The sequence below is a fragment of the Narcine bancroftii genome, chromosome 11 (genome assembly GCF_036971445.1).
Source record: "Narcine bancroftii isolate sNarBan1 chromosome 11, sNarBan1.hap1, whole genome shotgun sequence".
In the NCBI taxonomy this organism is placed as follows: Eukaryota; Metazoa; Chordata; class Chondrichthyes; order Torpediniformes; family Narcinidae; genus Narcine; species Narcine bancroftii.
This window is the reverse complement of record NC_091479.1, coordinates 34,307,009-34,367,948: the sequence shown is the minus strand read 5'-3', so window position 1 is coordinate 34,367,948 and position 60,940 is coordinate 34,307,009. Positions and strand designations below refer to the sequence as shown.

The 60,940-nt window shown below is 42.4% G+C and overlaps 2 long non-coding RNA genes across 3 annotated transcripts; one reads left to right on the top strand and one right to left on the bottom strand.

Moving 5' to 3' along the window:
• The first annotated feature begins 1,506 nt into the window (after positions 1-1,506).
• LOC138745162 (uncharacterized) lies at positions 1,507-35,621 on the top strand. The gene is made up of 4 exons (XR_011346077.1): positions 1,507-1,588; positions 2,633-2,708; positions 34,231-34,295; positions 35,585-35,621. It is a non-coding gene; the product is annotated as an uncharacterized lncRNA (long non-coding RNA).
• Positions 35,622-44,225: 8,604 nt separating this feature from the next.
• LOC138745161 (uncharacterized) lies at positions 44,226-53,619 on the bottom strand. Of its 2 annotated transcripts, none has more exons than XR_011346076.1 (3): positions 53,571-53,619; positions 45,379-45,443; positions 44,226-44,833 (listed from the first exon to the last, which is right to left on the bottom strand). It is a non-coding gene; the product is annotated as an uncharacterized lncRNA (long non-coding RNA). The 2 variants fall into 2 exon arrangements; XR_011346075.1 differs by lacking the exon at positions 53,571-53,619 and adding an exon at positions 49,759-50,284 and having other exon boundaries at positions 44,227-44,833.
• Between the last annotated feature and the right edge of the window lie 7,321 nt (positions 53,620-60,940).

Sequence of the window (60,940 nt, the reverse complement as noted above, 5' to 3'; positions counted from 1 at the left end):
CTTTGAAAAAAGTAGCAGACATTAAATTGGAAGCGGTAATAAATATGAAGGAAAGATTGAGAATAAATAGTCTCCCTTGCAGTTGGGGTACAATGTATTGCTTGAGATCAGAGGAATCCTGGAGCCAAGACAAAGTGATCCTGTGTTTCCCAAGGATTTGATTGTTGTTGGATTAGTAAAAAGTGGAAGGGCCGAAGGGTCTTCTGATCCTTCGACTGCTTGATTTGTCTTCTGATGCTGATTGGGTTCACCTGTGTATTCGCTCGCTCGCTCGCTGATTGGTTGCTTCAGTTACGCGAGGCAACGGGTTGATTCGGTGAGGCCGCTATTTGATTAGACCCTGAAGTCGGGTTGGATTGATGGGCGGGTTCGCGGGTTGATTGGCTCTTGATGTGAGGAGGCGGGACGTTTGCGGCAGCGTCGTCTGCTCCGGGTCCGTCGTGTCGCCTCGGGAGCGAATGGGAGTAAGTTGGCGGAGGCGCCGGAACCTTCCACAGCCGCGCGGTCCAGGGTAAGCGGGCGACCCGCAGCCCACCGGGCCCCACCCGGGAGCGGCCGGTACCTGCGGGGTGTTTGGGTGGAGCCGAGGCGTCGGTGCAAGGCCTGATGCCGCCGACAGGGCGAGGCTGGAGGCCGCGGGGTTACTTGCAGCGGGAAGGGGCGGGGTCAGGTGATTGGCAAGTCTTGTTTGCGCATGCGTGGTGAGTTCGCGCATATGTTGCAGATACGCATGTGCCGATTGAGGGCGACGAAACGAACCCTTTGCGCTAGCGGCAACTGACGACTGGCGCATGCGCACAGAAATTAAGATGGCTGCCCCCAGCTAATGGACCTTGAGTCACAAAGTCAATCCTGTGACTGTTCTCGTTTGTCAAATCATTTGATTTTAAAAATAGGCTCTAAGACTTCAGGTCTCCTCGCTCGGGGGCAATACCCCGACTTGCGACCATCGTGGACCCACCCTCCTCCCCGACTCGACCTTTGTGGGACCTTTGGACTAAACTCCTTTAATTAAAATAATAACTATTTATAAACTCCTACAAGACTTCAGGGCTCCTCGCACGGGGGCAAAACGCCGACTTGCGACCATTGTGGGGTCTGATTGATCCTTTGGACTACACTATGGTCGCAGGTCGGGGAGGACCTGTCGGGGTCATTGGGTCGCTGAGGAAGGGATGGAAAACCAATCCATTTTTTGCTTCCCAATGCTCATAGAATGTGTCTGATTCCATCCGTTTTTCCTGTTGTTGTATCACATTCTTCATAAAGTTAGATGTTATTTTTTTAAAGTTGTGTTACTTGAACAATAATGCTCCAATCCTTCTGATCCTGATGTACCATGTGTTTAAAATGTAATGTTTCTCAGTTACTTGATCGAATTCCTTAAAAATATAGGGACTTTGGTGTTAAAAATACAGTGTAAAGATTTCACCAATCCTTTTGAATTTATGATCTCTGAGATTTCTGGTCATGTTTTCTATTTAGGTTGGTGTATCTTGCACACCTGTTTGGTTGCAGCAAGTAAGAAGTTTTCCATTTGTAGCATCCGCTGCGGCAGCGCTACCAAATAAAGAGACATCCAACCAAGGTGAGTGTAAAACAAAGACTGACTTTTCTGGTTTAAATTCCCCACATGTGCTCACTGGCCCACCCACTTCTGGTGACGTACCCCTGATTTCAAGCATCACTCTCCAGCTGGCTGGCCGCTACGCGGAAGTGAAGGGCATCTCAGCCCGCACATGGTGCAAGGCCCAGGCTCCTGCTCAGTGGTAAAGGGGACTCTGTGCCATCTTGGACTGTCCAAGTGTTTCAGTGATTTGGCCTTTTTTGCTTGCCCAGTTGCCTGGTGCGCTACAATCTCAGCGTTGATAAGGGGGAAATTCTTTCAATGTTTTATTCACTTTTATTACAGAATTCTTCCTAGTTTATCTGTGTAACATTGAAAATTATGGGTTTTCATGAACAGGGATCATGATTTTACTCATAATTTGGTGAGCCAATGGATAGGACAGTTTTTGCTAATGCCCCATGGGAAGCAAAATAAAAATGAAGTGACAAAATTAGGAAGGTTTCTTGACCCTTCTTTTTAAGCAGTATGTCAGGATGATTTTCATCTTGCTTGCTGAATTAAAATGTGATTTGTCAGTTCTTAATGGCAGCTGCCATTATTGGCATTGCAAGGAGAGATGGGAAATGGGTCAGGTCTTTGGTGGTCCCAGTAATGCAACGTAGAAAGATGTCACGGGGCTGAATGTGGTTTAGGGAGGGAGAGGGTATTAATTTTTAGGAAAAGTATGTGGCCAGCCACCTATCAATATTTTTTTATCAAATAGAAATTCCTGCTGGTAGAAGCCATTTCCTACTTTGAACAGGCCCAATGTCATTATCCAAGCAGATATTGTTAAGAGCCCAAAGGATCCCAAAACCCAGCAGCAAGACAAATGGTTTTTAAAAGAGAAGTTATTTTTAATCAAATTTAATCATGAAAATAGAATTAAACTTTAACCTAACTCTATACTTAACAAACCCAAATTAACCCCTTTATAATTCTAAGTGCACATATTTGTAATGTGTTTAAATTTAAGAAAAGTGATTTGGATCACAGTTCAATCTTACTTCTCTTTCTTCCAAGTTCTCTGGATGCAGGCAATTCCGCTGTGCACAGAATGGAATGTGTATAAATTTCAACAGGATTTGGTGCTCGAAAGGTAAATGTTTACCGCTCAGGATAGTTCTTGTAGGGTTTTTAGAGAGATGTGTTGTTCCAGGATTTCCACAACTGAGGTACCACCATTAGTCACCTCAATGTCTCACTGATGAACTTTGCCCCGTTAGGGTTTTCCAGATGGTAACTTATTTCTGCAAGCTACTATAGAGTTCCATTCCTCTTATTCCAAACAACAGGAGTTCTTTCTTCTGCTTAACCTAGTGTTAGATAAACAAAACCTAGGAGTGACTTTCCTGTAAGCAGCCTGCAGAAAAGTACTTGTAGCCATCCTGGCTCCATTTCCAAACAATGGTCATTCATTTTATGACATCAGTTCGATTAACACCTACTTGTGAATGTGCATAACATTCTCCAGAGACCTTCAATATTTCTTCAGTCATTCAAATAAGATGTTTTAAAATGTATGTGTGTGTATGTATGTAACCTACTCTTCTTTTTTTTCTTCTTTGGCTTGGCTTCGCGGACGAAGATTTATGGAGGGGGTAAAAAGTCCACGTCAGCTGCAGGCTCGTTTGTGGCTGACAAGTCCGATGCGGGACAGGCAGACACGGTTGCAGCAGTTGCAGGGGAAAATTGGTTGGTTGGGGTTGGGTGTTGGGTTTTTCCTCCTTTGCCTACTCTAAATCTTACCAAAATCCCAAATATTACCAAGTTCTCCAAATATATTTATCCATTACAATATCACGTAAGGAGCATTTAAGAGACTCTTAGACAGGCTTATATGGGTGAATGAAAAACAGGGTTGTAGCGGATGCACAGCGCAGTATTACAAACCACCACCATCAGTTCACAGACTTACCTGACACGTCGCGGGCTAACAGTGCTGGGTACCAAAGTGCAGTGAGTGGATCAGATGAAGCCCCTGCCTAAAGGCATGGGGCACTAATGGCTCGTAGCTTTAACTTGCTGGTCCTGTGGACCGGAAGGTGTTCACTAATATTCTCATTGACAGGCAGGGAATAAAAGGTCTCTGTATGTCTGCAATAAACCAGTCTTGAGTTGACTACCTTTGTATGTGTTTGCCTTTGTTTAGTAGCATCTACCGCAGTAGCCGCTACAGGGTATTATTTTTTTGTTAGAAATATCAAGATCAACACATCGTGGGTCAAAGGGCTTGTACCGTGCCGTAATATTCTGTTATTTCTGTTATTGCTTGACTTTGAATATCTGTTGTAAGTACTGTGAGACTTCAATAATGTAGCAAATGTGCACAGCAACATTGCAGTCAGGAGTTTGTATCTCCTGGTTGACGAGCTTTTCTCTTTTTTACACAATGCTTTCTAGATCTCGTCAGTAAGAAAAGAAATATTGTGCATGTTGAATATGTCATTATGTCTAAAATTAACACTGGAAAAGAGTCAGTAACACCAAGGTAAATAGCACCCTTTAGTGGCTGGTCCAGTTTCCTGACGGGCACAAGTTATCACTTGGTGGCGACAGTGATGTGAAAATGTGGGTAAATTATTTTGTATATGATTTATACATGTTAAAATTAGCTGTTGTTTGTTCCAATTTCAGGTAGGTGTGGTTGCAAAGTGGGTAAGGATAGAAAATACTTGGGGATAAAAAACTGGGGCTTGCATTTGATGGTGTGAAAGTCAAAATGGAAACTCAGAATAAGGCTCATCTGATTTAGCAAGCCACTGGCTCTTATACTTCCACCAGAAGAGAATCTAGAATTGAATTTTGAGTCATTTACGGTGGGTAACTTCAAAGTCTGTTGATAGTAAGACTAAATTAAGAGCCCTTTTGTCCCTGGCTGTGCTGAAAGATTGTTTTGTTTATTAACTAAATCTTTCTGAAAGGGAGAATAGTGTGAAGCGGCTTTCCAACTCGTTGGTGATGAATCTTGCAGTAAGATCTTTCAAATAATTATAGATTCCTAATTCCTCCCAGTCCTTGGGCATTTTCTCCTGCAATCTACATCAGTTACCACCATCCAGGGATTCTCATGAAGGGTAAGTTTCAAATTCACCTCCTCCAACCATGTCCGCGCCCTCTGTGGCAAGAAACCCAATCCAGAGTAAATGACAGATTGGCTGAGCGCCTCCACTTGGATCACAATGGCCATCTTGGCTCATGGTCACAAGATGTTTTAAGTTCCATTCCATTCCCACACTGACCTTTGTCTTCTGCCTCCTCCATTGTCTGGGTGAGGTCAAATACAAAGGAACCATCTCTTATTGAATTTGTGAATCGATGGTATGAATATGGAATTGTCCAAGTTCATGTAACCAGCCCACACCCCCCCAGGTTTTCTCTCTGTCCTGTTGATCCACCCAGTTCCCCTCATATTTTCCCTTCCAAACCAGATGACTTATAAATGTGGGCAGAGAAATGGTAGATGGAGTTTAATCTGGACAAGTGTCTTGCACTTTGAGAAGAGTTGTAGTCGTGTTGCAATGAGGGATCTTGGGGTGCAAGCGCGAGCTCCTTGAAAGTGGCAACAAAAGTGTAGGGTGTTAAAAAAAGTATTCTTCATTGAGCAGGGCATGAAGTATAAACGTGGTTAGACCACATTTCAAGTGTTTTCTGCATTTCTAGTTGCTGCATGACAAAAAGAGTTTATCGGGGGTTGCTTGGGATAGAGCATTGGTTCTGGGGAGAGGTTGGACAAATTTGGATAGTTTTCTCTGGAACATTGGAAGCTGAGTGATGACCTGGTTGAAATTTATCCAATTATTGTAGTCCTGGAGAAGGTAGATTTCTTCTTCCCCCTCCCCTGTGGGAGATGTAAAAATACTACGATGCCTATATTGAACTGAGAGGGGAAAAGGAGAGAAGTGAGGCAGGTTTTTGCACAGTGCGGTGGGGGTCTGGCCCACGCTGCCAGGATAGTGGTGAAATCACCACGATTTAAGAGGTATTTGGTTGGGCACATGAACAAGAGGGAATAATGGGTGATGTGTATGGACCATGTGCTGACAGATTGGATTATGCTCTGTTGGGTGATGATTCATCTCTTTTCAAGGATTGTTGCCGATGGGCAATAAACTTTTCACAAAGGTCTATCTCCAATGAATGTATTTAGAACATTTCCATGAGTTAATTCCCTGTATAAACACCAGTTTATCATTCAAGCTGTGTAGCTACAGCAATAATGCAACATTTGAAGGCCATCATTACTGAATCCATTTTAATCAGCCTTCACCTTGTACAATGTTCAGTTGAGACAAGAAAATCAAAATGCAACTTTTAACCTCAAGGAAAGATGAGTAATCCTCTGTACCACAGAATTATTGCTGAAAAAATATTTGGAAAATTTTGTGAATTCAGCTTCCAAACAGTTGATGAAGAGGAGCCACAACAACATTTTTAAAAATTAAACCCAGAACATTTATTAGAAGATGTTTATCACAATAAACATGTTCAGGTTCAGTCATGATCGATTCTGGAATGGCATGTGGCAATAATAAAAGGAATGCAGGATAGATATATTCCAAGGAAAAAGAAATTAATGATTTGAATTGTGGTTTAAATGGTTTTGTGGCCAAATTTGCGGAGGTCATCAGGATAGGGGACAGAGTCGGAAATGTAGAAACCGTAAAGTTGCAGAAGGATATTGACAGATTAGGAAACTGGGCAAAATGATGGCAGATGAGATTTAACACCGAGAAATGTACAGTTGTACATTTTGGCAGTGGAAATAAACAGGAAACATACTATTTGGATGGGATGAAAATTCAGACCTTGGATGTGCAAAGGGACCTGGGTGTCCTTGTGCAAGGAAAACTAAAAGTTAATGACCAGGTGAAATTGGTAATGAAGAAAGCGAATGCTATGTTGGCATTCATTTCAAGATGAATAGTGTACAAGGGAAAAGAGATGTTAATGAGGCTCTATGGGGCACTGGTGAGACCTCCTTTTGAGTACTGGGTGCAGTTTTGGGCCCCCTATCTGAGAAAGGATGTGATGTTGTTGGAGAGGGTTCAGAGGAGAATGATCAGGATGATTCCCAGAATACAAAATATAATGTACGAGGAGTGTTTGACAGCTCTTGGATTGTATTCATTGGGGTATCGGAAATTAAAAAAGAAAGCTCATGGAGACATTTTGTATTTTGAAAGGTTTAGTTAGGGTGGATGCGGGTAAGATGTTTCCCTTGGTGGGTGAGTCGAGGACAAGAAAATTAGAGGTTATCCATCCAAAACAGAGATTGGGAAGAACTTCTTTCGCCAGAGTTTCATGGAGCTGTGGAACTTATTGCCTCATACAGCAGTGGATGCCAGATCACTGGGAGTATTTAAACAAGAAATAGACAAGTATCTCGTTAGTGAGGGCATGAAGGGATATGCGGAAAAGGCTGGAAATTGGAAGGAGTGTAGAGTAGCTCAGTGTGTATTTACGGAGCAGATTCGATGGGCCTGGTGGCCTGGTTCTGTTCTTTTGTCTTGGGATCTTGTTCTCATTTGAGAAAGATTATCGAAGGCAACTGAGAAAAATGGAAACAATTTGAGGCAATTGTTGGAGTAGGTTATTTGTTTGCCATCTCTATGTAAAATTCCAAAATTATCTGTCACTTTGGATCAGTGCTGGTCCCTCCAATCCCTGAGGAACATAGTCTTTCTAATATGTCATGTGTTCTTTCAGCTACAAATGATTCTCTTTTTCAAACATGGCCACAGGTTACTCGTGCTTCATTTCTGTCTTACAATCTTTTTGGGTGGTTTTTCAGTTGTAAATGTGGAAAATTCCATTTTGGGAGTGGATTTCTTGTCACGTTTTTCCGTGATGTATTTGAAAAAACGTTGTTGTGTGGACTGCAGGTCTTGAATGCAACTGAGCTGCATTTGTTGTCCTTCCAATGCCATCTGCTGCCTGACAAGCCTTCAACCTGATTCCTGCCCTTTCTAAGCCTTGCGCAAGTGTTTTCCTCGCCTCGTGACCCCATCGTAACGGTGTACAGACATGCAATAAGCCACCATATAAAGGCAGGGTCTGAGACGCAGGTCGTAATGCCCCCAGATTATCTTAAAATCGCAAGATTGGATTGGCAAGAGTTGGGTGTCGTCCACAGATCTGACAGCTGCTGGGCTTCACGGTTGCATATGGTTCTGAAAAATACTAGGGATTGGCGGCCTTGCAGAGATGATCGTCCCCTGAACAATTCCACCGTGCCTGACTGATACAATATTCCAAATTGACAAGACTTCTCAGCCAACCTCCACGGCAAATATGCATTTGCTAAAATAGATCTAGTACATGCTTACTATTAGATTCCATTTGAGTCTTCGGATGTCACGAAGACAGCAGTGATGGTCCCGTTCGGCATGTTCGTGTTTCTGAGAATACCATTCGGTCTATGGAATGCAGCTCAGACATTCCATTGGTTCATGGACCACGAACTCACTGGCCTTGGGTTTTTTTTGGTGCTTGTGTTGATCGAGGAGATTCTGGTTGTAAGTGTGGATGAAGAGGAGCACAAGAGCCACCTTATCTCATTGTTTCCGAGGCTTGAGGAATGTGGCATCGTGATCAATCCCAGGAAAGTGTTTCGGGAGCTGCTGATCTTGTATTTTTGGGACCTAGAGTTATGCAACATGGTATTTTGCCTAATGAATGGAAAGTGCATGAAATTTGAGAATTTCCTCCCTCCGTTACGTTTGGCCAGTTGTGATGGATTTTAGGTATGAGGAATTTTTATCGCTGTTCCCTGGTGAATGCCACAGCATCTCTATTACCTCTTGCTGAACCACTCAAAGGATCTGATGTCTGCTTCAAAAAGACCTTAACTTTGTGTATGCTTTCCATGATGTGAACACTTTTCTTGCAAATGTCACTAAGCTTGTACATCAAATGCCTAAGGCCTTGCTCTCTTACAACAGATGCATCTGTCAGTTCTGTGGGAGCAGTGTTCGAACAGCTAGTCTGTGGGCAATTGGAACCTTTGATGTTTTTTTTCAGCCAAGCGGTCACCGGTTCAAGCAAAGTATAGTACATTTGGGCAAGAACTCTTAGCTATCTATCTCGCAGTGAAACATTTCTGTTTTAAAAAATATATATTTATAGTTTTGTATACAGTTCAATATAATAATAGAATCGTATCCAAATGATACGTTCAATGATCAAAATAGAATAAAAAAATAAATGTTGTTCTGTACATAAAAGTGAGAAGAGAAAAAAAGTATAAAAGAAAAAAATACAGATCTAGGTGCAAAGCTCCTGTGATTACTATTCCCTCCCAAAAGGAAAGGCAGGATATTAATAAAATAGTAGAATTAAACCAACATGATAAGGTTCAACCATTAAGATGAAAGAAAAGTGGTGGTGGGGTGGAGAAGTGAATACATTAGATATCCAAACCCATATCTAAATATGGTTTCCATATTTTGAAGTAGGTATCATACCCAGTTCTAATATTATAAGTCACCTTTGCTAAGGAAATACAATTTTGCATTTCCCCACAATCAATTTTAAGATGGGATTCAGATCTAAAACATGAATTTGAAAAATTAGGAATAAATTAATTGATGTGCCATTAAATATAATTGATGAATAAGTTATTATTAACTAATCTATCAAAAACATTAAGTACTGTCCCAACAAATGTCAGACCAGCAAAAAGGGTCAATTTCAGTTTCCAAATCCAATTCCCATCTTTCTTATGATTTATTCAAGTCTGGATTTGGAGATTCCTCTTGAAGTAGAAGATACAATTTGGAAATGTTTCTTTGTAATTCCCTCATGGATCCCAATTTCCAATCCAATATTTCAGCTTTTTTATTGGAAGGTCATCCTTTGACCATTTGTATAGACCACCAGCCTCTTATGCATACTGTATCTCTACTTGCCAAGGGAGATTCAGCACTTGCACTTCATCCTTCAATATTCATCGGACACACGTGACATCTGAGAGAAAGCGAATTGGTACCCAATCCAGGTGCGAGATTACATACAACTACTGACATCAATTTCAATGCCATGGCTCATGTACGGTGCACTGATCCCGATTTCATCCGGTGTAACCAGATCAACTCTGGTCTCCATCTTCAAGATGTGACCCTGGATGAATTGGCTGAAATGTTGGTCTGACTTTTTTCCCCCAACAGGAAGGACTAGGCTATTTGTGTGGGCAGCTATGAGGCAGGAGATTTTCCCTTCACAATCTATCTATTCCTGGTGGAACAGCATCAATCAAACTGGTTAAGGAACATCTTACCTGGGTTCATTTAAAACAGAATGTTGGATTATGGGCAAGGACTTGCTTGCTGGGTCAATGCCCTAAAGTCTCCAGGCACATGAAATTCAAGCTAGGGGATTTTGTTGTTTTGGATTCCCATTTCCAGCACGTGCACCTTGTGGCTTGAAAGGTCCACTTCTGCCATCTCGGCAATGTACTTTTCTGCTCACGCGTGAGGACAGGACTACCAGGTGGAAGGATGAAATTCCTATCATCGGCATCTCTGCAGAGACAATTGATGGGACTTTTGTGGATCATTGGATTCCATCATTTGGTGTTCTTGGCACTATTACAACAGATCGAGGGTCTCAGTTCGAGTCAGCATTGGTCCGAGCTCTCACTGATCCTCTGGGCACTACCTGAATTATGGCTAAGCATTTCAGGGCCAACAGCTTCTTTGAGCATTTTCCTTGACGATCAAAAGCACCATTGACATCAGGTGGCAAATCATCGACATGGAGCGAACGTTTGCCCATGGTTCTCCTTTGTGTGACTACAGCTCTGAGGGCAGATCATGGATGTTTAGTGGTAGAGCTAGTCTATGACTGTATGCTGACCTTGCCAGGTGAGTTTGTGAATCTGAGTCCAGACACAGTGCTCATGAACAGGTCAGTTATCTTGATTTTCTTGGAAAAATGAGATTACTCTGATGTTCTCCTATGTGGCAGCATCATCTGCAGTGGATGTGCCAAATGATTTACAACACTGTACTCGTGTGTTTCTTTGGCATGATGTTGTTCGTAAACCACTTTAGCCCATTTACGATGGTTCTTTCCAGGTCTTATGGCACCATCCATAGTGTTTTGAGATTGACAGGAATGGAAAAGGTAACACTGTTGCCATCAACAGGTTGAAGCCAGTGTATTTTGAATGTCCATGTTCTGCATTAGGGCCAGAGGACCAGTGCGCCAGAGGACCAGTGCGCCAGAGGACCAGTGTGCCAGAGGACCAGTGCGCCAGAGGACCAGTGCGCCAGAGGACCAGTGCGCCAGAGGACCAGTGCGCCAGAGGAACAGTGCGCCAGAGGACCCGTGCGCCAGAGGACCCGTGCGCCAGAGGACCCGTGCGCCAGAGGACCAGTGCGCCAGAGGACCCGTGCGCCAGAGGACCAGTGCGCCAGAGGACCAGTGCGCCAGAGGACCAGTGCGCCAGAGGACCGTTTGTACCCCTGCATCTCCTGTCTTGCAGTATCATACGCGATCAGGCTGAACTGTCAACCATCCAGACCGTTACCCTGGGGACAGTTCCATTCAGTCACCTCCTTGCATGGAGCGGAGGCTGGAGGTGGGGGCTGTCACGGTGATGTATCTGCCTGCTTTGGGAACGGTGCCAGTTGCCGCTGATGATGTCATTGGATCGTCGCACTGGAGGAATAGCCCACGTGCGCAGGTGCGTTAAGCGTCAGTATATGGGTGATGGATCTCGGACGCAGGAGGAGTTGAGAGAGAGGGTCAGGATCACCGTGTGGTACTGAGCTAAGGAGAAGGTCAAAGGGGTTTGGCTGGGTGATGTTTGGGGAGTTGAAGAATGCAATGTTGTGTCTGAGGAGGATAAAGAAGGTCGACTCCATTGTCTTCTGGAGGAAACGAGTGAGGGTACTCTTTAATTGTTTGTAAACGATGGTATATCAGTGCCGTTACAAATCTAACCCTTCCCTACCTCACACTCATTACTCTCTATTATATTTCCATCCATGCATCTTCGTCTTTTGAATGTCCTCATTGTACCAGCCCCCACCTCCACCCCAGCAATGCATCCCAGACCCTCACTTCTCTGTAATTTTTTAAAACTTGTTTAGACGATCAAATCAAAAGATGAATGAAGTTCTACTGCTTCATCTCGTGATCTCATCATCATTTCTTTGCAAATTATGGGCAAATTGAGAGAAAAATGTTTGTCTTAAATAGACACTATGAAGGAGAGGGGGAAGGGTGAATCCCTTATTATATCTGCTGGTCAAATACTGCGAGCTGCATTGTTACACCTCTTAACAACACATGTTGAAGAATACTGCGGAATGGTAATGATCTAAAATACCCAAACGGGAGAAATAAATTCAGATGAATGCCTTTGGAATGAACTTTGGAAGGCATCATTGGGTTTTCGTGACTTGCTCATGAACCAGAATTTCTCTCACTTGGGTTCTGGCTCCTGAGCCTATTCTCTTGCTTCCATTTCAATGAAGTGGCTACTTTCCCTTCCTGGCTCCCATGCAAGCTCGCTGTGGCTTCTTTTGTACTGACTGTCATTATGTTGTTGCAAAGTACTGTCCATCCATCTTTTCTCAAAATCTGTACTAATCCGTATCAATTCACGAAATATTGATGCTCTCCATTTATTGACTTCCTTGATTTGAGTTTCTTCCTGTCCAACATGGTTCAACAGTGGATGGCAGAATCGCAACTCTGTTGCGCTGCCAGTGATAGGGATGGGGTTCAAATACTACTCTCTCTGTGAGGAGTTTTTATGTTCTCCATGTGTGTTTGTAGGTTTTCCCTAGGGTGGGGGAGGGGGGTCCAGATTTTTCCCACTGTTCAAAAAGCATGAGCGTGTTGAAGGTGAATTGGGAGGCACAGGTTTGTGGGCCTAAAGGGTCTGTTAGTGTGCTGTAACTAATCTTGAAGTATCACATTGACTCTGATATGTCACTAATGTAAATCTTGGTAGTAATGGTGTGTATGATTCAGCTTTGTCTTGATCTCTGCGGCTATTGGCCTCGCCTCTCATGTGGAACCCTATAACTTGGGTGTTTTGGAATTACCTCGTTGTGAGGAGTATATCTGAATGAATAGCTTCACTAATTACTCACCATGTTCATGTTTAAAGTCCATCTATCCTTGTCTTCCCAGTCTGGACTGGAAAATTGTAAATGTTACTCCACTCTTTAAGAAGGAAGAGAGGCAAAAGACTGTAAATTTTAGACCAATCTTCACATTTAAAAAATCACGTAATTTGTTATCTTTTCCAAATAAATACAAGCTTTCATTTTGCCAACTATTCATATTTAAATCCACATAATTTTTCCAAGTAATCCCAATACATTCAATTAGAGATTTATCCATTCTTAAACCCATTGTTAAAGTTGTAATATACCCCATTTTAAAAAAAGCAGTGGATCTAACATTAAAGTAGTCTCCAATAATTCCGTCTTAAACTCTTTAATTTTTATCCTAAAAGACTTACTTTATCACACAACCAGACAGAATTGAAAAAAAAAAGTACCAATTTGAGTCCCACAATTAAAACATAAATCCGAATGACTAAATCCATATCTTTTTAACTTTTCAGGCATTTAATACAACTGATGTAGAAAATTGTAGTTCACCAAATTTAGTCACACTATCTTCACACAGAGTAGTCCATCCTTCTTGGGATAATTCTAAGGATAAATCTTTCTCTCATTTAGGCTTCGATTTATCTAAATCCAGTTTAGCTATTTTTTCTTGCAACAAAGAATACATTTCTGAAATAAATCCCTTTCTGCCCTATTTACAATTAAATTTTTAAATTTAGTTAACTTAGGCATGTTCAATTCCCGCCCAAAACTCTTCACTACTGGAGCATGTACTTGAAAATATGCAAGCAAAGAATTTAACAGTACCTCAATTTTTTCCTGAAGCCTAACATAGGAAAAAAATATCCCATCTTCAAAACAATCTGCTAACACTTGAACACCTTTCATCTGGCAAATCTTTAAACACTGAGATTATTCATTAAGAGGGAGATGTATTTATCCTGATATGATGGAATTTGTAATGAAACCTTATCTCCAGTTCCTATTGCCAGATTTCTTTTATACCAAGTATCACATAAATGTCATAATACTGGCACATTATTATAATGCAAAAGATGAGGAGTCCATCTAAATATACACTGATGTATAATAAAATGTGAAATCTGTGATAATAACATTTTAGCCCAGTGTGGAGGTTGATTAACATTGAACATCCTATTAATAAATTTTAACTGATAATTAACTAATAATTTAATGAATAATTCTGAAAATGAGGCCATTGTCGTCCCTAATGCATATTGCCATGTTAAGTTTTGCAACAATACTCTAGCCAATGTACCTTTCTATAAAAATATTCTGATTGCTGCATAACTCTTTAAAAATATGTTTGGAAGCGAAGATGGAATTGATTGAAAAAGGTATTGAATATAAGGAAAATTATTATTTTTAATACAATTCACATGTGCCATTCATGTCAAAGGAAGGTTTTTCCATTTGATTAAATCAGCTTTAATTTTATCAATAGAGAAACATAGTTCAACTTACACAAATGTTGATAATCCACATCAACCATTACCTCTAAATATTTAAGTTTCATTTTTCATCTAAGCTGTGTAATCTGTTTACAAGCAGGATAATCTTCCTCTGTAATTGGTAATATCTTCCTCTTATCCCGATTAACCTTATAACCAGACATTTCTCCATATTGTACCAAACAGGTTTGCAGATGTCATAACGATTACTGAGGATTTGTTAAATATATTGGTACAAAGGAACCTTATATTCTCTTCCTTTATTTTAATCCCACTAATTTTATCATTTTGTCTTTATAGCTTGGGCTAGCGGTTCTATCACCAATGGTGACAAAGGACAACCTTGCCCAGTGAAGCGTGTTAAATTAAACGTATCTGAAATTTGTCCATTTGTCACCATCCTCACCAAGGGATTTTTATACAAGTCTTTAACCCAACCAGGCAAAAAAGGTCCAAACTTAAATCTTTCAAGTATTTAAATAAAAAGTACCTTTCAACTCGATCAAAGGCTTTTTCTGCATCTAATGCCACTATCATTGATTGATTCAAACAATGTCTTGACACAGGAATCAACGTCAACAGTCTAACAATATTTTCAGAAGAAAATCTATTCTTAATAAAACCTGCTTGATCAACATGTATTAAACATGATAAATACTTCACAAGTCTATTAGCCAATACCTTAGCTACTATCTTATAAACTACATTTAATAACGATATTGGTCGATATGAGGCAATTTTCAATGGGGCTCTTCCTTTTTTGCAATAACTAAGTCTAGCTCTAGAAAAGGATTCTGGAAATGCTTTTGCTCTTCTGTAGCTTGTTTAAGAACATCCATCAAAACAGGAGACAAGACTTCATAAAATTCTTTATAAAACCCTCCTGTAAACCCATCTTCTCCAGGTGATATTCAATATCACTTCTTCAATTTCTAAATCACTGAAAGGAACTTCCAATTCTGTCCTATCTTTATCGTCCAAAACCGATAACTCCAAACTACCTAAAAAAAACTCAACACGTTCCTCATCTTGTTTTAATCAAAAGGATATAAATTCTGGTAAAATGAGTGAAATTCATCATTCATTTCCTGAGGTTTAAAAGTAACTCTTATATTATTTCTTATCGCATTTATTGTCCTTGATGCCTGTTCAGTCTTTAATTGCCAAGCAAAACTTTATGCGCTCTTTCTCCTTACTCACAGTAATTCTATTTAGATCATTGTATTAATTTTTCATATTTATATGTTTGCATTATATTACAACAGTTTCAACTGAATCAAAAAAGTCTTTTTATCCACAGTCGAATTTCGTTGGGATTCCTTCTCTCAAATTGTTATTTCCTTCTCCAAATTTTGCCTCTCTGCCAAATGCTGCGTCTTAATTCTTGCAGAATAATTGATTATCAGACCTCTTAAATAAGCTTTTGAAGCATCCCACAGAACAAATTTACTTTGTACTGAATATGTATTAATTGGCAAATAAGATTGAATATGGTCTTTGATTTAACTTAGAAACTTTGGGTGCTTCAATAACATCCCATTAAACCTTCACCGGTTAGGGGTGTCTACATTATGCAAACCAGAACATGTGCAGGTGCACAATCCTTTATCCAGATCCCTTTGGGGGTGGGGTGGGGGTCACTGTGTTCTGAATTTCAGATTTTTTTGGATTTTGGAAAGCCAGATTTAAGCCCACCCAAATTATGCTGCTGTATCCACCCCCACTCCATTCCAGTCACACTGATATTTTTGCTCCACTCCTCACCTGCCTGACTCACGCTGCCATCTCTCTCCCACTTGCTGATGTTTGGAGCTTTCCGGATTTTAGATGTCTGGAAAAAGGATTGTGTACTTCTACTTAACAATGAGGAATGATCCGATAAAATCCTACTCATATACTCTGCATGTATAAATTTACCCTGTAATTGTGCTGATGTTAAGCAAAAGTCGATTCTCAAAAAAGGATCATGTCTGGGTGAATAAAAAGAAAAGTATTTTTCTGTCAGAATTAACTTACTCCACATTTCCACCAAATTCAAATCTTTCATTGAGTCTAACATCCATTTAGCCATTTTGGTTCTTTGTACAGTTTTTAGAAATTTATCCAACACACAATTAAAATCCCCACCAACCAAAATATTTTCATTAGCTTGACCCAGATTCAAAAAAGTTTCAGAAATAGCATCTTCGTCATTTTCATTGGGTGGATAAACATTCATCAAAGTCCATGCTTCAGCAAAAATTTTACAATTCACCAACAGCTCTCTACCCAATGTGGCAGAGAATGATTCCAACTGAAACGGTAACTTCTTATGAACCAAAGTAGCAACTCACCTCTAGCTTTCGAATTAAATGAAGATGAAAAACATGTCCTACACAATCTCTCATCAATTTCATATGTTCTTTCTCAGACAAACGAGTTTCTTGCAAAAAGGCAACATCAACCTTCATTTTCTTTATATATGCCAATATTCCCTTCCTTTTCATTTGATTATTAAGTCCTTTAACATTGAAGGTCACAAAATTTAAATGAGCCATAACTTAATTTCCTCTTGAGATTGGCACTTCACAGAGCAATTACATATTTTAAAAAACCTAAACCCCCCCTTTCAAACAATAAGAAACCCCTGTAAAAAATGTAAAAATCTACAAGTACAAAAGTCGGACTCCCCTCTGTGGACCAGCTGCAGTTAATACCACATTTGACAGATGACTTTAGAAGTAGCAGAGTCAATCACCACCCCCCCAACCGAACATTAAAACATCCCAGTGATAACACCCACATTGAGCTTGAGCTTCATCTTCAACATCACTCACCAATTCTGATTCCAATTCGTTTCCCTGTTCTGTTCCCAATTTTAACCTTGGGCATTTTCCCCATCAATTCCTTCAAATCTGGGAAGGAATTTGCAAAAGATAATGCACCATAAGGACTCTTAAAACACTGAGACTGATCTGGCCCATAATTCACCTTAAATATCGTCGGACACCGAAAAGTAAACTTATACCCTTTCTTCCACAGCACTGCTTTGACCAGATTAAACTCTTTCTGTCACTTAATAATCTCCTGACTTAAATCAGCATAAAATAAAACCCTATTGCCTTGAACCATCGTTGGGCTTTGATCAAGGCGAGCTTTCTGAACTGCAAGCCGCAATATAATTTCTCTATCCTGATATCACAAACATCTTAAAAGAAATGCTCTTGACATTTGACCCAGAAAAGGTTTTCTCCTTCACACCCTATGAGCCCTATCTAAAATGACTCGACTCCCAACATCTCTGGAATCCATTTCCAGAAATAATTTTACAGGATCTGAACCATCAATATCTTCCGGCAGACCAACTATCTTAATATTAATTCGACAACTTTGATTTTCTAACGAATCAATGTTTTTTAACAAATCTCTCTTCTGGACATCCTAGCCTGTAAACAACTCCTCAATATGATCCATTCTCTCCATATAATGGTCCCCACGATCCTTACAGTCAATAAAAATGTCTTTGATCTTCTTAAATTGATCTTGTCTAGTGTCCACTGCTGTTAAACTCTTATTAATATCAACTTGAATAAATGTAATTTATTCACACATACCAGCCATTATTTCCTTTATACCAGCAAATTGATCATTTAAAGTTTCAAAATATTAGGTCATAGAAGACATCATCTTTTCATTTGGTTGGATCAGTTCTGTAGACATGAAGTTGACTTCCATCCCTGTTGCAGGGGCCTTAAAGACTGGGGAAGGTGTCTGTGGTTAAACAACAGCTTTCATTGGAGATGGAGATGTTGTTAAAGCCTAAGGCCTTCCTTCAGTAAGTCCAACTGCAGCAAATAGTCATTCGTGCTCTTCTTCTTCTCGAATTTCTGAGTTGTCCTCCTCCACCTCATACCTGGCTGCCCTACTGTGGATTTCCTGCATGTGAGAACATCCATCCATGCTGAGAAGCTCAGTAGCACCAGATGAGCATCTTCAGATGGGCTGCTGCATACAGTCATTCGCCTTCCCGCGAACACGCGCGCACATTCGGGCACCCACCCCCCTGGTCTCCTTAGTCAAGCCAGGCTTGGATCGGATTCCACGCTCACTCTCCTGGCCCACCCCCAGGCCAAAGATCTTGGCGATATCTTGCGTCTCTGGAGGCGCAGAGGATGCAGACGTTTCTTCCAGCTTCTCTTGGGTTCCACATTGAGGATTTGGATCTATCTCTAACTGCTCCTGAGTTTCCTTCTGGAAGGTCGGCCTTGCTTCTTCTGCACTTTTCACAGGTTGAAAACCTAGGTTTTTTTCTAAGTTGCTGGTAATGAAATGGTATTGTATTAACTGACCAGTATCGGCATGGGCTGGCCACCCTCCTGATGACATCCTCTCCGAGACTCCTCCCTGGACTCCTCCCCTGTGACCCAGGCCATAAAGGTCGAGCCACCTCTTCCATCCCTTCACTTACCTAGCTTGCACGCGGGCCTGCAGTCTTGTGTGTAATAAAGCCTATCGCTCCCCTTAGTCTTTGTCTTTTTGATTATTAGGGCAACTGTCAGTGCCCAACACTGCTGTTTTCCTTTCTTCATTTCCAGAATCCTACAGTAGTAAATTAATGTTCAAAACATTGATAAAGTCAAATAATTCACTACAGTTCGAGTATTGAATAGTTCAGTCAGGGAGAGGTGTCTTCTCACGTCATTTTCCGATGCCATCTTTCCACGAACCCCCCCCCTCCCAACCTCCCCTCAGCTGACTCCTTGAACACCATCCAATCCATGAACTCTAGGCAGCCCTGCAGCTGTCTTCCCTCACGTGACCACCTTTTGGTTGTCCTGATCTCTTAAGTGTTGTGAGCAATTTTAGGCCCCATTTCTAAGAGAGGATGTGATGGTCCAGAGATGGTTTAAAAGAATGACCCTGGGGATGAGAGGAATAATTTGATGGTTCTGGGCCAGTACTCGCCCGAGTTTAGAAGGATGAGGCAGGACCTCATTGAAATCTGATGAATAGTGAAAGGGCTGGATAGAGAGAATTTTGCCAGTACTGGGAGAGTGTAGGACCAGTGGGCACAACCTCAGAATAAAAGGATGTCTGCTTAAAACGGAGATGGAGAATCATTTTCATCTCGAGCAGTGATTTTCAAACTCCTCCTCCACACCCCCACCCCCTGGATCATATTCCACTTAATCCTTGTGCCAGAAGAGCTCTGTAGTAAGGAATTACTTAAGGTGGAATGTGATTGGAAAGAAAAAGTTTGAAAACCACTGTTTTAATTGTACGTCATTGACTTATTCTGTGTGTGGTTTCATAACTCTAGAGGAAATGGACCAATGACAATTTTTCTCAAGCAAAATTTTTCCTTCACAATTGGGTCAACGGCAGTCTTTCTCAGCCTTTTTTCCCATTCATATTCCACTTTAAGCAATCTCTTACTCATTTTTCGACACTCCAAGGAATAAAGTTCCAACATGTTCAACCTTTCCTTGTAGCTCAACTCCTGAAGATCTGGCAGCTTCCTAGTAAATCTTCTCTGCACTCTTTCAATCTTACTAATACCCTTCCTGTAGTAAGGTGACCAGAACTGCACACAATACTCTAATTTTTCCCTCACCAACATCTTTTACAACCTCACCATAACTTCCCAACTCCTAATTTCAATATGTTAATTAATGAATGCCAAGATGACAAAAGCTGTCTTTAGATCCCTGTCGTCCTGTGACACCACTTTCATGGAATTATGTAACTGTGTTTTATCTCTTGCCAATTTCTATCACTTCTCTGTTCAATTTCATAATGTTGACTTCTGGACTATTTTATTGTGCCCCTTGATCTAGAGAGTTCTGGCAGAGCAAAGCAATTTTGTTTTCTTTTGTCAGGTCAAATTTTGTCACATTGATCCAAAAACAAGTATTTTCACCATTCCTTCATTTCAGATTCTCTGCAGCTGTCGTATTGAACCTCACAGTGATGGCATCATGTTTGTCTTGTTTATCCTTTACCCCTCCATCCAGACAGATGTGTTGATCAGCGAGTCGAATCCACTCATCCAGCACCACTGCCATTTCTGCTGCTCGGGCATTTCATCCCACATATTGAATTTGTTATTTCCCCTCTTCTTTTTTCTCAGCAAAGAGAATCAGGTTAATTTGATATTCTTTCTGAATCCCAGTGAAAGGTTATCGACCTGAAGGTTTTAGCTCCAATTACTTTTCCAGTAGATGATCCGCTGAGTATTTCCAGCATTGAGTTTTTATTTTACTGCCTTGGTATATTGCTGAGTACTTTGAATGGGAGAAGAAATGTGGGTTGAGTTAAGTAAAGATGTCTAGAATATGGAGTGGATTTAGAAAAATAGACGTAAAAATGGAGGGTCATGGAAATAGTTAATTCATCTTTTTGAATTTTGGAGTCTCCTGCCGGAAAGCGCAGAATACTCATCGGGCTTAATTCAAACCTGCTGGCAGCAAACTCTTAATGATGTCCCATCTTGTCCTGTGGAGCCCAGCACATATAACCATATGACCGTTTACAGCATGGAAACGGGTCATATTGGCCCTTCGAGTCTGTGTCAGTTCACATGAACAACTCCACTAGTTTTCACCTCCAACACTCTGGCCATATCCCTCCAACCCCCTCATATCCATGTACACATCCAACCTTCTCTTAAATGACAGAAAGGACCCTGCCGCAATTATCTCTTCTGGAAGATCATTCCATTCTGCCACCACTCTCTGAGTGAAGAAACATCCTCTAACATTCCTCCTACAGTTTTGCACCCTTACCTTGAACTCATGCCCTCTTGTTCCAACCTCCCCTGCCCTCAGGGGAAAGAGTCTACTCACGTCTAGTCTATCTATTCCTTTTATAATTTTGAATACCTCTATCATAACCCCCTTCATCCATCTACGTTCCAATGAATAAAGTCGCTGTCTCCTTAATCTTTCTCTGTACTCGAGATGTTGTAAGCCATGTATCATTTTTGTAAATCTTTTCTGCACCCTCTCCACCTTATCTATTTCCTTCCTATATTTGGAGACCAGAACTGAAAACAATTCTCCAAACCTGGCCTCACCAATGCCTTAAACAGTTGCAGCATCACTTTCCAGCTATACTCTAGTCTATGCTATGATTTATGAAGGCCAGCAGACCATATCTCAGGATAAGACCCACTGTCTTAACATCCCCTCATATGGAAGATTTTGCCTCCCATCTGCACACTTCTGTGCTTTCTCCACGGTTGATCTTATCATGAGATACCATCAGATCCCATCCATAAGGAAGACATTCCTAAAACGGTGATTATTACCCCTTCTGGGCTTTTTGAATGTCTTAGGATGCCACTTGAGTTGAAGAATGGTGTTCAAACCTGCCAGCGGGTTATAGACACTTTGGGCAGAGATTTAGAGTTCCCTTAGATCTACTTGGATAACATCTGGTAAAAACAATGGCATCACGAATATGCTGTCCAGACCGACTATATATCATATCCAGGGTGACATTGATATTTCTGAATTAGCCAGTATCCAGGCAATGGACCCAGATGTTCAGGCATACAGTCCGGCCATTACTAACCTGGACATACAGCAGAGGGCAGCATAACTGGGTGGCCAACCTTACTTTGTGACATGTTTTTGGGCTACATTAGACCAATGTTTCCTGCATCTTGGAGGAAACACCTTATTGACCAGATACACAGCTTATCTCATCCGTCCATCAGAACATTTGTCAAGCGCATGTCAAATAAATATGTATAGCATGGACTGAGAAAAGGCGTCGTGCAATGTGTTTGCACATGTACCTCCTGCCAGACTGCCAAAATTCAGTGCCACACTAAGGCACATCTTCAACATTTCCTGACAGTATGCAGACAGTTGGAACACGTGCATGTGGACCTGCTTGGACCATTGCCAGAATCTAAAAACATGAGATACATTCTAACAGTTGTAGAACATTTCACGCGCTGGCCAGAGGCCGTCCCGTTGCCATCCAGTGACACTGAGACAAGGGCCAGAGCAATCATCGTCAACTGGATGGCTAGATTTGGTTTTCCCACATTAATTCAATCCGCGGAACACAATTCACCCACGTTCCCACCAGCAACTGAAGTCCACTTTTAAGGCCCGACTCACTGGTCCCAATTAGGTTGATGAGTTGCCATGCATTCCTTTGGGAGTGCGCACAGCTCCAAAGTAAGATATGTCTGCATTGTACGCGGAGATGGTTTATGGTACGGTCCTTACAGTTTCATGGGACATTCATTTCAAAACCAACTCTGATCTGAACTACCTTCCACAGCTTCGACATGGTATCGTGATCAGCAAAGCTTTTCCAACCCACTGGCTTGGATCCCCTTAACAGAATGTACCCCACCACTCCTGGACACTGATTTTGTTTTTGTGCGCAGACAGGACCGAGGAGTGCTGATACAACAAGCGTATGAGGGCGTTTTCCGCGTGGTAAAGAAGAATGGGTTTGAGTATACTTTAGACATTGGGGGACATTCGCAGCTGTTTAGTTGGGACAGACAAAACCTCTGCCCATTTGGATCCCGCTTCACCCTTTCATTGCCCCCAGCCGAGACGATGAGGGTGTCCACCTAAGGTGCATGCAACTGGTGTTTTACTTTCTGGTGACGGTTCTGGTGGGGGGTGGGGTGTGTATCAGTAATGTAGCGGGCCGAGAGAGCCAGGTTCTTTGGCGGGCACATGAAATCATAAGGCAGACAGCTGGGAACTCATCCATTTAATTGACCGCATGCACGTGGTCCTGCGTGTCGAGGAATGGCACGTTGATCTGTGATTTCCCCTGCCGGAAGGTGCAGGACACTCACAGGGCTTAATTTAAACCTGTGGTCCCGTGGATCTACAGCAAACTCACAAATGATGTCCCACCTTGACCCATGGAGCCCGGGACACGGTGTAAATAGAAGAAGCCTGTAAAGACTGAATAAAGCAGTTTTGTGTTGACTAACCTGGTGTGTGTGTGTGTGTGTGTGTGTGTGTGTGTGTGTGTGTGTGTGTGTGTGTGTGTGTGTGTGTGTGTGTGTGTGTGTGTGTGTGTGTGTGTGTGTGTGTTTCATCCATCTCACAGCCTGTGGGAAGATGCTATTCCCCAGCATGTAAGTCTTGATTTTGATGATGGACGTGGTTAAAGATGCTGTTCACTAGATCAAAATGGTCTTTGTACTATTCCTTGAGCCCAATTTGAATAACACTCCCAGTAAATGTCATCCACAGAAAAAGGGAGACCCCAGTGATCCTCACTACTCTGCATCATTGCTGTCTGATGCTATACAGCAACTAGACCATCCAAATGTCGAGACTCAACTGCGCTCCTGTAAAATCTCAGGATGAGAGCCGTTAGCCTTGACTTTCTCAGGCTCCTTGGGAAGTGTAGGCCCTTCCTGACCGATAAGGAGGTGTGATCGTTCTGTGTATTAATACGTGTGCTGTATGGATGGGAATTTTATGTGATTGTATTGTCTATTCTTGCTCTTTAACAATCTTTAGTGGATAGAAGTAGTCATTGTACTTTAGGATGTACAATCATGTACAGATTGTCTTTAAATAGCCATTTGGCCCAGATGTCTATTCAGTCCAAGAATACTTTCCATCACAGGCAGATTTTAAGCAATAACACCATTCATACTTAAACAAACATTGTTTTTAATTTTCTTTTTAAAAAAAACGGGATCAAACTTTAACTTATCACTATTAACAGCCTTCCATTACCCCCTTCTAATTCGAAGTGCAGGTGTATTTAATGTGCATAAAGTTCTTTGACACAACTCCAAGTTCACCGGTGTCTATCAATTCTTATACTGTGCATAGAATTCAACATTTATGAATTTGAATATGAATGATAAGCTCTGGTGCTTAAAAGTAAATGTTTACCCTCCAGGAAAGCTCTTGTTGGTTTCAGAGAGGGATTTCCTGCTCATTGAACACACATAAACTGATTCCCTCTGATCAGCCACTTTGGTGTCTTGCCAAAGAACCTTGACCCATAAGGGTTTTCCAAATGATAACCTCTTCTGCAGGTCACCATTGATTTCCTTTTGTTTCCCTTATTTCAGGTGAAACATCATTTCTAGCCAGCCATTTCCTGTTTTTCAACAGGCTGAACTGAGAACTCACGACCCATCTTAAAAACAAGATGCTGGCTTGCCATCTCTCTCTCTCTCTCTCTCTCTTTTAGAAAAAGCCTATTTGGTCTCTCTTCTCTGCTTGAAAAACCACATGACCTTCTTAGAATAGCAAACTGGTATCAGCCAGATGACTGCACTGGACTCAAACTTCTGAGTCCATTAATCTGTTGCTTTAAAACAATAATCCATTTACACCTGCTTTTGAAATTCTTTAGCAAAACAGTCTCCTTGTTTTGTCTTTGTAAAGACTCTCGGCGCCTGAATGACTCACTCTCAGCAAAGCTCTTGTATTTTAAATAAGAGCTGTTTTGTGCAGTGTATGTGTTTGTTTGTGACCTAAACGACTCCTCCAATCTAACTCTTTCAAAAACATCTCTATATACAATGTAAAATACATAATCTGTCACAGGACAGATGCAGCAGAGGAGTTGTGATCAAATCAATGGTGTCCTTGCAAAAAAAAAAGTGGGAAGAGGTATAATCTGTTGAGTGGAGTTTGTAATAGTTTGAAACTTGAACCTCTCTCTATTTCAGGAGACAATTTACTGTCATGTAATTAAAAAGTGTCATGTCACACAAAATTGCTTTTTTCTTGCTATAAGGCAGACAGACTTACCTCTGGCAGAAATTTCCTGAAATGCTTCTTGCAGTCAGAGAAAGACTGAGTGCTCCCCCCCCACCCCCCACCACCCCAAACCCTGGGCCAAGTCACTGAGGGTCTGTGGATTCTCTTTTAATGCTCACAGATGTATGCTCCAGTTTTGAACCTCTGACATAATTAGGAACCATTTAGCACTCACTCGTATCCCAGGTCTGATACCTGACACCCTTTTAGCCAGTTTTGACCAAGTCTCTAGCAATCCACAGCCTGGTGTGAGTTCCTTGACTGCTTTGTCCAGAAGCCCACAGCCTGCGTGGGTTCCTCTCTTCAAGTCACCAACAACCTGCCACCTATGTGGGTCTTTCAGCTGCAGAACCCCCCACTGGTCTGCTGCCTTGGTCACTGACCCATGGATTGAATCCTCTGCTTCTGAGATGTTGGTGGGGTGTGGTCTTTCTGTTTTCTGGTGCCCTGCACTAGTCGTCCGCTTCCCCAGAGTTCACGGTGGCGAAGAAATCTAACAAATCTAAATAAAAAAAAAATTAACTAAGAGGAGAATCTCACATGTCTAGAGGGATGGAAAGGGCATTATTACAAATTGAAGCCTGATATTTGAATATTCAGGTGCCAAATTTGCAAAAGCATAGAGTATATATTTCTCAAGCGAAATGTAATTTTTTCCAAAGGAATACAACTTTGAATTTTTGCATGTCATCTTGGCATCCCTAAAAATATATGGGATTTCCAAGTAAGTTCTATACATGTCCTCATCACCGCTAACGTTAATTTAACAAATTTCAATTGATATATTAATAGATTTAATTTGGTCCTTGTTCCTTCCATATTTCTTAATAAAAATAAGGTCAGATTCTGTGGAAAAACATCTCCTATAACTTGTTCCATAAATATTGTAATTCTCCCCAAAAAGATCTTGCATTAGGACAAAGATAAGTTGAATGCAAGAAAGTTGCGATATCTTCACCACACCTTAAACATTGATGTGATAAATCTGATTTTATTCTATTCAATTTCACTGGTGTAAGAAGTAACTGTAGAAGAAAAACTAGTTGTGAATTCCTTCCTCACTGCTGCAGTGTGGAACTTTGGTCAATAGATCCAAAATGCTGCATTGAAGTGAATTAATACAACTCCCCTGGATCACGTGATCAAGAGAGCAAAAATAAATTATGAAAGTAAGCTTGCGGCAAATATAAAAACCGACAGCAAAAGATTTTATAAATATGTCAAGAGGAAAAGATTGGTGAAATCCAGAGTAGGTCCCTTGCAGTCAGAATCAGGGGAATATATAATGGGGTGTAAGGAAATGGCAGACCAATTAAATTCTTACTTTCATTCTGTTTTCACAAGAGAGGATACAAATAACCTCCCAAGGATGTTGGGAAACATAGAGATTAATGCAAGGGAGGAACTGAAAGAAATCAGTATCTCTAAGGACATGGTCTTGGGGAAATTGATGGGATTGAAGGCAGATAAATCCCAAGGACCTGATAATCTACATCGTAGGGTACTCAAGGAAGTGGCCATTCAGATAGCAGATGCTTTAAGAATTATTTTCCAGAACTCGATAGACTCAGGATCAGTACCCATGGATTGGAGGATAGCTAATGTTACCCCACTATTTAAAAAGGGGGGTAGAGAAAAAGCAGGGAATTATAGGCCGGTGAGGCTTACATCAGTAGTGGGCAAAATGATGGAATCCATTATTAAGGATGTAATAGCGGAGCATATGACTAGCAGAGAAGGGATCGGACAGAGTCAAAATGGATTTACAAAAGGAAAATCGTGCTTGACAAATCTATTGGAATTCTTTGAGATGGTGACAGGTAAAATAGATGGGGGAGAGCCAGTGGATGTGGTGTACCTGGACTTCCAAAAGGCCTTCGATAAGGTCCCGCATAAACGACTGGCTTACAAAATCAAGGCTCATGGGATTGGGGGTAAAGTATTGATGTGGATTGAGAACTGGCTGGCAGGTAGAAGACAGAGAGTTGGGATAAATGGCTCATTTTCTGAGTGGCAGGCGGTGACCAGTGGGGTGTCACAGGGATCTGAACTGGGACCCCAGCTGTTCACAATTTACATTAATGATCTGGATGAGGGGATTTGATGTAATATCTCCAAATTTGCAGATGACACTAAGCTAGGAGGGGTTGTGTGCACGGAAGTGTGAGTCAGGAAGCTCCAGTGTGATATGGATAAATTGAGGGACTGGGCAGATACATGGCAAATGCACTACAATGTGGATAAATGTGAGGTTATCCATTTTGGTAATACAAACCGGAGGGCAGATTACTATTTGAATGGCAATAGATTAAGAGATGGGGAAGTGCAGAGAGACCTAGGGGTACTTGTACACCAGTCTCTGAAGGCGAGAATGCAGGTACAGCAGGCGGTTAAAAAGGCAAATGGTATGTGGCCTTCATATCAAGAGGGTTTGAGTATAGGAAAAAGGATACCTTACTGCAGCTGTACAGGGCCTTGGTGAGACCACACCTGGAGTATTGTGTGCAGTTTTGGTCACCTTATCTAAGGAAGGATGTTCTTGCAATGGAGGGAGTGCAGAGGCGATTCACCAGGCTGATACCTGGAATGGCAGGAATGACTTATGAGGAAAGATTGTGCAAATTGGGATTGTACTCGCTGGAGTTTAGAAGATTGAGAGGGGATCTCATAGAGACATAAAATTCTGGCAAGACTGGACAGAATGGATGCAGATGGGATGTTTCCAATTGTGGGAAAATCCAGAACCCGGGGCCATGGTTTGAGGATAATAGGCAAACCATTTAGGACCGAGATGAGGAGGAATTTCTTTACCCAGAGGGTGGTGAATCTGTGGAATTCATTGCCACAGAGGGCAGTAGAGGCAGGTTCATTAAATATATTTAAGAGGGAATTAGATCTATTTCTTCAGTATAAGGGTATTAAAGGTTACGGAGAGAAGGCGGGGACGGGGTATTGAACTTTAAGATCAGCCATGATCTCGTTGAATGGCGGAGCAGGCTCGAAGGGTCGAATGACCTACTCCTGCTCCTATCTTCTATGTTTCTATGTTTCTATTGCCAAATCAGTTTCCTGAGGAGGTTTTCAAATCCAATAGCCTGAGTCACCTGACTCCAGGTGCAGCTTTAAGATAAAATTCTTGCTGACATCTGCTACATGACTGAAGTAAAAACAATTATACTGAACTAATTTATGTCTTGCATTGAGATCCTGATATGGACCTCCCCATATTTGCCAATCAATTACAATATTCAGATCCATTTCACACCTTTTTCTCAACTTATGAACTTCTCATTTAAAAGTTCCTACTTGTAATAAAGAGGACATCATCAAATAATTTTTTTTAACAATTCCTCTTTATAAGGAATTTCTATTTCAGTACAACATGGTTGGTCCCTACTTATCCTTCAAATATGCTCTTAGTATAAAACGCAAAGCTTACCAGATTCATGTAAAACAGCAATAATTACAGTAATACTAAAGCAAGGGAAAGATCCACTCACACCAGCGTCATATAGACCAATATCTTTACTTAACACAGATTATAAGAAAATAGCTAAATTATTAGCAAATAGATTAGCAGAGTATGTACCGAAAATGGTAAATCTAGACCAAACTGGATTTATCAAAAAAAGACGCACAACAGACAATATTTGTAAATTTATTAACTTAATTCATGCAGTAGAAGGGAATAAAGCACCAACAGTAGCAGTTGCTTTAGACGCAGAGAAGGCCTTTGACAGAGTAGAATGGAATTATTTGTTCAAAGTATTGCAAAAATTCAGTTTACCGGAGAAGTATATTAATTGGATTAAAGCATTATATAAGGGACCATTAGTGAAAATGACAGTAAATGGACATGTATCAAAGCAATTTAACTTAAGCAGGTCAACACGACAGGGATGCCCACTATCACCTTTATTGTTTGCGTTAGCTATAGAACCACTAGCAGAATTGATAAGAACAGAAAATAATATAAAAGGGATAAAAATAAAAGACAAGGAATATAAAATCAGTCTATTTGCGGATGATGTTATAGTGTACTTAACAGAACCAGAACTATCAATAAAAGAATTATATAAGAAATTGAAGGAATATGGAGAAGTGTCGGGTTACAAGATCAACGTAAATAAAAGTGAAGCAATGCCTATGAATGATGCGGATTTCTCAAAATTTAAGAAAGAATCACCATTTAGGTGGCAAATGCAAGCAATAAGATACCTAGGTGTACAAATAAACAAAAATCTCGGCCAACTATATAAACTCAATTATTATCCAATACTGAAAAAATTACAGGATGATTTAGAGCATTGGAAAGATTTACCATTAACACTAATAGGAAGGATAAACTGTATTAAAATGAACATTTTTCCAAGGATATTATACCTATTTCAGGCATTGCCAATACAACTGACAGAGAAATTCTTCAAGGAGTTAAAGAAAATAATAAGGAAATTTTTATGGAAAGGGGGGAAACCGAGGATAGCACTAGATAAATTAATGGAATGGTATAAACAAGGAGGCTTACAACTGTCAAACTTTAAAAATTATTATAGAGCCGCATAATTAAGATACCTATCAGATTTTTATCAAACAAGGGAAAAGCCAGATTGGACTAGATTAGAATTAGATAAAATAGGGGAAAAGACACCTGAACACATATTTATAAATGGGATGAAAAATTGGTACAACATAGAAGTTCTCCAGTATTACATCATCTACTCAATATTTGGAAGAAGATTCATGTAGAAAGAAATAATACAAATTATCAATTACCAAAACTAATATTGACGCAAAACAAGTTACTCCTTTTTACAATAGATAACCTTTCCTTTAGAGAATGGGAGAAAAAAGGGATTAAAAGAATAGAAAATTGTTTTTCAGGAAATAGATTATTATCCTTTGAACAAATGAAAGATAAATACAATATAACTCAAGATCTTTCTTTCTTTTTTCTTTGGCTTGGCTTCGCGGACGAAGATTTATGGAGGGGGTAAAAAGTCCACGTCAGCTGCAGGCTCGTTTGTGGCTGACCAGTCCGATGCGGGACAGGCAGACACGATTGCAGCGGTTGCAAGGGAAAATTGGTTGGTTGGGGTTGGGTGTTGGGTTTTTCCTCCTTTGCCTTTTGTCAGTGAGGTAGGCTCTGCGGTCTTCTTCAAAGGAGGCTGCTGCCCGCCAAACTGTGAGGCGCCAAGATGCACGGTTTGAGGCGTTATCAGCCCACTGGCGGTGGTCAATGTGGCAGGCACCAAGAGATTTCTTTAGGCAGTCCTTGTACCTTTTCTTTGGTGCACCTCTGTCACGGTGGCCAGTGGAGAGCTCGCCATATAATACGATCTTGGGAAGGCGATGGTCCTCCATTCTGGAGACGTGACCCATCCAGCGCAGCTGGATCTTCAGCAGCGTGGACTCGATGCTGTCGACCTCTGCCATCTCGAGTACCTCGACGTTAGGGGTGTGAGCGCTCCAATGGATGTTGAGGATGGAGCGGAGACAACGCTGGTGGAAGCGTTCTAGGAGCCGTAGGTGGTGCCGGTAGAGGACCCATGATTCGGAGCCAAACAGGAGTGTGGGTATGACAACGGCTCTGTATACGCTTATCTTTGTGAGGTTTTTCAGTTGGTTGTTTTTCCAGACTCTTTTGTGTAGTCTTCCAAAGGCGCTATTTGCCTTGGCGAGTCTGTTGTCTATCTCATTGTCGATCCTTGCATCTGATGAAATGGTGCAGCCGAGATAAGTAAACTGGTTGACCGTTTTGAGTTTTGTGTGCCCGATGGAGATGTGGGGGGGCTGGTAGTCATGGTGGGGAGCTGGCTGATGGAGGACCTCAGTTTTCTTCAGGCTGACTTCCAGGCCAAACATTTTGGCAGTTTCCGCAAAGCAGGACGTCAAGCGCTGAAGAGCTGGCTCTGAATGGGCAACTAAAGCGGCATCATCTGCAAAGAGTAGTTCACGGACAAGTTTCTCTTGTGTCTTGGTGTGAGCTTGCAGGCGCCTCAGATTGAAGAGACTGCCATCCGTGCGGTACCGGATGTAAACAGCGTCTTCATTGTTGGGGTCTTTCATGGCTTGGTTCAGCATCATGCTGAAGAAGATTGAAAAGAGGGTTGGTGCGAGAACACAGCCTTGCTTCACGCCATTGTTAATGGAGAAGGGTTCAGAGAGCTCATTGCTGTATCTGACCCGACCTTGTTGGTTTTCGTGCCGTTGGATAATCATGTTGAGGCCCCGGCCTCGGTCGAGTGAGGCAGGCGGAGGCCCCGGTCCGGGCAGGGAGTGGGAGGCGGCGGCCCCAGTCCGGGCACAGGGAGAGCAGCAGCGGCCCCGGCCCCGGTCCCGGCGAAGGGTAGACGGCGGCGGCCCCGATCCGGGCAGGAGCAAGGGGGAGACGGCAGCCCCGGCCTCGGTCGAGTGAGGCAGGCGGAGGCCCCGGTCCGGACAGGGAGTGGGAGGCGGCGGCCCCAGTCCGGGCACAGGGAGAGCAGCAGCGGCCCCGGCCCCGGTCCGGGCGAAGGGTAGACGGCGGCGGCCCCGATACGGGCAGGAGCAAGGGGGAGGCGGCGGCCCCAGTCCGGGCACAGGGAGAGCAGCAGCGGCCCCGGCCCCGGTCCGGGCGAAGGGTAGACGGCGGCGGCCCCGATCCGGGCAGGAGCAAGGGGGAGACGGCGGCCCCGGCCTCGGTCGAGTGAGGCAGGCGGAGGCCCCGGTCCGGACAGGGAGTGGGAGGCGGCGGCCCCAGTCCGGGCACAGGGAGAGCAGCAGCGGCCCCGGCCCCGGTCCGGGCGAAGGGTAGACAGCGGCGGCCCCGATCCGGGCAGGAGCAAGGGGGAGATGGCGGCCCCGGCCTCGGTCGAGTGAGGCAGACGGAGGCCCCGGTCCGGGCAGGGAGTGGGAGGTGGTGGCCCCAGTCCAGGCACAGGGTGAACTGCGGCGGCCTCGGCCCCGGTCCGGGCAGTATGGACCGACCTAGGAGGGGAGGCAGGCCCCTCCAGCCCGGGTAATAAACCTGCATAGGAGAAGGCCACTCCGATATAAAACCTACGACCCAAGGACCTCGCTGCCACGTCCCAGCTTGCTTGGCCACGGCACACGAACCATGGGTGTAAAGGGTGGGGCCAGTACTGCGCGCACTGCACTCCACCTAAAAGCTCCTTTGCGCAGGCCCGAGGACAGGTCCACGTCCTCCCCCTCAACGTCCTCCCCCTCCACGTCCTCCCCCTCAAAAGATGCTCACAAACTCAAGCTAGCATGCTGGAACATCAGAACCATGCTAGACAAGACTGACAGCCATCGACCTGAACGTCGGTCTGCCCTCATTGCACATGAACTCCTCAGACTTGACATCGACATAGCCGCTCTCAGTGAAGTCCGCCTGGCAGATGTAGGCAGCCTCCAAGAACGCGGCGCGGGCTACACACTCTACTGGTCTGGCAAGCCTTCGGATGAACGACGCCTATCTGGTGTAGGCTTCATGGTCAAGAGATTCATTGCCTCCAAACTCGAAAACCTTCCGACAGGCCTCTCGGACCGAATCATGTCCATGCGACTCCCACTTCAAAACAAGCGTCACATCACCCTCATCAGTGTCTATGCTCCAACCCTCCAGGCGGAACCAGCAGAAAAGAACAAGTTCTACACCGACCTGCGCAACCTCATCCAACGTACCCCTACAGCCGACAAGGTTGTCATCCTGGGCGACTTCAACGCTCGTGTCGGCAAAGACTCAGAAACCTGGCCAGGAATCCTGGGCAAGCATGGCGTCGGCAAGTGCAACGACAATGGGCGCCTCCTGTTGGAGCTCTGCGCAGAACAGCGGCTTGTCATTACAAACACCCTTTTTCAGCAGAGGGACGGCCTTAAGACTACCTGGATGCATCCCCGATCCAAACACTGGCACCTCCTGGACTACATCCTGGTGCGAGAAAGTGACAAACAAGATGTGCTCCACACCAGGGTCATGCCTAGCGCGGAATGCCACACTGACCACCGGCTGGTTCGCTGCAAGCTCAACCTTCACTTCAAGCCAAAGCCCAGGAACAATAAAGCCCCCAGAAAGAGGTTCAATGTTGGAAAACTGCAGTCAGACGAAGCGAGAGGAAACTTCCAGGCATAACTCAAGATACAGCACTGGCATATTACCAATTGAGATCCTACTTGAAGGATAAATTAGGAAGCAGTTTGAGTTTGCCAGAGGGAAGTAACTTTGAATATGTGATTACAGCTACAATGATAATCAAAAGATTTATAACAAATATGTATATTAAACTGCAAGAAAAGGGGAATGAAGAAACAAATGGTAAAACTAAACAAAAATGGGAACAGGATTTAAATATAAAGATAAAAAAGGAAACATGGGAGAAGTTATGCTCTGGAACGATGAGAAATACAATAAATATGAGGTTACGTATGATACAATATAACTGGATACACAGGCTATACATTACACCTCAAAAGTTAAATAAATGGGACCCAACAGTATCTGATAGATGTTTTCAATGTAAAAAAGAAATGGGAACAACAATTCATGCAATCTGGACATGTGAGAAAGTAGAAAAATTTTGGGAAGATCTCAATCAGATATTAAATAAAATAACAGAAAACAATATGCCAAAGAATCCAGAGATCTTTCTCCTAAGTAACATAAAAAACAAAGAATTTGGAATTGATTTGGAGGATGCACAAAAAAGATTTGTTAAGATAGCTCTAGCCGTAGCAAAAAAATGTATTATGTCAACCTGGAAATTGGAAGATAATTTGAAAATACAACAATGGTATATAGAAATGAATAAATGTATTCCATTAGAAAAAATAACATATAGTTTAAGAAATAATATTGAAATATTCGAACAAATATGGGAGCCTTATATTAAACACAATAGCGAAAACCTACTGGGGACAATCACTACCTAAGTTAACGGAAGGAAAAGGAAATGAAAAGAATGGACTCAGTGGAATTTTTGGTGTATTTTTATTGAATGACAACATTGTCTGACTGGTTTAATGTATCCTAGATTTTATACCTTAAATGGACGGGAGGGGGGAGGTGGGGAGTGTGGGAGGGGAGGAGGGAGGGGGGTGAGAAAATGACATTGTATATGTGTGAAAAGGAAAAAATGTGTATCATGGTTAATGTGATTTATGGTGTGAAAGATAAAAAATTATATAAAAAAAATGCTCTTAGTTGGAAATAGCAAAAAAGATTGCGATGAGTTATATGATATTTATTTCTCAGTTGCTCAAATGACATTAATTGACCCCTTTCATAACAATCTTCAACATTTATAATCCCCTTACGAAACCAGCTATCCAGCAATTGATGATCCTGAAGATACGAGGATACGAGGATTTTGAATCAAAGCCATTCTGGGTGATGTACATCCACTTACACCAATTACATCATTTATTTTATTCCATATATTAATCAAATGTTTCAACAATTGTGTATCTTTATCACCAACCATTAATTTTGATTCCCACTTGTACATAAATTCTTCTGCTTTTCCCTCTCCTATTTTATTTGATTCTATTTTATCCCTTTCAAAAAAAGAAGCCTCATTTGAGCTGCTCCATAACAATTTTTAAAATGAGGAAGCTGCAGTCCTCTCAATGCAGAATTTGCATTGGGTTACTTGTAACATGGGATTCAATCGGAAATGGGTTCACGTGACATAAAACCACGATGCAGAATGTTTTCTAAGAATGGAACACAAGAGGAGGGTTGTCTAGGTCTCCAGCAGGATATAGATCACAAGATATAGGAGCAGAAGTAGACCCATCGAGTCTGTTCCACCATTCTTCCACTCAGCCCCACTGCCCAGCTCTCTCCCCATTACCATTAATTCCTTGACGTATCAAATACCTGTTAATCTCTGCCTTAAATACACCCAATGACCTCACGTGGGTTTTACGACGCACTGACAAAATAATTTTTTCCACATTTGTTTTAAATTGACACCCTTTTATCCTGAAATTATGCTCTCCTGTCCTAGAATCTCCTACCAATGGAAACATCTTTGCCATATGTACTCTGTCCAAGCCTTCCAGCATTTGAAATGCTTCTGAGGTCCCCCTTATCCTTCTGTACTCCAACTAGTACAGTCGAAGAGTCGACAATTGTTCCTCATACACTAACCCTTTCATTCCTGATATCATTCCAGTAAATCATCTCTGACCTTCTCCAACACCAGCACATCTTTTCTCAAATACAGCACCCAAAACTCTAATTCTGATTGAATGGAAAGGGAATTCTCCAACGACACAAACACAACAGTGAAATGATATTATGTCTTGTTGATATTTACCACTCGGGAAGGTTCTTGTTGTGTTGTTCAGGGAAGCATTAGTGTTTTTGTGACTCAATGTACCAGCATCTGAAGTTTGTTATCTTTTCAGAAAAGCTTGATAGCTTTAGCATGGAGCAGAGCTGAACCAGGTCTTTGCAGGTATTTAAGGGAGTGTGTTGGCAGGGTTTGTTCTGGACCAACAATCTCACCAAATGACTCTGCTTGAAATCAAGATTCAAACCATTTTGAGCAATACAACAGGAATTGTTCAACAAGAGCCTGGTGTTCCCTGAGGAGTTTTCTTTCAATAGTGGAAATTATTTTTTTAAGCCCGTTAATCTTCCTGATACAGATGTTTGTATTTAACTTTCAGGTTGCTATCTGTTGTAAACTTGGAGGCCTTTAATGGGGTGAGTGGGTGGAGTCTTTGCTTTAACCAAGCAGTTCTCTTGCAATTTTCCAGCTGTAGGATGCGGTGCAGTTGCTTGCAAGTTTAGCAAGTGGGATTTTGATGTGAAATTGCAACTCACAGCGTCATTTTTGTGTTTGAAAATGCCAATGTGAAAATTTTAACTTTGGTCTCCTTGGTTTGCTTAAGTTTACAGAGGAGACGTTGGGTCAAGCTGAGAAGATAGAGTTGGATGCCCATTAGGCGAATCGACTGGGCAAAGCAGAAAGTACAAAACAAGGGACTGAAAAAATAATGAAGCAGACTGAAGTGCCGTTGAACCAAACCCAGGTAAAGAATTTAATTTTGTGCTGTGTACTTAAGAGACCAAACGATTTAGGCTTTTAGTGGTGACCTATTTAAATTAACAAAATCTGATTAGAATTGAAGTTTATGGAATGTTTGGAAGTTACCACAAAAAAATGGAGCATATAAATTAGATGTTGTAATTAAGGTAAATGAACAATACAATGAGCCTGGTGTCACAGTATCTGCCTCCCTCTACCATACATCGCCATTAAACCTTCTCCCCAATATGAACCTGATGTCACAGTATAGGCCAGAATTTATTGTACATCACTGTTAAACCTTCTCACTACAGTGAATCCGGTGTCAGCAGTATCTGTCAAAGTTAACTGTACATCACCTTCAGCATGCTTCCTACTCTGAGCCCGGTGTCACAGTTTCTGTCCCAGTCTACTGTACATCACCATTAAACGTTCTTCGCACTGTGAACTTGTTGTCACAGTATCTGACACAGTTTATAGAACATCACTGTTAAACTTTCTCATGACTGTGAATCCTGTCTCACAGATTCTGCCTCATTCAAATGTACATCAATGTTAAACCTTCTCCCCCCTGTGAACCTGGTGTTACAATACCTACCTAAGTCTACTGTTCATCACCGTTAAAACCTACCCACTGTGAATCTAGTGTCACAGTATCTGCCACAGTTTATTGTACATCTTGTTAAACATTCTCCCCACTGCGAACCTGGTGTCACAGTATCTGACACAGTTTATCGTACATTAATGTTAAACATTTTCACTCCCGTGAACCCATTATCTCAGTATCTATCTCAGTTCACCGTACATCACCGATAAACATTCTCCCCCCTGTGAAGCTGGTGTCAGAGTATCTGCATACATCTATCGTACATCACCGTTAAACATTCTCCCAGCAGTGAAAACAGTGTCACTTTCTCTGTCACAGTTTATCAAACAGAACTGTTAAACATTCTCCCCACCGTCAACCCTGTCCATGTCCCAGCATCTCAGTTTCTCGTGAATCACCAGGAAATCTTTTCCCCACTGTGAGGCCGGTTTTACTGTACCTACCACAGTTTATCGTACATCACCATTAAACCTTCTCCGCACTGTGCACCTAGAGTCATGGTATCTACCTCAATTCACTGTATATCATCATTAAATCTTCTCCCCACTGTGAATACAGTGTCACAGTATCTGTCTCAGGCTACCATACATCACTGTTAAACCTTATTCCCCACTGTGCACCTGGTGTCACAGTATCTATCTCAATTTACCGTACATCACCGTTAAACCTTCTCCCCACTGTGAACCTGATGTGACAGTATCCACCTCAATATAAGTTATATAGCCCATAGACCTTCTCCCCACTGTGAACCCAGTGAAATAATATCTGCCTCAGTCTTTTGAAAATCAACATTAAAATTTCTCCCCACTGTTAACTCTGTGTCTCTGTATCTGCAACATTGTATAGCGTGTCACCTTTAAACCTCTTCCGCACTGTGAACCTGGTGTCACACTACCTGCCACAGTTAACTGAACCTGACTGTTAAACCTTCTCACTAATGTGAACCCGGTTTCACAGTATCCCTCTCAGTCTCCCATCCCCTCTGTGAATTGGGTATAACAGTATATGCCAGAGTTTATTATACATCACTGGTAAACCTCCCCACTTTGAACCGGGTGTCATATTATCTGTCTCCATGCACTATACATCACCATTAAAGCTTCCCCCCACTCTGAAACTAGTGAAACATTATCTGACACATTTTATCATACAACACTGTTAAACCTCTCATTGCTATATAACCATATACAGCACAGAACAGGCCAGTGTGGCCCCACTGGTTCATGCCTGAACAAATCCCCACCCTCCAAGTTCCACTGACCAGCACCTGGTCCATACCCCTCCAATCCTCTCCCCTCCATGTAATTATCCAGTCTTATATTTAATGTAAATAACGTCCTTGCTTCAATCACCTCTGTTTGAAGCTTATTCCACATCCCAAACACCCTTTGCATCAAGAAATTCCCCCTCATGTTCCCTTTATAATTTTCCCCCTTCAACTCAAACCATGGCCTCTGCTTTGAATATCCCCCACTCTTAATTGAAAAAGCCTATCAACGTTTACTCTGTCTGTCCCTTTTAACATCTTGAACACCTCCATCAAATCCCCCCTTAATTTTCTACGCTCCAGAGAAAAAATCCCCAGGCTGCTCAACTTTTCTCTGTAACTCAAACCCTGAAATCCTGTCAACATTCTCGTGAACCTTCTCTGCACTCTCTCTATTTTGTTTATATCTTTCCTATAATTCGGTGACCAAAACTGCACAAAGTACTCCAAATTTGGCCTCACCGATGCCTTGTACAATTTCATCATAACATCCCAACTCTTGAATTCAATACTCCGATTTATGAAGGCCAACATTCCAAATGCCTTCTTCACCACTCTATCTACCCGAGTATCAACTTTGAGGGTACTATTTACCATAACTCCTAAATCCCTTTGTTGCTCTGCTCTCCTCAATTGTCTACCATTCAATGTAAATGACCTAATTAGATTTGCCTTTCCAAAATGCAACACTTCACACTTATCCGTATTAAATTCCATCAGCCATTTCTCAGCCCACTCCTCTAGCTTTCCTATATCTCTTTTTAAGCTATGGTAATCTTCTTCACTGTCCATAATACCACCAATCTTTGTATCATCTGCAAACTTACTTATCCACATCACTACCCCTTCTTCCAGATCGTTAATATATATAACAAACAATAGTGGACCCAGGACTCATCCCTGAGGAACTCCACTAGTCACTGGCCTCCAATTTGACAAACAATTTTCTACTACTACTCTCTGATACCTCCCATCCAACCATTGCTGAATCCATTTCACTACCTCCTTATTTATATCTAATGCCTCTACCTTTTTGCCTAACCTCCTATGGCGAACTTTGTCAAAAGCTTGACTAAAAACTAAATAGACAACATCCACAGTCTTCGATTCATCAATCTTTTTTGTAACCCCCAAGAAAAACTCTATAATGTTTGTTAAGCATGATCTACCCCTGACAAAACCATGCTGACTACTACCGATCAATCCCTGTTCTTCCAAATATTTGTAAATGCCATCCCTCAGAACACTTACCATTAACTTACCCACCACAGACGTCAGACTCACAGGTCTATAATTTCCAGGCTAACATTTGGACTCTTTCTTAAACAGCGGAACAACATGAGCCACCCTCCAATCCTCTGGCATTACCACCATGACCAGTGACATCCTAAATATCTCTGTTAATGGCCCCACTATCTGTACACTAGCCTCCCTGAGTGTCCTTGGGAATACTTTGTCCAGACCCAGAGATTTGTCCACCTTTATCTTTTTTAACACTGCCATCACTACCTCCTCGGTTATCCTTATATGATTCATGACCTCTCCACTATTTTTCTTTACTTCAACTGGTACAATATTTTTTTCCCGAGTGAATACCGAGGAAAATAAATCATTTAAAATTTCCCCCATCTCCTCTGACTTCTAACAAGGGGTCCAATTCTATCTACAAGGGGTCCAATTCTATCCCTCACTAATCTTTTACTTTTAATGTACCTATAGAAACCCTTTGGATTTATTTTTACTCTGCCTGCCAAAGCCTCTTCATGCCTCTTTTTGGCCTTTCTAATTTCTTTCTGAAGATTTTTTTCTACACTCCTTGAAGTCCTCTTTCAATTTCTCATCACCCTGCTGTTTATACCTCTTGTACACCTCCCTCTTTCTCCTAACCAAATTTCTAATATTCCTCGAAAACCAAGGCTCCGTCTGACTTCCAGCCTTTCCTTTCATCCTCACTGAGACACATCTACTCTGTACTCTCTACATTTCTTCTTTGAATATTCTCCATTTTTCATTTATTTCCTTTCCTGAAAAAATCATGTCCCACTCAATACTCCCCAAATCCATTCTTATTCCTTTGAAATTTGCTTTTCTCCAATCCAGAACCTCAACTTTAGGCCCCTCCTTCCTCTTCCCTAAAACTACCCTAAAATTAATAGAGTTGTGATCACTAGACTCAATTTGTTCTCTAACATTAACCTCAGACACCTGACCTATCTCGTTCCCTAACAGGAGATCCAGTATTACACCGTCCTGAGTTGGTTCCTCTACGTATTGATTAAGAAAACTATCTTGTACACATTTGACAAACTCTAGCCCTTCCAGCCCTCTTACTGTATGGGTATCCCAATCAATGTGAGGGAAGTTAAAATCTCCCATGATCACTACCTGATGTTTATTACACATATATGCTATCTCCTTACAAATTTGTTCCTCCAATTTTCTTGACCCATTTGGTGGTCTATAATACACTCCTATTCATGCCCTCATGCCTCCTCCACCCCTCAATTCCACCCAAACTGCCTCACTGGACGATCCCTCCAAACCATCCTGCCACCTCACGGCAGTAATGTCCTCCTTCACAAGTAGAGCAACTCCTCCCCCTTTTATACCCCCTATTCTATCACATCTAAAACATTTGTATTCTGGAATATTGAGTTGCCAGTCCTGTCCCTCCCGTAACCAGGTCTCACTAATTTCCCCCACATCATAATTCCAAGTGCCAATCCAGGCTCTAAGCTCATCTACCTCGTCACTCTGCTTTTTGCATTGAAGGACATGCATTTCAGTATCTGTCTCAGCCACTGGACAACAACATTAAACCTTCTCCCTACTGTGAAACTGATGTCACAGTATCTGACACAGTTTATTGGATATCAGTATTAAACATTCTCACTACTGTGAAACAGGTATCACTGTATCTGCAACATTGAATCGTGTATCACTGTTTAACCTCCTTTCCACTGTGAACCTGTTGTCAAATTATCTGTCTCAGTCTACCATACATCACCGTTGATCAATCTCTCAACTCTGAATCCATTGTCACAGTATTTTCCACATTATAACATACATCACCATGAAACCTTTTCCCCACTGTTGACCTGATGCCACACCATCTGCTGTAGTTTATTGTACATCACTGTTAAACCTTCTAACTACTGCTGTGAACCCGGTCACACAGTATCTTCCTCATTCCTCCGTATATCACCGTTAAACTTTCTCCCGACTGTGAACTCGGTGTAACAGTATCTTCCTCAGTTTGCCGTACAGCGCTGTTAAACATTCTCACCTCCGTTAACTTTGTGTCTCAGTATTTGCCACAGTTTATCTTATATCACCGTAAAACCTTATCCCCACTGGAAACCTGTTGTCAGATTTTCTGCCACAGTTTATCATACATCACTGATAAACCTTATCTCCACTGGAAACCTGTTGTCAGATTTTCTGCCACAGTTTAACATACATCACTGATAAACCTTCTCCCCACTGAGAACCCAGAGTAACTGTGTCTGCCTCAGTCTGCTGTACATCACCATTAAACCTTCTCCCAACTGATAACCTGGTGTCACAGTATCAGCCAGAGTTAATCGTACATCAATATTAAACCTTCTCACTTCGGTGAACTCATTTTCATGGTATCTGCCAACATTTACCGGACATCACTGTTAAACCTTCTCCCTAATGTGAACCCACTGTCACAGAATCTGCCTAAGTCTACTGTACATTAATGATAAATTTTCAACCTACTGTGAAACCGGTATCACTGTATCTGCAAAATTGAATCGTATATCACCATTAAACCCCCTTCCCACTGTGAACCTGGTGTCACAGTATCTGCCCCAGTTTATCTTATATCACTGATAAACCTTCTCCCAACTGTGAACCCGGTGTCACAATATCTACCTCAGTCTATCATATATCACCGCTAAATCCTCTCCCCACTGTTTACCCAGTTTCACAGTATCTATCTCGGTCAGCCATACATCAGCGTTAAACCTTCTCCCCACAGTGAACCCGGTGAAATAGTTATCTGCTTCAGTCTCCCAAAAATCACCATTAAAATTTCTCCCCACTGTTAAATCTGTGTCTCTGTATCTGCAACAATATATCTATCACGTGTCACCTTTACACCTCCTCCACACTGTGAACCCGGTGTCGCAGTACCTGCCACAGTTCATTGAACCTCACTATTAAACTGTCTCACTAATGTGTACCCGGTTTCACAGTATCCAGCACAGTCCACTGTACATCTCCGTTAATCCTTCTCACTACTGTGAACTCATTGTCACAATATCTGCCATATCTAGCGTACATTAAGTTAAAAGTTCTCCCCAATGTGAACCATTTGTCACTGCTTCTGCCATAGTTTATCGTACATCACAGTTAAACCTTTTCACTGCTGTGAACCCATTGTCACAGTATCTATCTCATTATCATTAAATCGTCTCCCGACTGTGAACCTGGTGTCACATTATCTTATACAGTTTATCGTACATTAGTGTTAAACCTTCTCACTGCTGTTAACCCAGTGTCACAATGTTTGTGACAGTTTTTCGTACATCTCCGTGAAACATTCTCCCCACTGTGAAGCTGAGGTCAGATTACCTGCCTCAGTCTGCCAGATACAGCACCGATTGCTCTCAGCCAAAGGTGCTGTAGTTGAGTTCGGGTGGCCAGAGGTGTCTGCTCAAGAAGGCCAGGGGCTGCCATTGCCCTTCAATGAATTGCTCCAGTGCGCCCCCTACTGCTGTGCTGGAAGCATCTACTGTGAGAGTGGTGGGTGTCTCTGGCCTCGCGTGTACCTGAAGGGTGGTGTTGGCCAGTGAGTCCTTGGCCCTCTGGAACACCTCCTGGATGTCTCTGGATGCTCTGCTCAGTGGACCACCCCACAGTATCCCATCAAGCCTAGAGTCTCTGTGTCAGCAATTCTCTGCTGACCACTGGCTGATGGCTTTGTGGTCAAATGTGTTTGTTTATGAAACCATTCCCTGGAAGGTGATAGGGCAAAGCCCTGCTGACTGGGACATTGTGCGGCACCAGGGCCAGACAAATCTTTCGCAACACCTGAGCCAGGTAGAACCTCAGCACAGAGCGCCATTTGGTGCCCTTGCACTTTGGTTCCATGCACAGCCACACACAATGATGGCCATGCTGGTTACACCCTTGTCCCCATTGATTGACCACGTACATGGACTCCCACAAGAATAGGAAAACTGTTTTGGGAATTGCCAGGGTGGAGGTGTGGGGATGGGCCAAACCTGCCCCACGTGCAGCAGTACTGAGAGTTCCTTTCACCTTGCAACTGATGATCAGGTTTTATCCGATTGAAAGAGTTGGGCATCTTTGTGCTTCTCCCTGTCTCCTAGAGCTGGGGGTCTCTGTACTGCTCCCCATCTCCTTGAGTTGGTGCTTTGTTCTCCACCATCCCCACAAGACAACCAAGACCCTTGGATGGAGGGTAGAGGCGCAGAGAGATCAGTGAGAACACAGGTAGTTTCAACAGGGTGGGGTCTATCCAGGTGCCTGATAACAGGAGGAACCAAGTGGGAAGGAGGATGCAGGTCATTCATTAGCAAGACATTGCGAGAGAGTGGATTCCTCGAACACTTGAGGGGAGAAGGCGCTGATCGATCCATTGGTTTAGGTGGGCCAGAGTCTTGATATGGCAGCTGACTGGAATTGTCAGCGGGATACTGAGACTTGGTAGAGGAGGGGAAGGAGGGTGCAGTAGTGTTCTGATGAGAGAGTGCTGAGGGAGAGGTAACATTGGTGGAACCTCAAGGCAAGCGACCCCTGATTGTTTGCAGGGATGGGATTTGTAAATAGACTCATAGATATCCAGCACAGAGCATCTCTGTCCCCCTGCCATCACGAAGGAGATATGGAATAAAAGCAGGACAGCCAGGCAGCTTCTTCCCACAGGTCATGAGATTGACAAGGCAACCTGAACTGGATGGGAGCAAAGAATGAAAACGGGGAGAGGAATATGGACTGATTACAACTCAGCCAGCAGAAGAGAGGGGCCGAAGGGCCTGATTCTGTGTTGTCTATCTGGACCAGCCTTTTGGATTCTAGCTTTAAAAAACCCAACCATTTTTAAATTTAATAATAACGGTACAGAATGAATGAAGAGACAAGATGTCTGTCATGCAGCGAGCGTCTAAGGCACTTCCTGAAATGGAGGATCTGAAACCATGGGAGGTTCTGGCCGGACTGAGGCCCGACTTCTGCTAGAAGGAGGAGAAAATAAGCAGGGATAATGTGGGGGAAGGGATGGAGAGGGGAGGGAGTAGGGATGGCTTCCTCCGTTCACCTCCCCTTTCCTCCACCCCGTTCCCTGTCCTGCATAAACTTGTACTTCTCACTTTGTTCGTTTGAGATTGGTCACAGTGTTTAAGCTACCGAAAGAAAATAGACACCCGCACTGAGAGCAGTTCAGTTTATACAAAGGTTTATTACAAATTCAAAAGCTGATTTCAAACTACAATATGCAAGCCCTTCCCAATTATATTTATCAACGCCTGGACTGGTCCCAACTGCCGAAGCGAGGCAACGACTGCACACTTGTAGTAGGTTGTCGGGCGCCGGTAGCAGCTTCTCCACCTCCCTCGACCAGGATGTTAGCTGGACTCCAGAAATTCTTCTTCTTGCTGACAGATGTTGCCACCTCTCAGAGAGTCTCAAACTTCAGCAGCGGGACCATGGCTTATATTACCCAAAAACTGCTTACCCAAGCACCAATTCCCAGCACAGTAAGAAAGATAAGCGAGCAAGCTAGCATATTAGGCTTCGATTGAATAATATAATTCTCAGCTTATCACTTTGAATACAATGTTATTTTGCATCAAGGCTAGGCCTCTGACAGTCTGTGACCAAAACAAGTAGAAACATTAAATGTTCTTGGTACACAGATGTCCTCTTGTCAGATAACTGCATCTCTGGCCCCTTGGTGGAATTTAGCTTATGTCTGCTGATTGTAAAAAACAAGCAGGTTCTCAGCCTTGCAGAAGCAAAGTCTGCAAGAGTATAAAACACGGTTTAAATCTTCCATTACATTCCCCTCCCCCTTTCCTTCCCCCGCTCGCCTCCCAGCTCCCCTCCCCCTTCCCATTCCCCTACTCCTAACTCTAACCCCTAACAAACCCTAACCTTAACACTACTGATACCCCCTATTCTCCACGTCCCCTAACTCTATCTCTTCCCCTATGCTGTCCCCTAACCCCACCCTAATCCTACACACCCACAACCCTACCCCTTACTCCTACCCTTACCCGCTTCCATTACCCCCTTTCTCCTACCCCCTTCCCCGACCCCTCCTTCCCCTAGGTTAAGGTTGGAAGGGGAAAGGGGGAGGGGGAAGGGGAGGTGAAGGGAGGAGAGCTGGGGTTAGGGCATAGGTGTGAGGGAAGGGCAAGGTGAGCAGGAGGGGGTTGGGATCGAGGAGGGGTAGAGGAGAAGGGGGGGGAGTGGGTGACGGGACATGGGAGATGCAGGGAATGGGGTTGGCAGGGCCAGAGGGAGAAGAAGGGGAGGGATTCAGGACATCATGATGTTGTCCGACCTCTGATCAGCTGGGTTGCAATGTTCTTCTGGACTCGTGTCTTGTCTCTGAGATCGCTCCTTCTCCTGGGAAGATAAATATGGGTGATAGAGATGCTGTCTGCGATGCCTGATCACGATGACTTTGGAGGGTCCCAACTCTTCCCCCTTCACCCCCCTCCCTACCCCTGCACACTAGGGCCTTTCCCCTTCCTCTGCTTTACCTGAGGAAGTGTGTTTTGGAGAAAAGCACGATCTATCTCTGCAGAGCTCAGAGCACCGTGTCTCCATCAGGCAACACCCTGGTTCACCACGACATGGCAGCAAGATGCTGGACAAATCATGGATGGATTGGTCGAATCCCTTCAGCTGACCCATATGAACCTACCCCACAACGATATTACCCTTCCCTCCCTCACACCAGTACCTTCTGTTTTTCTTTTATTCCTGTCCCCATATTAAAATAATTTTCATGCCTTTTATGGACCAGCCTCCGCTACTACCCCTGGCAATGCATTCCAGGCACCCACTACTTTCTGTGTGAATAAAATGTACCCCTCACATCTTTCCTAAAGTTCCCTCCTCTCACCTTATTTAGACGACTTCTGGTATTCTCGCCCCAGGAATGCACACAATATGCCAAGAGTGGTCTGACTCGAATTTTATACATCTGCAACATTACCTCTCAGTTCTTGAACTTATCCCCTGACTCCTGAAAGCCAGCACACAATACACCATCTTAAACTCCCTCTCAATTTTCACAGCAACATTGAGCGATTTATGTAGCAGGATCTAAATATTTCTCTGTCCTGCACACTGTTCATAATCCTGCCATTAACCAAGTGCTCTGCCCTCACGTTCTTGTAATTCGCATTCAATAAAGAAATTGGTCTATATGAAGCTACTTTTAATGGGTCTCCAATCTTCTTTGGAATAACTGTTATTTGTGCCCTTGAAACTGACTCTGGAAATAAACCTGTACCAGTTGCTTGTTTAAGTACATCTGATTTACAGGATTGAACTCCATCTGTCACTTCTCTGCAAACTGGATGACCTATGACAACCTTCTACACTGTCTACAACATCTCTACCTCTGTGTCATCCCCTGACGTACCCACCCTTCCACTCCCATCATCATTCATAAAAATCACAAAGAGCAGGGGTCCCAGAGCAGATCCCTTTTGAGCGCCACTAGTCATTGTTCCATCTACTACTACCATCTGTTTTCTGCAGACAAGCCAATTCTGAATCCATACAGCCAAGCCTCCATGGATCCCATGCCTCCCGACGTTCTGAATGAGGCCACCGTGACGACCTTGTCAAGCACCTTACTAAAATCCACGTGCAGCACATACAGACCTTTACCTTCATCTATTTCCTTTGACACCTCCTCGAAATACTCAATTTGACTGGTGATGCAGGACCTGCTCCTCACAAAACTATCCATTAGTTTCCCCAGCATGTTTGTGCATTGCCCTCGGACTCAGCATCTGCAGACTTCCTGGCCAGCCCCTCCCTTACCCCTTCCCAGAGCTTCCGCATCCATTACAACATTAAGCATTGCTGCCCAGTACTGCCCAGTACAGACCTTTGTAAACGTTCTCCACAACCAACTAACCCTTACCCGTACAACACCCATAACTATGGGTGGATTAAATATCCAATTAATTTCTTTCTGAAGTAATGTATCATGAATTTGATGTTGATTCCAATTTTGAATAACTTTTCATAATTCTCGTTCAGCTCCTTTAAAGTTAGATCCATTATCAGAACATAATTCTTTTACTTGACCATGTCTAGGAATAAAACGCCAAAGAACATTAATAAAAGAGTCTCTGTCAAGCAATGACGCTACTTCAATATGAATTGCTCTCATAGTTAAACAAGTGAAAATAACTCCATATCGTTTTTCAACACTTCGTCCTCACTTTACTTGCAAAGGACCAAAATAATCAACTTCCACGGATGTAAATGGGAATTCATCAGGTGAAACTCTGTCCTGTGGTAAATCTGCCATTTGTTGTTGTCCAGGTTTTCATTCTCTCTGTTAGTCACAAAGAGATGAAACCTCATGATTTCATTATTAATATATTTAAGCACTGATGTTCTATCAGTCCAAAACACAGGATCTGCTAACTCCATCTGTAATTCTCTTCTTAACATAGCGTCCATTTTGCTCGCCATAATAGCAGCAGTCAATTCCATTCAAGGTCTGATGACTGACTTTAATGGAGCCACTCTGGCTTTTCCCATTACAAATCCACCATCTACTCGCACTTGGGTTATTTCACAGGACTCAGTAACTGACAGGATCAAAACCACCTTCACTTACATCAGAAAAATGGTGTAACTGAGCAAATGTGGCCACTCCAAAGTCTGTTGACGTCAAAACTTCCAAGTATTTGAAGACGCTCAATCTAATTTTTCCAATCTTGTGCAATGGATTCTGGATTAGTTTCATCCCATCCAAATTTTCTTCTGCACAAAACTGGTATTTGGCCGGGCTGATCATTAGGTTGAATTCGGCCAGTCGGGAGAAGAGGGTGTGCAGGTGAGACTTGTGTTGTGTCCAGTCTCTGCTGGCGACAAGAATGTCATCCAGATAAATGAACACGAAATTCAAATCCCTGCGCACCGTATCCATGAGGTGCATTATGTCTGGGCGGTGTTCTTGAGCCTGAAAGGCATGCATAAAAATTCGAACATGCCGAAAGGGGAGATGATGGATGTTTTGGGGATGTCATCTGGGTGCAATGGGATTTGATGGTACACGCACACCAGATCGACCTTGGAGAATACTCTCACACCATGCAGATTGGCCATAAAGTCCTGAATGTGAGGGATGGGGTAACGGTCAGGTACTGTCATGTCATTAAACCGTCGATAATCTCCGCAGGGGCGCCAGCCATCGGAGGCTTTTGGGACCAGGTGGAGCGGCGAGTCCCAAGGACTGTCGGATGGACGAATGATCCCCAGTTCCTGCAGATGCGAGAACTTCTCTTTCGCTATCTGGAGCTTATCTGGTGGGTTTAACAGTAATGTACGATAAACTGTATCAGACACTGTGACACCAGGTTCACAGTTGGGAGAATATTTAAGGGTGAGATACAGTAGACTTTGGCAGATACTTTGACACCAAGTTTTCAGTAGTGAGAAGGTTTAACAGTAATGCATGATAAGCTGTGGTAGATACTGTGATACCAGGTTCACAGTTGGAAGAAGTTTTTACGGTAATGTAATATTAACTGTGGCAAATAAAGTGACACCAGGTTCACATTGGTGCGAAGTTTATGGTGATGTACGGAAGACTGATGCAGATATGGTGACACCGCATTCACAACGAGGAGAAAGAATATCAGTGATGTGCAATAAACTGTGGAATATACTGTGACTCCAAGTTTACAGTGGGGAGGTTGAACTGTGATGTACGATAAATGGTGGAAAAAACAGTGATGAATGGGTCAACTTGGGGAGAATGTTTAACGGTGATGTACAGTCGACGACTTTGGCAGATACTGTGACACTGTGTTCACAGTACTGAGAAGGTTTAACAGATATGTATGGTAGAATAAGGCAGATTCTGTGACTCCAGGTTTACAGTGGTGAGAAGGTTTAAAAATGATGTACAATAAACTGGCAGATACTGATACTTGGTTCACAGTGGGGAGGAGGTTAATGGTGATGTACAGGAGACTATGTAGATACGTTGATACTGGGCTCAGAGTAGGAAAAAAAAGCTTTATTGGTGATGTATGGGAAACTGAGGCAGTTACTGTGACACTGGGTTCATAGTGGGGAAAATGTTTGACAGAGCTGTACGATAACCTTTGGCGAATAAAGGGACACCAGCTTCATATTGGGGAGAATTTTTAATGATGATGTACACTAAACTGTGGCAGATACAGTAACACCAGGCTCACATTGACGAGAAGGTTTACTGGTGATGTACGGTAGACTGGCAGGCTCTGTAACACCGAGTTCACAGTAGTGAGAAGGTATAATAGTGATGTACGATAAACTGTGGCAGATACAGTAAAACCGGTTTCACAATGGGGAGAAGGTTTAATGGTGATGTGTGGTAAACTTAGGCTGATACTTTAACACCAAGTTAACAGGGTGAGAAGGTTTAACGTTGATTAACGGTAGACTGAGACAGAAACTGAGAGACAGCATTCACAGTAATGTGAAGGTTTAAAAGTGTCATAAACTATGTCAGATACTGTGACAAGATGGTGCAGAGGGTAGACGTGTGGTTCCACCCTTTCGCAGTTAGACTATTAAATGCTCGATTTTAAAAGTTGTAAAAGTGATTAAAAATACTGTTTATAGACTTTGGAATAGTGGAGGATCGAAATGGCTGCAAATGTGAAAAAATCGAAAACTCAGTTACAGAAGAAATTACCTTACAAAAGTGTTGAAGAACTGAGGCCAAGTTCAAGTTGAAGTAACAGAGTTGTCGACTGGAGTCTCCAAGCCTCAGAGGATTCCTGCCCAGCTAAGTATTTCGTCGGCGCTAGCTTAGCGATGAATTCAGCGGTTTCGACTCGTGCACTCGTGAACACAGGCGTGAGGGCGAGCCAGCTGAACGAGGACAGGCACGTGAGCCTGCAGCATTGCCTGGTGGTCAGGAGAGGTACAGTGTAGCATCAGATGACGCACCTGCGCAGTCGGTGGCCCTACCGGGCATGTGAAGTGCGTCAAGGGTATACAAACCTTTGGAGAAGGTGTGGGCTGTGGGGGAGCCTGAGCGACGGTGAACTGACGAGGTCGCTCACTGTTGAGATAGGCATGCTGTTGTTGAGTGTCCAGACCTGCAGCCGCACTGGAAGAGGACCTACTGCTTTGGAACAAGAAGAGAGCTCAACTTCATTAGAATTTGAAGAACTGGGGACTGCGGCAAAAGAAGGTCAGCCTCAAAGGCAGGTGATGGATCCTGGACTGGATTCTGTGTTTCCAATTCTGGAAGGGATTGCTCAACTCATGGAAGATATGGCAAATATGTCAATGCAGATGACTCATCAGATGACTCAAGGATTTTCGAAATGAAAACTAAAATGAACACTGTGTGTGAAGAAATAACTTTTATGAAGCAAGATATTAATGTAGTTAAGAGTGATGTTACGAGATGGACACGATCAGTGGATACTGTGCAAGATCATTTTAAAAAGATTGAGGAGGCTTTCTTGAATGCAAGAGTCAAGTGGAGCGTAATAGAGAAAAAATGGAAATAGTGGAAGATCCTTTTGTAGATTGGGGGATTCAGAAGAAGGAATTATTGAAGAAGTTTGACTCATTAGAAAACCAATGTCGTAGAAATAATGTTAAGATAGTAGGTCTTCCGGAAGATATGGAAGATTCGGATCCGGTGAAGGTTTTGAAGAAATGGATCCCAGAAGTGAAGGGCAGGTAATTCGTTCCAGATGGACTGGAATTAGATCGAGTGAACAGAGCGTTAAGGAATAAACCGTTTCCAGGCCAATTACCACGAGCAGTTTTGATTCGCTGTTTTAAATAACAAGACAGAGAGGTGATACTCCGATTGGTGGTGCAGAAAACATGGCAAAATCAGACTCCACTGATGGTTCAAAATAATAGGGGTTTTTTAATGCAGATCTGAGTCAAGAAATTATCAGAAGAGACCGAGAATTTAATTCAGCCTAAGAAGTATTGTGGCGAAAGGGATATAAATTTGCTTTTCGTTATGCGGCAGTATTGAAAGATTTTTATGGGAATTTTCAATCTCAGTTTTTTGAGAATGACCATGATGCTTTAATATTTGCTAATTCATTGCCAGATGTACGAGGAAATGGGTGATCGTCACCATTGTCACCAAAGGGAAGGGTCAATGGGAATGGAAATGGGAAGATTGGAAAATATGGAAAGAATGGGAAAAAAGTTGAATGGATGCAAAGTCTTCTCGATATTGACGATCCGGAACAATCATTGGGACTGGAATCACTGGGTTGAATGTTTTTGTTTCAGGACTTTGTGAAAGTCTGACTGGGGGTGGGTGACACTGAGTCCTTTAGTCACCTGCTACTTGTGGACTTTACCACACCCAGATTTTTAGGGGGCTACTACTTTTGAGTATCTTGTTTTGGGATTGATGTTTCTCTTTTTTTTGGAATTTTTAAAATAGGTGGGATTCGAATACAGTGAGACTTAGAAGGGGAGTATTATTTTATAGTAGGATTCACATTTGTGAGAAGGTTTTAGAGTGATATAATATGAACTGTGTCAGATACTGTGACACTAGGTTCACAGAGCGAGAAGGTTTAACAGTGATGTATGGTATGTTGAGGTAGATAATTTGACACCAGGAGTAAAGTGGGGATCAGGTTTAACGGTGATGTACTGTAGACTGAGGCAGATACTGTGACACCAGATTCACATGAGAATAACGTTTAATGGTGATGTGCGGTATGTTGAGGTAGATAAAGTGATACCAGGTGCACAATGGGGATAATGTTTAATGGTGATGTATGGTAGACTGAGGCAGATACAGTGACACCAGGTTCACAGTGGGGAGGAGGTTTAATGGTGATATACGGGAGACTGAGGCAGAACTGTGCCACCAGGTTCACAGTTGGAGAAGGTTCAACAATGAGGTAGGGTAGACTGAGACAGTTATTGTGACACTGGGTTCACAGAAGTGAGGAAGTTGAAAAGTAATGTCCGATAAACTGTATCAGATACAGTGACACCCATTCACAGATGTGTAAAGGTTTAACGATGATGTATGGTAGACTGATAAGAGATACTGAGACAATGGGTTCACAACATTAACACAGTTTAACAGTCATGTACAATTAACTGTGTGAGATACTGCGACACCAGGTTCAGAGTGGGGAGATGTTTTAACGGTAAAGTACAGTTGATGTTGGCATATACTGTGACGCTGAGTTCAGGGCAGTAAAAAGGCTTAATGTTGATGTGCGTTAAACTGAGGCAGATACTTTAACACCAGGTTCACAGGAGGAAAAGGTTTAATGTTTATGAACGGTAGACTGAGGCCGAAAATGTGAGATGGATTCCACAGTAGTAAGAAGGTTTAACAGTGATTTACTTTAAACTGTGTCAGATACTGTGACATCATGTTCACATTGGGGAGAATGTTTAACAGTGATGTACGGTAAATTGAGATGGATATCGTGACACCGGGTGAACAGTGGGGAAGAGGTTTATCAGTGATGTACGATAGACTGAGATCAATCCCGTGACACCAAGTTCACAGTAGTGAGAAGGTTTAACGGTGATGTACAGTAGACTGAGGCAGATACTGTGACACCAGGTTCACTTTGGGGAGAAGGTTTAACGGTGATATACTGTAAATTGAGATATATACCGTGACACCAGGTTCACAGTGGGGAGAAGGTTTAACGGTGATGGACGGTAGACTAAGGCAGATTCTATTACACCAGGTTCACAGGGGGGGGGGGAGAAGGTTTAACGGTGATATACTGTAAATTGGGATATACACCGTGACACCAGGTTCACAGTGGGGAGAAGGTTTAATGGTTATGGACTGTACACTGAGGCAGATTCTATTACACCAGGGTCACAGAGGGGAGAAAGTTTAACATTGATGTACGATTAACAGTGTCAGATACTTTGACATCAGGTTCATATTGGGGTGGCAGGCAAAGTGACACCAGATTCACAGTGGAGAGAGGTTTAATGCTGATGTATGGACGACTGAGATCATTACTGTGACATTGGCTTCACAGCAGTGAGAAGGTTTAACAGTAATGTACAATACACTGTGTCAGGTACTATGACACCAGGTTCACAGTGGGGAGAATGTTTAATGAGATGTATGATAAACTGTGGCAGATTCTGTGACAACAAGTTCACAGTGCGGAGAATGTTTAATGGTGATGTACAGTAGACTGGGACAGATATACTGACGCTGGATTCACTGTAGTCAGAAGGTTTAACAGTGATGTACAATAAACTCTGACCTATACTGTGACATCAGGTTCATATTGGGGAGAAGGTTCAACAGTGATGTACGGTAGAGGGAGGCAGATACTGTGACACCAGGCTCATTGTATTGTTCATTTATCTAATTTATATGCTCCATTTTTTTGTGGCAACTTCCAAACATTCCATAAACTTCTATTCTAATCAGATTTTGTTCATTTAAATAGGTCACCACTAAAATCCCAAATTGTTTGGTCTCTTAAGTACGCTGCACAAAATTAAATTCTTTACCTGGGTTTGGTTCAACGGCATTTCAGTCTGCTTCATTATTTTTTCAGCCCCTCGTTTTGTGCTTTCTGCTTTGCCCAGCCGATTTGCCAAATGGGCATCCAACTCTGTCTTCTCAGCTTGACGCAACGTCTCCTCTGTAAACTTAAGCAAACCAAGAAGACTGAAGTTAAAATTTTCACATTGGCATTTTCAAACACAAAAATGACGCTGTGAGTTGCAATTTCACATCAAAATCCCACTTGCTAAACTTGCAAGCAACTGAATCGCATCTGGTTTGCATAATGTACACACCCCTTTTCGGAAGAGATAACGGACTTCAGATGCTTGGACGTTGAGTCACAAAAACATTAATGATTCCCTGAACAACACACCTCTATCTGAAAACCAACAAGAACCTTCCCGAGTAGTAAATATCAACAAGACATAATATCATGTAACCATTGTGTTTGTGTCGTTTGAGAATTGCATTTCCATTCAATCAGAATTAGAGTTTTGGGTGCCATATTTGAGAAAAGATGTGCTGTTGTTGGAGAAGGTCAGAGATGATTTACTGGAATGATATCAGGAATGAAAGGGTTAGTGTATGAGGAACAATTGTCGACTCTTCGACTGTACTAGTTGGAGTACAGAAGGATATGGGGGTCCTCAGAGGCATTTCAAATGCTAGAAGGCCTGGACAGAGTACATATGGCAAAGATGTTTCCCATGGTAGGGGATTCTAGGACAGGAGAGCATAATTTCAGGATAAAAGGGTGTCAATTTAAAACAAATGTGGAAAAATTGATTTTGTCAGTGGGTCATGAAACCCACGTGAGGTCATTGGCTGTATTTAAGGCAGAGATTAACAGGTATTTGATACATCAAGGAATTAAGGGTAATGGGGAGAGAGCTGGGCAGTGGGGCTGAGTGGGTGAATGGTGGAACAGACTTGACGGGCCTACTTCTGCTCCTATATCTTGTGATCTATATCCTGCTGAAGAACTAGACAAATCCTCCTCTTGTATTCCATTCTTAGAAAACATTCAGCATCGTGGTTTTATGTCACATGAACCCATTTCCGATTGAATCCCATGTTACAAATAACCCATTGCAAATTCTGCATTGAGAGGACTGCAGCTTCCTCATTTTAAAAATTGTTATGGAGCAGCTCAAATGAGATTTCTTGCTTCTTTTTTTGAAAGGGTTAAAATAGAATCAAATAAAATAGGAAAGGGAAAAGCAGAAGAATTTATGTACAACTGGGAATCAAAATTAATGGTTGGTGATAAAGATACACAATTGTTGAAACATTTGATTAATATATGGAATAAAATAAATGATGTAATTGGTGTAAGTGGATGTACATCACCTAGAATGGCTTGGATTCAAAATCCTCGTATCTTTTTCAAAGGATCATCAATTTCTGGACAGCGGGTTTCGTAAGGGGATAATAAATGTTGAAGATTGTGATGAAAGGGGTCAATTAATGTCATTTGACCAACTGAGAAATAAATATTATATAACTCATAGCAATCTTTTTTTGCTATTTCCAACTTAGAGCATATTTGAAGGATAAGTTAGGACCAACCATGTTGTACTGAAATAGAAATTCCTTATAATAGGAATTGTTAAAAAAAATATTTGATAATGTCCTCTTTATTACAAGTAGGAACCTTTAAATGAGGAGTTCATAAGTTGAGACAAAGGTGGGAAATGGATCTGAATATTGTAATTGATTGGCAAATATGGGCAGATCTACATAAGGATCTCAATGCAAGATATAAATTAGTTCAGTATAATTGTTTTTACATCAGTCATGTAGTAGATGTCAGCAAGGATTTTATCTGAAAGCTGCACCTGGAGTCAGGTGACTCAGGCTGTTGGATTTGAAAAGCTCCTCAGGAAGCTGATTTGGCAATAGAGATCACATGATCCGGGGAGTTGTATTAATTCACTTCAAATCAGCAATCTGGAACTATTGACCAGAGTTCCACACTGCAGCAGTGAGGAAGGAATTCACAACTAGTTTTTCTTCTACAGTTATTTCTTTCAGCAGTGAAATTGAATAGAATAAAATCAGAATTATCAGATCAATGTTTTAGGTATGATGAAGATGTCGCAACTTTCTTGCATTCAACTTATCTTTGTCCTAATGCAAGATGTTTTTGGGGGAGAATTACAATATTAATGGAACAAGTTATAGGAGATGTTTTTCCACAGAATCTGACCTTATTTTTATTAGGAAACATTGAATGAACAAGGCCCAAATTAAATCTATTAAAATATCAATTGAAATTTGTTAAATTAATGTTAGCGGTGATGAGGACATGTATTGCACTTACTTGGAAATCAGATATACATATATTTTTAGGGATGCCAAGATGACATGCAAATATTCAAGGTTGTATTCCTTTGGAAAAAATTACAAATAGCTTGAGAAATATATACTCCATGCTTTTGCAAATTTGGCACATGAATATTCAAATATCAGGCTTCAATTTGTAATAATGCCCTTTCCATCCCTCTAGACATGTGAGATTCTCCTCTTAGTTAATTTTTTTTATTTAGATTTTTTAGATTTCCTTGCCACCGTGAACTCTGGGGAAGCGGACAACTAGTGCAGGGCACCAGAAAACAGAAAGACCACACCCCACCAACATCTCAGAAGCAGAGGATTCAATCCACAGGTCAGTGACCAAGGAAGCAGACCAGTGAGGGGTTCTGTAACTGAAAGACCCACATAGGTGGCAGGCTGTTGGTGACTTGAGGAGAGGAACCCACGCAGGCTGCGGGCTTCTGGACATAGCAGTCAAGGAACTCACACCAGGCTGTGAAATGTTAGAGACTGGGTCTAAACTGGCTAAAAGGGTGTCAGGTATCAGACCTGGGATACGAGCGAGTGCTAAATGGTTCCTAATTATGTCAGAGGTTCAAAAGTGGAGCTCACATTGCCAATGACTTGGATGGTCTGTGAGCATTCAAAGAGAATTCACACACACTCAGTGACTTCGCCCAGGGTTTTGGGTGGTTGGGGGGAGGTGGGGGAAAGCACTCAGTCTTTCTCTGACTGCAAGAGGCATTTCAGGCAATTTCTGCCAGAGGGTGCGTCTGTCTGCCTTATAGCAGGAAAAAAGCAATTTTCACTTTTATGACACTTTTTAATTACATGACAGTAAATTGTCTCCTGAAATAGAGAGAGGTTCAAGTTTCAATCTATTACAAACTCCACTCACCAGATTATACCTCTTCCCACTTTTTTTTGCAAGGACACCATTGATTTTATCACAACTCCTCTGCTGCATCTGTCCTGTGACAGATTATATATTTTACATTTTATATAGAGATGTTTTTGAAAGAGATGGATTGTAGGAGTCGTTAAGGTCACAAACAAACACATACACTTCACAAAACAGCTCTTATTTAAAATGCAAGAGCTTTGCTGAGAGTGAGTCATTCAGGCACCGAGAGCCTTTGCAAAGACAAAACAAGGAGACTGTTTTGCTAAAGAATTTCAAAAGCAGGTGTAAATGGATTATTGTTTTTAAAGCAACAGATGAATGGACTCAGAAGTATGGGTCCAGTGCAGTCATCTGGCTGGTACCAGTTTGCTGTTCTAATGTTTTGCAAGCAGAGAGGAGAGGCCAAATAGGCTTTTTCTAAAAAAAAATGAGAGAGAGAGAGAGAGAGAGATGGCAAGATGGCATCTTGTTTTGAAGACAGGTTGTGAGTTCTTAGTTCAGCCTGTTGAAAAACTTTGTTGTCCATACAAGAGGAAATGGCGGGCTAGAAATTATGTTTTACCTGAAATAAGGGAAACAAAAGGTGATCAATGGTGACTTGCAGAAGAGGTTATCATCTGGAATATCCTGATTGGTCAAGTTTCTTTGGCAAGACACCAAAGTGGCTGATCAGAGGGAATCAGTTTATGTGTGTCCAATGTGCATGAAATCCCTCTCTGAAACCAACAAGAACCTTCCTGGAGGGTAAACATTTACTTTTAAGCACCAGAGCTTGGTGAAAATTCATAAATGTTGAATTCTATGCACAGTATAAGAACTGATAGACACTGGTGAACTTGGAGTTGTGTCAAAGAACTTTATACACATTAAATACACCTGCACTTAAAATTAGAAGGCGGTAATGGAAGGCTGTTAATAGTGATAAGTTAAAGTTTGATCCTGTTTTTTTTTTGTTTAAAGAAAATTAAAAACAATGTTTGTTTAAGAATGAATGGTGTTATTGTTCAAAATCTTCCTGAGATCGAAAGTATTCTTGGACTGAATAGACATCTGGGCCAAATGGCTATTTAAGGACAATCTGTACATGATTGTACATCCTAAAGTACAATGACTACTTCTATCCACTAAAGATTGTTAAAGAGCAAGAATAGACAATACAATCACGTAAAATTCCCATCCATACAGCACAAAACAATCACACCTCCTTATCGGTCAGGAAGTGCCTACACTTCCCAAGGTGGCTGAGGAGGTCAAGGCCAATGGCTCTCAACCTGAGATTTTACAGGAGCGCTGTTGAGTCTCCTGTCTGGCTGCACCATTGGATGATCTAGTTGCTGTAAAGCATCAGACAGCAATGATGCAGAGTAGTGAGGATCACTGGGGCCTCCCTTTTTCTGTAGATGACATTCACTAGGAGTGTTGTTCAAATTAGGCTCAAGGAATAGTGCAAAGACCATTTTGATCTAGTGAACAGCATCTTTCACCACGTCCATCATCAAAATCTGGACTTACAGGCTGGGGAATAGCTTCTTCCCACAGGCTGTGAGATGGATGAAAAGTATCCTCTAAGTGCAATAATCCTCCAAATATTTATATATGTAGCGGCTACTTCAATAGAGCTACTAAAGCAACACACACATACCAGGGTAGTCAACACAAGACTGCTTTATTCATTCTTTACAGGCTTCTTCTATTTACAGCGTGTCCCGGGCTCCATGGGTCAAGGTGCGACATCATTTATGAGTTTGCTGCAGATCCACAGGACCACAGGTTTAAATTAAGCCCTGTGAGTGTCCCGTACCTTCCGGCAGGGGAAATCACAGATCAACGTGCCGTTCCTCAGCACGCAGCACCACGTGCATGCGGTCAAATAAAGGGATGAGTTCCCAGCTGTCTGCCTTATGATTTCATGTGCCTGCCAAAGAACCTTGCCCTCTCGGCCCGCTACACAGCTGCTACACCTCCCCCAGAACCGTCGCCAGAAAGTAAAACAGCAGCTGCATGCACCTTAGGTGGACACCCTCATTGTCTGGGCTGGGGGCATTGAATGGGTGAAGCGGGATCCACATGGGCAGCGTTGTGTCTGTCCAAACTAAACAGCTGTGAATATCCCACAATGTCCAAAGTATACTCAAACCCATCCTTCTTCACCACGCAGAAAAAGCCCTCATACGGTCATTGTAACAGCACTCCTGGGTCCTGTCTGCGCACAAAACAAAATCAGCGTCCAGGAGTGGTGGGGCACGTTCTGTTAAGGGGATCCAAGCCAAAGGGTAGGAAAGCTTTGCTGATCACGATACCATGTCGAAACTGCTGAAGGATGTTCAGATCAGAGTTGGTGGTAAAATGAATGTCCCATGAAATTTTAAAGACCAGACCATAAACCATCTCTGCGGACAATGCAGATATATCTTGCTTTGAAGCTGTGCGCACTCCCAAAAGAGTGCATGGCAACTCATCAACCTAATTGGGACAAGTGAGTCGGGCCTTAAAAGTAGACTTCAGTTGCCGGTGGGAACGTGACTGAATTAATGTGGGAAAACCAAATCTGGCCATCCAGTTGACGATGAATGCTCTGGCCCTTGTCTCAGTGTCACTGGATGGCAACGGGATGACCTCTGGCCTCGCGTGAAATGTTCTACAACTGTTAGAATGTATCTCATGTTTTGACATTCTGGCAATGATCCCAGCAGGTCCACATGCACATGTTCCAACTGCCTGCATACTGTCAGTAAATGTTGAAGAGGTGCCTTAGTGTGGCACTGAATTTTGGCAGTCAGGCAGGAGATAGTCATCCAAACCCATTGCATGACGCCTTTTCTCAGTCCATGCTATACATATTTATTTGACATGAGCATGACAGATGTTCTGATGGACAGATGAGATAAGCTGTGTATCTGGTCAATAAGGTGTTTCCTCCAAGATGCAGGAAACATTGGTCTAATGTAGCCCAAAAACATGTCACAAAGTAAGGTTGGTCACCCAGTTGTGCTGCCCCCTGCGGTATGTCCAGGTTAGTAATGGCCATACTGTATGCCTGAACATCGGGGTCCATTGCCTGGACACTGGCTAATTCAGGAATATCAATGTCACACTGAGTATGATATACAGTCGGTCTGGACAGAATATTCATGACGAGATTGTTTTTACCAGATGTTATCCAAGTAGATCTAAGGGAACTCTAAATCTCTGCCCAAAGTGTCTATAACCCGCTGGCAGGTTTGAACAGCATTCTGCAACTCAAGAGGCATCCTAAGACATTCAAAAAGCCCAGAAGGGGTAATAATCACCATTTTAGGAATATCTTCCTTATGGATGGGATCTGATGGTATCTCATGACAAGATCAACCATGGAGAAAGCACAGAAATTGTGCAGATGGGAGGCAAAATCTTGCATATGAGGGACGTTAAGACAGTGGGTCTTATCTTGAGATATGGTCTGCTGGCCTTCATAAATCATAGCATAGACTAGAGTATAGCTGGAAAGTGATGCTGCAACTATTTAAGGCATTGGTGAGGCCAGGTTTGGAGAATTGTTTTCCGTTCCGGTCTCCATATATAGGAATGAAATAGATAAGGTGGAGAGAGTGCAGAAAAGATTTACAAAAATGTTATGTGGCTTACAACATCTCGAGTATAGAGAAAGATTAAGGAGACAGCGACTTTATTCATTGGAACGTAGACGGATGAAGGGGGTTATGATAGAGGTATTCAAAATTATGAAAGGAATAGATAGACTGCACGTGAGTAGACTCTTTCCCCTGAGGGCAGGAGAGGTTGGAACAAGAGGGCATGAGTTCAAGGTAAGGGGCAAATTTTAGGAGGAATGTGAGAGGATTCTTCTTCACTCAGAGAATGGTGGAAGAATGGAATGATCTTCCAGAAGAGATAATTGCGGCAGGGTCCTTTCTGTCATTTAAGAGAAGGTTGGATGTGTACATGGATATGAGGGGGTTGGAGGGATATGGCCAGAGTATTGGAGGGGAAAACTAGTGGAGTTGTTCATGTGAACTGGCACAGACTCAAAGGGCCGATATGGCCTGTTTCCATGCTGTAAACTGTCATATGGTTATATGTGCTGGGCTCCACGGGACAAGGTGGGACATCATTAAGAGTTTGCTGCCAGCGGGTTTGAATGAAGCCCCATGAGTA